Source organism: Phodopus roborovskii, unplaced genomic scaffold (assembly GCF_943737965.1).
Source record: "Phodopus roborovskii unplaced genomic scaffold, PHOROB, whole genome shotgun sequence".
Classification (NCBI taxonomy): Eukaryota; Metazoa; Chordata; class Mammalia; order Rodentia; family Cricetidae; genus Phodopus; species Phodopus roborovskii.
Window position 1 is genome coordinate 11526119 of NW_026126448.1, and position 70968 is coordinate 11597086.

Here is a 70968-nt window from a genome sequence, read left to right on the forward strand (position 1 = left end):
ATTGTATTTCTGGAAGCCTCATTCTGAGCATATGGTAATTACCTGGCTAAAGGGTAGCCACTTTAGCTGAGAAAAATAAAAATGCCCTGGGTGTAGGGAGTGTACATCAGTCCATTGAAGTTGGGGACCCCTGAAGCCACAAAAAGGCCAAATTCATTCTTAAGGTGTCTCTGTGTTTTCTTTCCACGGACCCACGTGAACCCACATCTGTGCCATGACATCCGAGACATATGGCTATTAAGTTAAAAGCTCATAAAGAATAATCTCTTACTGATTAAGAACTTACAAAAATTATTTTTCCACTAAATGAAATACAGAAAAATTGTTTAATCCACATTTTTTATAATTGGCAAGTTGCACTAACATGTTACTTGGCACCTATAAAAAAAGGATCCTCTTTTTAAGATTTTATAAAAATGTTCCATGAGTATTACCTAAAGTTACCTCTTAAAATCCTATATAAATTGTCTTTAGTGCTTTTATAGATGGCTTATGTCTAAAAGACTATACATGTAGAAGCTGGTGATAGAATTGCTCAATTGTTGTTTCTCCCATATTTTAAAGGTGTAGTGATATATTATTTATGATTTATTAAAGCTTGCCTGAGGATTCAGAAAGCAAAGTCAGCTTCAAGCTATAGATGTCAGGCAGTGGTGATACACAACTTTAATCCCAGCAGCCAGAAACTAGGAGGTGGTGGTACACAACTTTAATCCTAGCACTCAGGATTAAGAGGTAGAGGGATTTCTGTGAGTTCAAGGCCACCCAGTTGTACACAAGATTGACCCAGACCTAAAGAGAAACAGCTCACACCTGGGGCCACACACCTATAATCCCAGCATATAAGACAGAAGCAAGGTCTCAGTATCGGGCATTCATTCTCCAGCCACATTGAGGGTAGGACTGCCCCAGCTCTGTCAGAGGTGAGAGCTCTCTGGTAGCTTGACTGCTTTGCTTCACTGATCTTCAGCTTGAACCCCAATATCTGTCTCTGAACCTTTTATTAATTTGTGTTACATAAAGATAAAACAGTTCCAATTATAGGCTAGAAGGTTTTAAAAATACTGAAAAAGAAAAAAAAAAAAAAGAAGAAAGAAAGAAAAAAAGAAAAGAAAAAGGTGTTTTGGCAAACTTATTAATGAGAGGCCAAAACTAAAATAGCAAGTGAATGGCAATGAGATTTCAGGCCTACTAGAAGCTAAAGCTGATGTATCTATGATTTCTCAAAATCTTGGCCTATTATAGTTATTGATTACAGGATTGATTCTTTACTATTCCTTTACAAGAACAGGATAGAGAAAAACAATTGCATTTAAGTTCCTATTTATAATAATGCCTACATTGTAAAGAGATATCAATGAAAGTACTTCCTTAAAAAATAATTATGTAGCCCAGCTTTGTGTCAATATTTTGTAAACCAACCACTGGAAGTGGTACATAGACAATTTCCTCAATCTATTATTTACCATTATATGAATGATATTTTATTGGCTACTTTCGATAAAGATACCTTAAAAAAATGTTTAGGGGGCTAGAGAAATGGTTCAAAGGTTAAGAACACTGGCTGCTCTTCCAGAGGTCCTGAGTTCAATTCCCAGCACCCACATGGTGACTCACAACCAGCTACAATGAGATCTGGTGCCCTCTTCTGACAAGTAGACATATGCACAGTCAGAACACTGTATCCATAATAGATAAATAAATCTTTAAAAAAATGTTTAATGTAGTATGAAAATATACCCTGTTGGGAGTTACAAATTTCTCCTGAAAAAAAAAAGAGATATTATTAGTTATTTGGGCTATAAATTGAACAAACAGAATTCAGCCACAAAAGGTACAGATTAAGAGATATTGATTATATACTCTTAATGATTTTCATAAATTATTGGGTGATATTAACTAGGTGTGGCCTACAATTGGATTTTTCAATTTCTTTCAATTTCTATAGGTGACTCAGATTTAAACAGTCAGGTGTGGATCCAGCTGAGATTGTGGTAGCTTCCACCAATGCTGAAATTAGGGCAAATGTGGGAGATTGTAGTAATTTCTTTCTTTCTTTCTTTCTTTCTTTCTTTCTTTCTTTCTTTCTTTCTTTCTCCTTTTGGTTTTTTTGAGACAGGATCTCTCTGTGGCTTTGGAGCCTGTCCCGGAACTAGCTCTTGTAGATCAGGCTGGTCTCAAACTCACAGAGATCCACCTGCCTCTGCCTCCTGAGTGCTGGGATTAAAGGCGTGCACCACCACCACCCAGCTTGCAGTAATTTCTTAGGAGAAATTAACAACAAATATCCAAAAAGTTAGCTGATTCAGTTTATAAAAATTCTGGTGCTCTGGTGTTTTATACTGATACAAGTAAATTAGGAATGCCTGGTTATAAAGCGGGGAACATCAGTAAGTCCATGTGACTCAACCCAAAAACCAGAGCTGTTTGCCATCTTGACGGTTGTGTTAGACTTGGAAGAACCTCTCAACATAATTACTGATTCTCAATATGCAGAAAGAGTTGTATTGCATATGGAAACTGTTGAACTTATTGCTGATAATTCAGAATTGACTTTGCTATTCATACAACTACAACAGGTAATTTTAAAAAGAAATTGCCCACTTTATATTACCCATATTCAAACCCATACTGGGTTGCCTGGGACATTAGCAGAAGGAAATGTGGGAATTGATCAATTATTGATAGCAAGTGTGTTGGAAGCCTCAAAATTTCATAAGAAACACCATGTTAATAGTAGGGACTGAAAGAAAATATTTTCTATTACTTGGCAATAAGCTAAGGAGATTGTAAAAAAAATATTGTTCTGTTTGTTCTTTGTATAATCAAGTTCCTTTACCTGCAGGAACTAATCCTAAAGGAACATAAAGGAATGACACTTGGCAAATGGATGTATTTCATTTAGTAGATTTTGGAAAATTAAAATAGGTTCATTATACCATTGACACCTACTCTGGATTTCAATGCCTTAAGTTCTGAAAGGGCAGATTCTATAATTACACATTTACTAGAAACAATGGCTGTAATGGGCATAACAGCACAAATTAAGACTGATAATGCCCTAGCTTACATTTCCAATAAAATGAAACAATTTTTTTGTATGTTGCAACATAAAACATGTTACAGGAATAAAATCCTACAGGACAAGCAATTGTTGAGAAATTTAACCACACCCTAAAAGAGAGGCTTGCTAAACAGAAGTCAGATACAAGGACATTTCTTGCCATGATTTCCATATTAAAGGTACAGGTAAAAGGGATAGATCATAATTATTGGGCTTTTATCACCAATCCTCCAACTAACATAGCAGTAAGTTGGGGATTTTCCTGTGGTGGTCAATGAATCTTTGTGGCTACCTGGTCCTTACGACAACAGGGGTCCTGCTTAGCCAATGGAGGAGGGCAGAGTGATGGAAAATTACCCTGTGGGAATACAAGGAATTCCTATTTGCATGGGAAATGGAACTCAATGCCTTAAAATAACCTTTCAAGTATGGCTATCCATAGTCAATACTACCCAAAATTGTCATGGTTTTAAAGGACAGGAGATTAACCCTACTAGTTCCATAAACCTACCACTCTGTGAGATGAGGTTTACCAACAAGGAATCTAATTGGGTGCATTGGCAACAATGCAAAAAAAAAAAAAAAGCCTCAAGTGCTAGTTAATATTTCCCAAGGGAAGGTAGGATGCCAAGACATTCTCTGGCAAGCCAAGACCACATGGAGATACATAGACTAATATAAATAGATTAATAGAAATGGGTTAAACACTAAGAAAGAGCTAGCCAATAAGAAGTCTGAGCCATTGGTCAAGCAGTTTATAATTAATATAAGCCTCTGTGTGATCATTTGGGACCAAATGGCTGCAGGACCAGGAGGGACAGAATCTTCCACATGTGGCACCCAAACGTTTGACAAGAGTTTCCACGTGAAGCCTAGGGATTCTAAAACACAAAAGAACAGAATCAAGCACGGCTTCTTGGTAACAGCAAGATGGGCTCTTGTAGTGATATATTAATTGTGATTTATTAAAGCTTGCCTAAGGATTCAGAAAGCAAAGTCAGCCACAAGCCATAGAGGGGTTTATAAATGTTTGTTTTCATTTAAAAAGAGTTGGTTATAAATGGTTAATGATTACAGCCAATCTCTTTCCAAAAGAAAAAAGGGAGTATGATATAGAAATGAATACTTAGCATTGGTATGGATTTTGGTTTATTTATGCAAACTTAAGGTCAATTTTGTTATATGTATATTTCTACTCTTGTTTAGGTTTTGTCTTTATACAGCTCTTTTGAAAATATGCATAATTAAATACAAATTACATATAGTTACTTATAATAGTCAAAACTTACAGTTATGTTAGGTTTTCTAGATATACTGAGATATATTTTAAATGGATAGGCATTTTTCAAAACCTTTCAAAGACCTACAGAATATGGTATTTAAAATGGTTTATTAGAGTTTTTCATGACAGTGGGACACAACTGCTCATGACAACCCCAATTATGTCAGAGAGGAAGATGGGCATCGAAGACACTTGTTATGGAGTTTGCCTTCAACATGGTAGGGATAGCTATTTGGACAAGAAACTGCTCTTGCCTTGACTGCTTTACAGCATTCCGTCCAAGCTGGACAAATCGGTTACAAAAAAATGACAACTGAACTTGCCAAGGGCCAGGATGGTCCTTCAAGGTTCCTACCTCATCAAAAACTCTGCCAGACAGTCTGAGCCTAAAGGCCAAAGAGAGATTCCCCAACGTTACATAGGAACTTTGAGCGACTGTCCAGGCAGTGAGATGTCTCTGTCAATTCTAGAGTTTATATATTATTCTTCTGAGGTTTTTGATGGAGTTGAAGACAGACAGTTATGGTTACGGTTTTCCTTAGTTATGATAAAAGGTAAGTTATACTCACAAAGGTAGGAGAGATGATAGAATATTTTATTTAAATTTCACCAAATGTTAATGGACCAAATATTGTTAACTGTAGTTCTTGCTTGGTAACTGTTTCGTTATATGTAATTTTACTATGTTAAGGTTAAAACCTTCCTTTTTATTTAGACAGAAAAGAGGAGATGATAGGGGGTGTCCTTCTGTATGCTGTGAGTATGTGTTTCTCTTTTTTGGTTGGTGAATATTTATTCATCATCAATGGACAGATGGGACATAGCCAGGCAGGAAGTATAGGAGGGGTTACCAGAGTCAGAGAATTTCGGGAAGGGGAACGCAAGGAGTGAGTCATCAGGGAGACACCATGTAGCTGCTGAGGAAGAAAGAAGCCTAGGCTTCGCTGGTAAGCCAAGACCACATGGAGACACATAGATTAATAGAAATGGGTTAATAATTAAGAGAGAGCTAGCCAATAACAAGTCTGAGTCATTGGCTAAATAGTTTATAATTAATATAAGCCTCTGTGTGTTTATTTGGGATTAAACAGCTGTGGGACTGAGATGGAGAGAAACGTCCATCAACAGCCAGGACTATACAGAGAAACCCTGCCTCAAAAAACAAAACAACAGCAATAAATAAATAAAAAGATAAACAAACAAACAAATGCAGGGGCTGGAGAGATGGCTCAGTAGTTAAGAGCACTGGATGCTCTCCAGGAGGACCTGGGTTCAATTCCCAGCACCTATATGGCAGTTCACAACTGTTTGTAGCTCCAGTTCCAGGGGGTCTGACACCCTGAGACAAACACTCATACAAGCAAAACACTAATGTGCATAAAATAAAAATAAATCATTAATTAAAAAAATAAGAAAGAAGTGCAATATGAAAGATAAAAATAGTTAAATGGTAAGTGGTACAATGATGTTCTACACAGAGCCTTTGCCATGAAGGAAGCTGGATGGACCAGAAATTGCTTTAGGAGTCAGTGAGAGATTTGAGGTCCCCCCCCACTACCACCTTGCTGACAGGCTGTTGCTAAGTAGTTCAGAATGGCCTTGAACTCCTGACCTTCCTCCACCTCCTGAATGCTGGGATTATAGGCACATACCCCATGCACACCTCTTGGTTGTCTTTTTGCTGTTGTCATTTTGTTCTTTTATTTTAGAGAGACTCTTGTTTTAATGTCCAGATTTTTCTGAAACTCACTGTGTAGCCCAAGCTGGCCTCCTGGAAGTCTAAGATACCTTCCTGTCTCAGCCTCCAGAATGCTGGGATTATGGGTGTATGTTACCACACTCAGGTCCCAGCCTCTTTTTTTTTTTTAATTTTGAGGCACAGTCTTGCTGAATTACTCAGGCTAGCCTTGAACTTGTGATCATCCTGGCTCAGTCTCCAGAGTGAACTAGGGTCTTCACTACAGTCCATCAAGCCTGTTTCCATCTTTTCTATTTTCTTTCCTCCCTTTAAATTTTCAGTTAAAATAAAAGAGAGGGCTGGGGGTGTGGCTCAAGGGCAGAGTGGTCATCTGCTGTGTTCAGCACCCTGAGTTTGATACCCCAGGACCTCACAAACCAAGCAAAACTAAGATAACAAATGCCACCGGTGTTGTGGTATGCCATCTCTTCCTCTGTCTCACAGAAACATCTGGGACATGAGTACACAGGGCATTGTTACTGCCTGTAATAAAGCCTTCTAGAACCTTCTGAGCACCTGCCTGAGGCTCTTCCAGAGCAGGTGTCACTCTTCGTACATGCCCCCATGTAGTTTTTGGGCTGCTTTTCTGTCATAGGTTTGCTGTGAGCGAAGGCTATGCTGTGGGCATGCCTCCCTAATGGTGAAAACCTTCCCTGCTTGATTCAGCTTGACGGCTGGGTTTCCTGAGGTCTGTAAAGCCCGCTCTGCCCTTCTCTGCATTTTTTGTGGGGTTATTCCTTTCTGCGTTTTCTCTTACCTCTCCATGTGCTTCTCTTCCAGTTACACTTTGGTCTTGGGGGACCATGGTGGGTCACACAGCCTGTCACCACAGGGTGGGTCACACAGCCTTTCACCGACTGAGGCATTTTCATTTAGCACACGGCTGTACTCCCTTTCACTGCCTAATTGGTCAAAACTACACATTGTGTGGCTGCCTGACAAGTGATACGGTTGCAGTGTTTAAGCCTTAGCCCAATTCTCCCAGTGATTTTCAAGTCACATGTTGTTTTTATAAGTTGTCATATTATTTGGACAATGCAGTTGTCACTAGCTAAGTGAAACTGTTGTCTGAGTCATTATTTAACATTAAGCTCTTCTAATGTCTTCTCCATTAAAATAATCATCTCTAGTGACATGTATTCTTAACAAGTAGGTAACTGTTTCTTAAAAACACACTGTACATCATTTTGAAACTTTTAGATTCTGCTGAACTAAGAGTTCCTTTTGTTTTGCTTACTTGTTTATTTGTTTGTCTGTTTTGAAACAGGCCCAGGTGAACCAAGGATGACTTTGAACTCCCGATCCCCCTGCCTCCACTTCCCAAATGCTGGGGTCTCAGGGGTGTACCACCGCAGCAGCCAATTCCATTCGGCTTCTCTTTACGTTCCTTTTGGATTTGGGTTTTGGTTTTCTAAGACAGAGTTTTTGTGTGGCCCTGGCTGTCCTGAAACTCACTCTGTAGACCAGGCTGGCCTTGAACTCACAGAGATACACCTGCCTCTGCCTTTCAAGTGTTGGGATTAAAGCAGTGTACCAACACTTCATGGCATCTTTACATTTTTTTGAGTCTATGTTACTGGCAAATATATGTTTAGAATTGTTTTTCTTTCAGGGAGGTTGAACTTTGACATAAAATATTTCTCTTTATGCCCAATTATTATTATTATTATTGCCTGGAATAAAATTTTCTGACTGAGCAATGGTGGTGCATGCCTTTAATCCCAGCAGTTAGAAGGCAGAGGCAGGTGAATCTCTGTGAATTCGAGGCTAGGCTGGTCTACAAAGTGATTCCAGGACAGCCAGGACTATACAGAAAAACCCCGCCTCAAAGAAAAAAATTCAGATGTTAACATAATTGTAACGTGGTTTGGAGGGGCAGCTCAGTGGTTAAGATCAATGGTTACTCTTGCAGAAGACCTAAGTTCAATTCCACGAAGCCATATATGGCATTCCGATTCACAACCAACTGTAAACTTCAATTCTAGAGGATCCAACACCCTCTTCTGACCTCTGAGGGCACCAGGTACCTGGCTCACATACATACATGCAGACAAAGCATTCATAAAATAAATATTTGAAAAATAGTTATAACAGCTTTCTTCATTTTGTATATTTTTCATCCATTCATTGCAGAAAGCTATGAAATAGTACAAAAACTGTATATCCATGACTCAAATCAATGATTTTTCTTATTATTCCATTTGTTTTGTATATACTTATTTATATATTACAGAAAAACATGTGTCCATACATTATATAGAACTTTCTGAGCCGATTAAGAGTAAGTTATAGACATTAAGTTACATTAATATTTACTCAATGTTTCAGAGCAAAGAACAAAGCCAGTGTTCTGTACAACCCTCCAAGAGTAGAATCAGGAAGTTCACATTGGTATGGTAGGTACTGTTAACAAACCAGGAATTAATTAACCTCATCACTGTGATAACAATAACTGACAGAAACCCCTTGGAGAAAGAAGAAGCCATTTTGGCCCAGGCTTTCAGAGGGCCCAGACCGTGTTCACTTGGTCTCATCATTGTGGGCCTGAGGGAAGGGGAAACATCAAGCAGAGAGAGAGAGACAGGAAGGGTCTGTGACAGAAACACCTTTCAGAGAACATGACTATTGCTGCCTGGGGGAGGGGGCGCTCCAGCAGCACAGGGCTCAAAGAGAAATTCACAGAGTTGGCTCCTACTAGACTTTTCTATCTGAAGGGGTTAGGGAAAAAGACACTCACACTCTCCCTTGATGGTTTCCTTCTTTATTCTCTACTCTTATACAATATATATATATATATATATTTTGTTTACAACTCATATACCCCAACAAAATCTCTCAGACAATATAGGAATTACAATGCGGTTACATTCTATTTTTCAAGTGAATGATTATAATGGATACAGGTAAAAACATGTTTTTCATCTCTCTTACATTATTAAAAGCAAAGTCATCCCAGTAACCCACATACATTTACATCTAAGTAACTTGTTACAGATTAACAGGACATAAGCAAACTCTTTAGTTGGAAGGCTGAAGGCTGCATATTGCAGTTACAATGAATCAATCATTTTATTATTTATCTTGAAAGGTAACCTTATAAGGATTTTAAAGCAATCACAAACCAAAAGTTTCATATATGAAAAAAAAATCAGTCAGCTCTACTTTAAATCTTTAGGGTGCATACCCACTCACCAATTTTTAAAAAGATATATTTGTTATGTATACAGTGTCCTGTCTGCATGTATGCCTGCAGGTCAGAAGTGGGCACCAGATCTCATTATAGATGGTTGTGAGCCACCTTGTGGTTGTTGGGAGTTGAACTAGAACCCCTGGAAGAGCAGTCAAGGGCTCTTAACCACTGAGCCATCTCTCCAGCCCTCCTCAATGGTTTTTTTTATATCAGGAGATTGAGGGCAGAAATAGGTATAAAGAATTAATCATCACCTTTAGTCATCAACCAATCCTAGCAGGAAAGGAATGTCGGCTAATAACTGAGCTGCTTTGTTCTTCCTTGGTCTTTACAAGCTCCTCACTCACCTGTGTGCCTTTCTAAAGCCTTAGATTGTCTTCTTGGGTTTTTTACCCCAAAGCTATTTGACAAAAACATCTTAGTCTAACTTTAAGTTATTTTCGAAGTTTTGTTTCAACGATGGTGCACTCTGAAACTCATGAACACATATCCCAACATTAAGGGGAAAATAACTTAAACTAGTTACTGGGACTTAATTGCTTTTCTTTTCTATTTTTCTTTTTGTTTTTTAGGGATGGGTTTCTCTGTAGCTTTGGAGCCTGTCTTGGAACTCCTTCTGTAAACTAGTCTAGCCTCTACAGAGATCTACCTGCCTCTGCCTCCCCAGTGCTGGGATTAAAGGCGTGCGGCACCACCACCTGACTGCAATTGTTTTTCTTAATCATTAACCTAAGCCACAGTCTATAGAAACTCATGTGTTCCAGCTGTGTGACACTTCCTTGTTTTATTTTAACATCAAAACTGTATTTAAACTAACATTATTATCAATTATACAGCACAGCATAAGAAGAAATCATCTTCACAGTAATCCACAGGTAAAAATGCCCAGTAGAATGGGATGTTTCCATGGGATTAAACACACGACATTACAGGCAGTGGGGATCTCCCCACACCCATTCCCATCATGCCAGAGACCTGAGAAAGATGGCAGCAGCAAACATGTGAAGCCACAGGAGAAGAGACATTCAGGGTGGGTGGTCTCCGGGCCTTGCCCATCAGAGATTCACCCAGGGATTAGCCTCCTGGTGGGCTGACACCCTGACTGCCATCTGCTGTTGCTTTGACATGCCACAGACACATCCCTTTAGCGGCAAAGATCTCCTCTGCAGTAAGGAAGAGGCAAATGTCCCAAAGCTGTGGTGAGTCCTCTGCCGCCTGGGTGAAACCCAGGTAATCCCGCTCCTGACACCAGATATCGCGGTTAAATAAGGATCAGGATAAACAAATAGGCCGAATAGATGTTTATTCAGGGAGAAATAACTTACAACCTAGATAGATGAACACCAGGAAATTCAACCCGATCCTCTCCTGTCCGAGTCATGCCAGCAAGAGAGCTTTTTTCGGCTCTCCCTCCGACTTCCTTCCACAGGTCACTTCGCCCATGGCTCCACCCCCAATGGGCGTGGTCAGTGCCGCAGAACGACTATCTCACTATACATCCCCATTGACCTGTTAATACTTTCCTCAACCTGGTCCCAAGTCCATTCAGCTATGAGCTGACCAATGGGTGAATTCACTGATGAGGCTAGCATCCTCATGATCCAGTCACCACATAGTAGCATCACCAGCCTCTAACACAAGAGCCCTTTCACTCACTGTTCTGGAGATTTTGGGTTTTCAGCCATTTTGTTCTGATTGCATAGCTGTCTTTGTGACTTAGACCTTCCCATGGACTCTCATCTGATGGGAAAGTCTACCTGAGCCTGGTCCTGTGTGTCCTTGCTGAGAATGATAAGCCTTGCCAAACTAATCATAGGGGGCAATGAGCAGATGGGGGCACCCGGTGGGTGACTGCTGGACCATGGCACATCCTGGCAGTGGGGGTGGGGGGACTAGAGTGCTGGCTACATGATGAAAGGATAATGGACCTTTGCCTCTGAGTTCAGCAAGGGTGCATCCCCCTGCCTGTACAGCCTGCATAAAGGCCTACTATATCCCCCACAGGGCTTGAAGATGGGGGGAAAGTGGGCTATGGAATGTTTTTCCATTAGGAATGAGGGTTCTCATCTGGGTAACTTACAATCCTCTGGAATAGTTGATAATTACGCTGCCCGTTGGATCATATTTCCCTTGCTAGGTAGGACCCTGGATAAGGATCAGTCTTTGTGGAGAATAGCGGTGTGTGTCTGTAATGCTAGCACCGGGGAGGCTGAAGAAGTGCCATGAGTATGAAGCCAGCCTGGGTTGCAGAGTAAGAACCTGTCTCAAAAATCAACGGTTAACCAAGAATTAAAGAGATGGGCAGTCCTGCTGAGCCTTGGTTCCATACAGCAGTAATTCCTGTTCTCGCCAGGCTCTAGTCCAGAGACAGTACTGAGAAATCCACCCTTTTCCTTTAGTTATCACAGCCCCGGAGATGGTGTAAGTTCTAATCAGCAGGTCAGGCTGCATTCCTGCAAGGCTGTGATGGACCTGGTAACACGTCTGTAATCCCAGCCCTGGAGAGACTGAATCCAGAGGATTACAAGGTCGAAGCGACTGAGCCCCTGTCTTAAAAACAGCACCAGACAAAACAAGCGAAACAAAGCACCACAAGCATGGTTTTCTCCTCCATTCCCGATGAACAGGGAAGGACACAGACAGAGCCAACAGCTCCTGTTACGTTAGACAGGAGAGCAGGCGCTGCTGTAGATTGTCGGTCTAAGAACCTGGGAAGTGATAAATCATATCACCCTACCCCAAGCGTGACCATTTGTATATTTTCTGGCTTTAATTTTGGTAGGGCACATGTAGTAAAAAAAAAATCCATCGACTTCTTCTAGGTTCTCTGCTTTTGGATTTTATTAGAGTCTGTGGTGGCAATACCCCTTCATCTCTAATATGGTTAATTTGGCTCTTCCTCTGCTTTCTTTTTGTGAGATTGGCTAAGGGTCTGTCAATCTATCAATCTTTTCAAAGAACCATCTTTATTTTTGTGAACTTTTCTCTTAGTATCAATTTTAGTCAATTTTCCTGTAATCTTTATGATTCCTTGCTGTCTGGGTTTAGGATGGGCTCCCTCTTGTTTCTCAAGGCACTGGGGCACACCATTGGGTTGTTTATTTGAGACCTCTGAAGGCTTCTTGTTTTGTTTTTATTTCAAGACAATTTCTCTGTGTAGCCCTGGCTGTCCTAGAACTCAGTAAGTAGGTCAGGCTGGTCTTGAACTCACAGAGGTCCACCTGCTCCTGCCTATCAAGTGCTGGGTCTAAAGGAATACACTACCATGTCTGGCTGAAATTTCAAAAGTTTTTTTTTGTTTTTGTTTTTTGTTTTTTTAAATATGAACACTTAACTATACACTTCCCTCCTAGAAATACAAATGGCCAATAACTATTCTGAAAAATGATCAGCATTCCCATCAGAAAAATAGAAACTAAAACTGCTTGGAGAGACCACCTCACTCCAGTTATAACAGCTGTATCAAGAAATCTGACAACATTGGGAAGGAGGTGCAGAATGAGGAACCCTTATTTACTGCTGTCAGGAGTGCAAATTAATACATGAAAATCAGTTTAGAGGCTCTTAAAAAAAACCCCACTAGAACTGGCATATGACCCAGCTATAGTACTCCTGGACATAGCAAGGAAAATGAACCAGAATAATATCCATTAACAGATGGCTGATAATGAAAACGTGATACATATATAAAATGGAATGTTATTCAGCCGTAAGACATGAAATCTGTGGGAAAATAGATGGACCGGAGAGTACAATAGTAAGGGAGGTGACCCAGACTCACGCCCTGCCTTCTGTGCAGACGCCAGCCTATGCTGCACACATCCGTGTGATCAAGAGTAAGTGTGCCTATAGTCTAAGACTTGGAATCACACAGGGGAAGGGCAATAACAGGTGCGGAGGAGGGGGCGTGCAGGAGCAGGACACACAAGTCAGGGAAGAGGGTATTAAGTCTTGTTTTTTCTAGTGCCAACTCCATCACAGTTTTTTTTTTTGTTTTGTTTTGTTTTGTTTTTTTCTTTTTGTGTGGTGGGTTTGTGGATTCACCTTCCCGGATATTGAAATATCCAGGCCCGTTTTTTTTGCATAAAAAATCCAGTGTGTGTTATTCTTCTAAGGAGTGGCTATGAATGTTGGGCTTTCTTTCTAATTCATTGACCATTGGTGCACTGAGAATTAGACACACTAGTTACATTTGTCACCCTTACCCACTTAGAGAGAGAGAGAAACAATTTTAAAAACTGTGTTGAGGGGAGTTTTGTACCCTGAATCATTTCCTGCTTTTCTTCTGTTTAAAACTATATTAATACTTCTATTTTAGTGTTATAGTTTAAATTGTATTGTTGTACATAAAATACAGTCTGGTTTTTTTTTTAAAGCAAAACAAAAACAAAAGAGAGACAAGCAAGATGACTCAATGGGCAAAAGGGGCTTGCTACACAAGCCTGGTGACCAAGCTCAAGCCTCAGTTCTGAAGGAAAGAATCCTATTCCTGATAGTTCTCCTCTTACTACCATGTGTGTACTGTGCATACACACACACACACACACACACACACACAGAGACACACACACACACACAGAGGCACAGGCACACACACATACACTCACACAAGCATACATAAAACAAATGTAATGAATATACATACTATATATATATATATGTATGTATGTATACTTTCATTTATCCAAAATGAATAACCAACTTTCCCTCACTCTGTGGAGTACCTCTTCTGTTTGTTGAACCAGTCTCATTGTAGTTCAAGCTGGCCCAGAACAGGCTGTGTAGACCAGGTTGGGCTAGATAGAACTCAGGGCAATTTGCCTGCTTCAGCTTCTTGAGTGGTGGGATTGCAGGTGTGAGCCACCATGTTCAACCCGTGTGCCTTTTATTCTCTTCATATTGTCCTTTGACACACAAAGGTGGTGTTTTGCTTATTTTTGAGACAAGGTGTAACTATATAGCCAAAGCTATATTCAAGCTGTCTATATAATCCAGGCCAGCCTGGATCACACCCTTACAGCTGTACCCACCACATTTGGTGACATTTCAATTCTGATGACATCTAAAAGTCCAATTGCTCTGTTTTGTTTCCTTTGTCGTCTTTGCTTTGGGTGTCATCTTGGTCAGTCTGATTATATTTCTGTCCCAACATAGAGGTCCTTTCTTTTTTTGTAGCCCTGGCTGTCCTGGAACTCACTATGTAGACCAGGCTGGCCTCGAACTCACAGAGATATGCTTGTCTCTATCTCTTGAGTACTGGGATAAAAGCGGTATGCCACCAAGCCAGACTTTTCTGTATGGAATTCAAACCATCTTGCCCTCTAGCTGAGGGTTTATGCACTTATCTTAGTGCAGGTTAGGGGGATCCCTGCTGTTTTCAGGATAGTTTTTGAGTGGTTTGTGTATTTCATCATCTGGGTATGTGAGGAGGCGCCCAAGGCCAGCCTGTACATGACAACCTCTACCTAGGTGTGAAGCTCATGGATACCCAGAGGCAAGGGGCAAGAGCTGATGGGAAGGCTGTTTGATTGCTTCCACTGTAGGTTAGCCCTCTGGAGATGTCCAGCCTGACAGCACACGTCTGCAGAGAGGTGGTTCCCTGCCCCAGCTGTTTCTACAAGCTGCTGCTGGCATTCTGCATCAGCCACAAAGAATTTGCAAAAACTTGGTTTGGTTTAGATTCAACAGTTTGTAAAGTTCATAATGAAAGGTTCCCCCCACCTCCGCCCAGCCTCAGTCCTTTCTGTCTCACCAAGCAAAGCTGGTCCATTCATCCATTGATATCCCTCCTTGTGGTTGAAACATGAATTTAATTTCCATAGGAACCTTCAAGGACATTGACTTCCACCGACTCTCAAAGTAAACACAAGAGTTTGAATCACTTCTGAGTCAGACATAGCAATATTTATCATGGCTTGAGCTTGTCCTGTGGAACCATGATGTCTTCCTGCTTTACAGATATGGATTCTTGTAGTGCTGGGGACTGAACCCAGAGTCCCTGCATGCTAGGCAAGAGCTCTACCTTTGAGGCCCAGCCCCACCCTCACCCGTAATACAGACTGTAACCTCCACTGGTTGTTGTTGTTTTCTTGATATTTGTTAGTGGCAGTTTGCAGTCTGTATCCCAGATAGCTGGTGACATCCCAGGTAGGCAGACGAAGCACTAATGGATTTTTACTTAAATATTATTGTTGCTGGGGGTTGAAGCATGAGCCTTGCTGGGTCATTATGGTCATGTGTTCCTTTAGGATGTGTAACTACACATTGGAAAGATCATAAACTGGATTTTCTCAGCATTTTGTGGGTACCAGCCAAGGAGGCAAGTGAGGTACCCTTTGGACCCTCAGTGGTCATCCAAAGAGTCATTGCAGGGCCTCTGCTCCACAGTGGCCTCTAGGATCCTGAGATAGGATTGAGCAGGGCCTCAGGTCATAAAATGCTGCTCCCCACCCCCTGCAGCTCAGGGGGCAAGGTCTAGTCACCCTTCAGATGACACAGTGACTATGTTGGTGGAAACAGTTGGAAAATCCTGTTTTAAACATTAGTGAAATCCACTGCACACCAATTGTGGTGTGTGTGTGTGTGTGTGTGTGTGTGTGTGTGTGTGTGCTAATGCCACCCCAGCCTGTCACCTGGTCAGACTGACTTCTCTACTTGATAATAATGTCCACTGCTGGCAAGATGAAATGAAACCCTCATACTATTTGATAGATGTGTATTTATTTTGATCCAAATATCCACCTTTGAAATGTGTCCTGAAGAAGATACTGTGGACAGACACAGCTTATTTTATGACATTGTTCATAACATTATATGTAACATAAAAATACAACCATATTATTTAATATCATAGGCTTCTTCAAGTAAATTATGGCGTCATGAAGCCAGTTTCACAAATCTGAGAAGTACCATGGCAAAATGCTGGAATATATCATTAAGAGAATACATTAAGTGAATACAGCAAATGTGATCATTTTTTTGTGTGTAGTAACTATTATACAAGGTTGAGAGTTTAGATCAATATTTGAGTATTCATTTAGTATGTACACGGCTCTGGATACAATCCCCAGCACTGCAACACACACGCATGCACGCACGTACACGCACAAAGCCCTATGCCTCAGTCATCAAGGCTTGCCCTGGGGATTCAGTCTTCCAAATAGCTTTCCCTTCTTCTCCCACTTCACTGCTACACAACACACACACACACACACTTTACCTGACTCCAACATCAGCATCTAAGTCCCTCCTCCTCATTCCAAACCACACTTGTCTTCAGTTCTTGCCTCTGTCTCCCCTTGTCACTTTCAATGGCTACTTGGTATTATGTGTTGAGTTTGTGGGGCTTTGAAGCTGTATGGAAATTGATCCGTAGGTTTGGTTACAAGACAGACTAGTGTGTGCTTGAGACTCTACTGAAAGATTACATTAAGAATTTAATTCAGGGGGTTTGTAGAGAGGGCTCAGAAGTTAAGAGCACTGGCTGCTCTTCCAGAGGTCCTGAGTTCAATTCCCAGCAACCACTTGGTGGCTCACAACCATCGCTAGTGGGATCCGATGTCCTCTTCTGGCATAAAGGCGTACATGCAGATAGAGCACGCATACATAAATAAATAATTCTAAAAAGAAAAAAGAAAACTTTCTTTAAAAAAATAATATTTAAAACTTCGAAAGGATCACATCAAGATGATTTTGGAGGCCATCACACATTTATTTGGAATTTTATTTTGAATCCACCCTGGAGAATCCATAATTGCTCAAAACCCTCATGTAGCATACTGCCCGTTGGGACCTTTACGCCATAAAGGTTCTCAGTTTTCCTAACGCTGAGACCCTTTAATACGAATCCTCCTGTTGTGGTGACCCACCCCAATAAAAAAAAATTACTTTCGTTGCTACTTCATAATTATAATTTTGCCACTGTTGTGCATCATAACGTAAATACCTGATATGCAACCCCTGAAAAAAGGTTGAGAACCATTGCTGTATGGTCTTTCTCCTGGCAGCCCTTCCAGCAGCCACCTTTTGCCGGCATCTCTCCAATTCCTCTGTTGTGCGACCCGAGGTTAGGTGTTTAAGCTCTATGTGCCTCGGTTTCCCTCCTCCGGGTTGCCTCAGAGTTCGTCCCGGGTTGGTTCAACAACTGGGTCCTCAGCAAGCCCAAGCAAGCGGAAGGCCGGTGAACGAGCACATCTGGGCAAGCGCGCCTCGGAGAGAGGCAGGCAAGGCGCCTGGCAAGCGTGGCTGCTTCTGGGGACAGAATGTGTCCCACCCTCGCGGCACAGATGGCATCCGCCTGGCCCCGACGACCGGAACTATAGGCGCGTGCGGAGACGCGTGGCTGTGGATCCTACCACAGTTCCCGGGTTCAGGATCCTCTCCAACGCGGAACAACCCTCCCCACTCGGGACTACCCGCCCCAGGACGCAGGTGCTGGCTTCAGAGACCCCGAAGTCTCCGCGCGGAGCCCGGCATATGCCCCAGAAGATGGAGGGGGACCTAGGACACCCTTGATGGCTTCTCCTCGGATCTTCCCCCCACCCCCATAACCTACTTCGGGGTCGCAAAGTTGCTACCACCACCCAGTGCTGCAGCAGCGGTACAACCAGCTGACCTGGGTCCGCCCCCGAACCCTCATTGGTTGGTCCAGGCAGGGGCGGGGCCGAGGAAGAGCACCTAGGTCTAGGCCCTAAAGGCGGGTCGTGCTCCTGACACTAGCGGGTCCGCGCCTCGGGAGCCCACGGTTGCTCTACTGTCCTCCAGGCTTAGCGATCGCCTGCAGAGCGCGTGGTGCGCAGTCACTGTGGAGCTGCCAGCGACAGGTGCGAACTCAGGGGATCCTCTGTGCCGTCCGGTCCTCGCCGTCAGGGAGTAGCTGGATGCGAGTCCGCTGAGCGTCTGAGATGGCCGTGCGTCCTGGGCTCCTCTGGCTGCTCGGCCTGGCTCTGTGCGCTCTGGGTAGCGGCCACCGCCTGCGTCCCCCGTATGTCTTTCCCCAGCGTCGCTTGGGAATACACGAGCGCCGAGATATGCAGAGAGAGATCCTGGCGGTGCTCGGGCTGCCTGAGCTGCCCCGACCTCGTGCGTCCCCCGCCGCCTCCCGGCAGCCAGCATCCGCGCCCCTTTTCATGTTGGATCTGTACCATGCCATGGCTGATGATGACAACGGTGGGCCCCCTCCACCTCACCTGGGGCGCTCCGACCTAGTCATGAGCTTCGTCAACATGGGTAAGTGCGAGAAGAGCCCAGGTGGCTGCGGTCTCCACATGGAGAGCACATGGCCGCCTATCCGGGAATGATGTTTCTAGTCACCTGTGAGGGAATGAGTCCCCTAGGAGTGTGAGGCCCCTGGGACAGGGAAACACAGTGCAGCGAATAGGACCACGGCAAAACAAGGACTACAGGGGTCAGAACAGGAAGGTCTGAGGGCTATCTTGCTTTCTCTGGGCCTTGGTTCACCATGGCACCCAGGAGTGGGAATCTGGTGATGCCCAGGTCCCCGGAAAACTGATGGTCCTAGGAAGACTGATGAGTAAACAGAGGCTGTGATGCTGTCATTGTAATAAATGCAGCCCTGAAGAGAGGGACAAAGTTCAGAGTAGAAACCTGTGGTCATATCGTTGAAGTGACCACAGCTGACCCACACGCCCTGACGGCAGGTTCTTTCCTTGTAGCAGGAAGTGGGTGGGTGGGGTGCACGGTCAGGTGACGGAGTGGACAGACTCAGACTATGACTGTAGTCTTGTGGGCTTGGCGCCCCGCAGATGGACCTTGGCTTGGCATAGAGTGAGTGTCTAGGCCAATGGATGACCCAAGGGAGGCTATGGCACTCTCCAATCTCCCAAAGTATGGCTCCTTTCTCCAGCTATCTCTTGCCCTCGGGACCACTTTCTCCTACTTGTCTTGAAGGCATTTTCCTCAAAGCTTTTTATCTGTAATCACAAGAATTTCTTTTAGTCTGGTTGCCACCTGCAGCCTGGGTTGCAGCAGACACTAGGCTGGTCTGGTACCAGGCCTTGAACTCAGAGCAGGAAGACTGGTGCCATAGCCTCCAGTCCCTGGTTACATTGTGTTGCTCATTCTCCCAGAGGCATGGGGAAAAGCCACAGTGTTCACTCCTATTTCCTAGTCAAGGGCAGGGAGACAGTGGCAGCCTGGAAACAGCCTGATAAAGGCCCAGGCTGCTTGGCTCTGTATCCTGTGCTCAGTTTTTGGCATTCCTTCCAGGGTAAGAGGAACTTTCCAGCAGGTTTATGGTGTCATCAGCCACTTGTTTCCTACCTGGTTAGGAGAAGGGGACAGCTGAATCTCTAGTCTCTGACCCACAGCTGCTGGTGCCTAAAGTAGTGGAGAGCACAGGGAAGAAGGCAGTCCTTAGCTGGCACTGAAGAGCCCACAGCCAGGAGGGGGCTGCAGCCAACGGCCTTCCGCATGTGGGCATGAGACTGGCTCTCCATTCTCAGAAAGGCTGACCTAGGGTGCAGGAAGAGAAAAACTAAGGCTAGAGCTGCCCAAGAATGGCCCTGGGGAGCCTCTGATCAGAATGAGTCACCTCCCAGCCCATGCCTTTCTCCCCTCCCCCAACTTTCTGGGTCAAGACATGAACAGCCCTGATGGGAACTGTTGCTGTGAACAGAGCAGGATCCAATACTGCAATGCACCTTTAGAGACATCCTTTGCTCTCGCCAAGCTACATGTTGCTTCCTTCGGGGACTCCTAGTAAATCACTAGAGATGACAAATGGATGAGCAGAAAGCCAGTGAGGGGTGAGCTGGGTCCAGTCCCTGCTGGTCCCCATCCCTGATGCCTGAAGCTCAGCTTTGCATATGTGACAAAAACAAAATCTCAAGTGATGGTCATGGTGACTTGTGCATGTCATCCCAGCACTCGGGAGGCTGAGGCAGGAGGATTGCTACAGCTTCAAGGCCAGTCTGGGCATCAGAGTGAGGCCCTGTAACACACACACACACAAACACAGGAAGAGGGCATAAGATAGATATATGTCTGTGTCTTGTGTACATTTAAGCCTAGAAATGAATTCTAAAAGCCTTGGCCTTTCACATTCTTCCATTCGTTATTGACTCCTAGCAACAGTGTATGAATTGTGTGGGAATCCCTGTTCTATGGACTCAGGCTAAATGGCTAGCTTTATGGCTAGTCCAGGCCCACACAACTTGGTTAGAGCCACATCCATAGTTATGGATTCCAAAGTTTCCTACCATGTCATGTTTCCCTTCATATTACCCGAGTATCCTAACAGGATCGGTGGCATGAACAAGCAAGCAGAATGCTCGATGCAGACTCACCGTGGACAGCCCATCAGAGCTGCATTTGCACTCAGTACTGCCTCAGGAGAGTGAGGCTCAGAGAGGGCTGGTGATATTCTCAGGGCCACACAGCAGTTCATCGGCACCCTGTGCTTCTGCGCTGCGTATGGCTTCCTCCATCCTCAGCTGGGGGGCCAGTCCTGTCCCTGGGAGTAGTAAGAGCTACAGTAGTAGACTAAATGTGAATGGATGCTATAAGCTGAGAATTCTGTTCATAAAGTACTCCTATGTTCCCAGAATTTTCAGATAAAATTCAAGCCATCCAAATCCAGGGTCTTCAATGGGAATCCCAATTTTACTAGCCATTCCCCCAGGGCTTTGCATAATAAAATAGGCATGTTTTATTAAAAAATATTATGCATGCACTATGTGTGCATGTGTGCATGCACATTCATGTGTGTGGGCACATGCGTACATAGGTGCACATGCTTGGGGTGGGGGCAAAGTTGATGTTTGGTGCCTTCCTCAGTTGCCATCACTTTATTGAGATAGGGTCTGTGTCATTACCCAAAGTGCACTACTTCTAATGGGTTTAACTAGCCAGCTGGTCTTGCTGATCCTGCCTCTGCTACCTGAGTGCTGGGAATACAGACAGCCACCTTGCCTGCCCAGTTTTTACCTTGGTTCTGATGATCTGAAGTCCATCCTCAAGCTTCCATGGCAAATCCTTACCTCTGAACATCTCCCCAGGCTTGTTTCTGGTCTTAGTTTTTTGACTTGAAGTCTATTGAATGGATAGCCCACAATGTATCCATATTAATTTATTATTAATGGATACTTGGTTCTTTCCAGTTTTGAGTTACTTGAAGAAAATTGCTCTGACCTAGGCCTAGTAGTATGTGAGCCTAAAGACCCAGTCACTTGGACACTAAGGTAAGAGTGTCTCCAGTTTAAGGTTTGCCTGGGACTTTACTGAGACTTTGAGTTCAAACTCTAGTAAAAATAAATATAAATAAATAAATCTGTGAAACTAGCCCCTCTCTCCTGGGCCTTGCCCTTCCTGGGCAAGTACCTCCATCACTGAACTACACCAAGACACCTGCAGTTTTGGAAAGTCTTGACTGCTCACAGCCCGATTTCATCCCTGAGAGACAAGCTCCTCCTTGGTTTGAATGGTGCTACATTTCTTAGGTTACTTGGTTTTGTCTGCCTGTTGGATTTGGGGCCACAGCCAGCCCACATCTTTCCTGGTACTAGAGAACCTGAACAATATGGAAACAGCCAAACTAGATTCTCCATGGCCCTCACACCACCATGTGCCACAGCCCCTGTGGGCAGGTGCTCAGCGCAGGCTGGCAGAGGGGAAGGAGACAGCCCAGTGGGAGTCAGGGAGCACAGAGCTGCATCAGGTGGGATGGAAGCCAGCCGTCCCCATCTCTGTGACACCAGCAGTGAGCACATCTCTGAGTGTCTCCTGACACCACCAGTTCCATGGGACCCAGCAGGAGGAAGGTAACTTCAACAGGCATTCTAGGGTCCTCGTGGACAAAACATGCTGAGAGTCGCCTCCACCTCAATAGGCCCCCGCTGAACTCCAGTCCATTCACTTCCATGGCTTGAGTCTGGAAGGCTATAGCACACTACCCTGAGCTGTTATGTGACCTCAATGGAGAGCTGCCTCAGTTTCCCTGCCCCTGAACCCCAACCCAGAAGACCTTCCCAGTTCTGACTCAAACTGTGTCCACACAGCCTTCCCTCTGATGGGGGTCTCTCCAAAAGTGAGTCATGGGATAGTGAAATAGGCAGGCATGTGTCATCATGGCCACATCTTTCTGTCACATTCTCACATTTCAGTTCTTTGAGTTTCTTCTGGAGGAATCACACCCTTGCTCACATCTCCTGGGGATTATTTTTTACCTCAGCAGGCTTGATGTGGTGGCCTGTGCGGGTGTTCCCTTTTAATTTGGGGTCTGGAGCCAGCTGAGGACTGGACCAGTAATTATGTGTGCAGAGCCGCTTATGGAAACGGCCTGTGAAGAAAGTCAGTGCGGAGACTCAGCTGAAAGTACCCCAGGAGTGAGCCTGGGCCTTGCCATGGCGCTGCGGCTCCTGGCGGGAGAAATTCCTTCAGGTGTAGAATGCACAAGTCACCAACCCCAGGGCTCCACCCTCCTCTGAGGTCCAGCACAAGCCCAGAGACTTCTAAGTCTGGTGTGGGCCCCTCAGCCCTTGGTACCAGCAGCATAGGACAGTCATGCCCAGTGCACCCCCTCCTCAGGTCTGGATCCTGTCCCCACCCTCAAAGTCCCACCAGGAAAAGAAGCAAATCCCACAGTAAGTGCAGACATCAGTGGCCTCGATGGAGACTCACTGTGACATGGTTGTCACTCAGACCAGCAGCCGCACCCCAGCCCCAGGAGCTGTGAGTGATGGACTCTGAGCCATGGGGAAGAACAGATGTTCACTCTCTCTGTCCCCAGAACAGTGACTTGGTGAGCAGGCTGCTGCAAGCCATCCACCCACCGGCCATGTTCAGTTACTGCCCTAAGGAGCTCACCATCCAGAGGGGACACAACCCACTGACACAAGGGGTCACACCACAGTCTGGTCACACTCCACCACTGAGGGAAGTCAAGGAAGGAACTCAAGCAGGATAGGAACCTGGAGCCAGGGACCGAAGTCGAGACCACAGAGGGGTGCTGCTTACTGGCTTGCTCATGGCAGCTTGCTCAGCCTGCTTTCTTATACAACTCAGGATTGCTGCCAAGGGTTGGCACCACCCACAGTGGGCTGGGTCCTTCCTTATCAATCATGAATTACAGGCCAACTTATGGTGGCATTGTCTCAATTGTGCTTTTCTCAGATAACTGCAGCTTGTGTCAAAGTGACATAAAACTAGCCAGCATATTTGCTTGTGGAAACAAGTATAACTTTCTCTGTGCCCAGGGCATTGATGTTTGCATGTCTTCCATGATTTTGCCCAGCATGTCTGAAATTCTTGCATGGAATGGTCAATTCAATCCATTTTGCAAAATGCCTCTACAAGCATTGCTGTCCGTTCTGCATGTCTTACCTCTTGAGAGTTAACCTGTCTGATCTTACCTGTTACTTTCTCAAAGGCCCTACTGACCCTATGGAAAGCATCAAACCAATCTCCATCATTCTTGAGCCCAGGACCTCCTCTGTTTCCTATTTCTTACTACCACCTACAAAGGAATGACATTCCCTAGTTGGCTTTTTTGGGAGCAGGGGGTGGTGATGGTGTGGGATCAAACCCTAACACCTCACACATTTACAACATTTTTTTATCATTACATTCTATCTCCTCCTCTTCATCCTTCTCTTCTTCTCTTTCTCCATCTTCTTTTGACAGGGCCTCGGTAAGTAGCCCTGACTGCCCTGAAATTCACTAGGTAGACTAGGCTGGCTTGAACTCACAGCCTCTGCCTCTGCTTCTTGAGTGCTGGGATGAAAGGCATGAGCCACCACCGTCTGGCCCTCCCTTGCTAAGTAAACCCCATTAGAGCTGAGCTTAACTCTCTTGTTCATTTTGGTGTTCTTACCACCCATGACAGCTGTGCAGAAAGGAGCAGAGAACTACATCTGTTAGAGAAAGACACCAAAAAACTTGACCTGATTCTAAAACTTCAAAGACACGCTCAGGTGTCTGCCCCATCCTCCACAAAGCCTGTCTAGATCCCAAAACGCAGTGGAACACACTTCTCCAACCCGTGATTGCCTGTCCAGGAGCTGCTCCCCTCTTTTGGCATTCCTTCTTACTTCTGCTCTTCCATTTTCCTTCTTTACCCACAAGGAAACATGGGTCCTTCGTCCCCTAGTTGCCAGCACTGGGTGTCTCTCCATTTCCTAAGGTCCTTCTGTTGATGATCTTGTAATGTGACCTGTGTTCTGCACATCTCTCTCCCAGGACACTGAAGGAAATTCAAACAGAACAAACAGCCCAGATCAGCTGTCAGATCTGAGCTTCCCCGACCCAACCCTCTCATCAAGGACAGGCTCTGGGAGTCCTCTGCCCACTGAAATTCAGCCAATTCTGTCCCTGCAGACAGGGTTTTACCCTGGAACTGTGCTGATTTTCTGCCTTGGGACCTATGGCCATCTCAGCGTTGGCCTAGGAGCTCTGAGAGGAGGCACCGTGATTCAGAGTGGGTCCAGGGGCTGCTGAGCACTTGCTGAGTTTCCCACTGCACCACCTCCTGGGGCCTGGTGTTCTCCCAGAGCAGACCACAAGCTGTGTGTAGAACAGGAAAGGGCCACACCCAGGCTGCCTGGGGTCCTACTCTGAGCACAAGCCATATTGACTCCCAGAGATGATGTCCTTCGCTCCTTGTCTTCCAGTGGAGCGTGACCGTACCCTGGACTACCAGGAGCCACACTGGAAGGAATTCCTCTTTGACCTAACCCAGATCCCTGCAGGGGAGGCTGTCACAGCTGCGGAGTTTCGGATATACAAAGAGCCCAGCACCCACCCGCTCAACACAACCCTCCATGTCAGCATGTTCGAGGTGGTCCAGGAGCACTCCAACAGGTACCTTCCCTCTGCCCAGGTGCCCACCCCATCTCATGGTCTCATGGTTCTAGGCTCTGGCAGGGCCTGTCCAGAGGGTGCTTTTCCAAGAAAGGAAAGGGGTGCCTGCTGGGAGAGGCACCTCAGACACGAGAAAGGGGCTTGGCCTGGAACTCCCTGCCCTGCTGGGGACAGTGGAACCCTCAATAGGCCACAGCACTGAGCCCCGGAGACAGTGTCCCCACCAGCACACGGACACAGTAAAATGCCAGGGGTTGGTTATCGGTGAAATGTGGTACCAAAGGAGGCCAGCCCAGAGCCAAGCAGGGAAGAGGCTCTGAAAGTGGTCCCCCAGGCAGGCACAAGATACAGTCAGGCTTGCCGACCTCAGCCTTGGTTAATTGTTCTTTCGTGTCCACAGGGAGTCTGACTTGTTCTTTTTGGATCTTCAGACGCTCCGATCTGGGGACGAGGGCTGGCTGGTGCTGGATATCACTGCAGCCAGTGACCGCTGGTTGCTGAGCCATAACAAGGACCTGGGACTCCGTCTCTATGTGGAAACCCAGGATGGTGAGGCTCCAGGCCTTAGTAGGGAGCTGCCCTGGGGGGGTCTTGGGAGGTGGTTCCAGCAGAGGCTGCCAGCCTAGTACAGGGAGCCCTCTCCCTGGCCCATGCTTGGCCCTTCTTGAGGTGGGTAGAGTGGTGAGGTCCTGGATGGGGGAGGCTTCAGCTAGGCTTCCTGTCCTTCGTAATAGCAACTGACCTGAGGGCCAGCTCTGGTACCCTTCGGGGAAGGGAGATTCTCCATGGGCAGTAGCCTCCACTCTGAGAGGTTCTGCACTAGGAAGGAGGGGTGGGGGATCTGCACCCCAACTTCTGAGTGCACAGGCCTGGGCTATACCTGCTCTGCAGTGCTGTAACTCGGTACCTGAGCCTCAGTTTCCTCGTCTGCACAGTTTATAGTCACTACTTCCGCCACAGGGTTTTCGTGGGACATTTCCTTTCTGTGAGGACAGTAAGGGCAGCAGGGCAGGAGACTGGCCTGTCTGGGGTCTAGCAAAGGCTGGAGGGATAGCTTGGAAGGAGAGGGGCAGAGAGATGGCAGGGGTCACTCTGAGTTAGGGAAAACTGACAAGGTACTTGGAAAGTTTAGAACAGTTTACCAGCAGTGGGTGACAGATGTGACTGTGGCTTTAAAAGACCTGGTAACTTCAGCCCCTCAAGGCTGCCTGCTCCCAGTCGTCAGTAGCATTACCAAATGTTTCCAGTGTCTGTCCAAGATCTTGAGAGACAGGCCAAGCGACGGGGATGGCCAAGGCTGTCCTCAGGGTGAGACCCATGGCGATCCTGGTCGGTGTCCTCCCTGCTCTGTGACGCAGCAGCACAGAGGTGGCATGCAGCAGGCTTACCCGGTGCACTGGGCCTTCCCCTCTCTGTCGGGGACCCAGGAGCCCGGTGGCCCGCTGACGATGGCGGCACTGAGGCTTCTGGCATGGGCGCTCCCGCGCGGGGTCTCCGTCCACCGCCCACGGCCCGTGCTGCCCCACCGCCTTGCCCTCCGCTTTGCTAGCGACCGCAGCGGACGCGTCCACTTCTACACGGATCCGGTGAAGGCTTTGGAGGGCATCAAGGACGGGGCGACCGTCATGCTCGGGGGCTTTGGGCTCTGTGGCATCCCCGAGAACCTGATAGGCGCGCTGAAGACCAGGGGCGTGAAGGACCTGAAGATCGTCAGCAGCAACGTGGGCGTGGATGACTTCGGCCTGGGCATCTTGCTAGCCTCCAAGCAGGTCAGGCGCGTGGTGTGCTCATACCTGGGGGAGAATCAGCTGTGCGAGCAGCTGTACCTGGCGGGAGAGCTGGACCTGGAGATGACGCCCCAGGGCACCCTGGCCGAGCGCATCCGTGCAGGTGGCGCTGGTGTGCCCGCCTTCTACACGCCTACGGGCTACGGCACGCTGGTGCAGGAAGGGGGCGCCCCGATCCGGTACTCTCCCAAAGGCCACCTGGTCACCTTGAGCCAACCACGGGAGGTGCGCGAGTTCGGGGGCCGCCACTACCTTCTGGAGCACGCCATCCGCGCAGACTTTGCCCTGATCAAGGGCTGGAAGGCCGACCGCTCAGGCAACGTGATCTTCAGGGGCAGCGCGCGCAACTTCAACGTGCCCATGTGCAAGGCCGCTGACATCTCGGTGGTGGAGGTGGAGGAGATCGTGGACGTGGGCTCTTTCCGCCCGGAGGACATCCACATCCCCAACATCTACGTGAACCGTGTGATCAAGGGGCCGAAGTTCGAGAAGCGCATCGAACGCCTGACCACATGTGACAGTCAGCCAGCGGCCATGAGCAAGCAACAGGACACCTCCAGGACGCGCATCATCAAGCGCGCTGCTCTCGAGTTTGAGGACGGCATGTATGCCAATCTGGGCATCGGAATCCCTCTCCTGGCCAGCAACTTCATCAGCCCCAAGATGAAGGTCTACCTACACAGTGAAAACGGGATCCTGGGCTTGGGCCCGTTCCCCTCGAAAAATGAAGTGGATGCCGACATCATCAACGCGGGCAAGCAGACGGTGACCGTAATCCCTGGGGGCTGTTTCTTCGCCAGCGATGACTCTTTTGCCATGATCCGCGGGGGACACATCCAACTGACCATGCTCGGTGCCATGCAGGTTTCCAAATATGGTGACCTGGCCAACTGGATGGTGCCAGGCAAGAAGGTGAAGGGCATGGGCGGGGCCATGGACTTGGTGTCGGGTGACAAGACCAAAGTGGTGGTCACCATGGAGCACTGCACCAAGAAAAAGCAGCCCAAAATCTTGGACAAATGCACCATGCCCCTGACCGGCAAGCGCTGCGTGGATCTCATCATCACCGAAAAGGCCGTGTTTGATGTGGACCCAAGGAAGGGGCTGACTCTGGTTGAGCTGTGGGAGGGCTCGTCGGTGGACGAGGTCAAGGCCACCACAGGATGCGCCTTTAAGGTGTCCTCCAACCTCAAGCCCATGCAGCAGATCAAACCTTGAGGAGCCCTGGTCCTTCCCACCAGGGCTGAGTTGTGAAGGAGTTAGCGACCACTGGCTCCTCGGGCTTCCTGCTGCCAGATGGTATCTTCTCAAGAGCCGAGTGATTTTAATTAAAAACCCTAAGCTGAGCCTTGTGTCTGATGCCTAAGTAAAGCCCTGCGCTAAAACCATTGAGGATACTGGTCCCAGGCTCCCACTTTCTGTGACCTTCACATACAAGGCTCCAGATCATTCTCTGACAGGTGTCAACACCAGTGTTGCTACTCGGAACTGAATCATGAACCTGGAGAAAAGCACCTGGCAGGAAGAAGCCCAGAGTTCACCCAGTGCCACTGTACTGCTGCCATGAAATGCAGACCTGTGGGTCTGTGGCCAGGAGGAACTCTGGCTTCTCTTCCTGGGCCCTGTTTTCTGCTCCTAATTTTGTTTCACTGAACCCTCCCCTACCTGACTTCCTCCTGGAAGCTGCACAGGTGTCCCTAGAAAGGAGGCAGGCCTGTCACCTTTGGGATGAGGGAAGATGGTTGGTGCTGGTACTTCATCTGGGAAACCCACGGTATATTAGCAGTCCCAGCATGTGTCCAAAGAGGCCTGGGCTTAGCACAGGTGGTCTAGAATCTCATCAATGTCATGGACAGACTCTCACCTAGTACACTGCGATGTCTGTTTCCCCAACAATACTGACATGTTCCAGAATCCAGCTGGCCTCCTTTCCTAACCCCTATGTGGCAGCTTTGGGTCCTGTCATTGTGAGTCTGTAAGCTCACGATGAAAGTGAAATAAGTTATACAGGTGTGTGTGTGTGTGTGTGTGTGTGTGTGTGTGTGTGTGTGTGTGTCCTGAGAAAGTACTCCCCCTGCCATGCTCTTCTGTCCAGAGCTGGGAAGCCTGGTAGCTTCCACCAGATAGGGTACTATGTGATGATGGGGGCAAGGAGCAGAGCTGGGCGGGAAGGTGCACTCCAGTTTGGACAAGGAGCAGCCTCTCTGGGCCTATCAGATACAGAACTGTGAAACAGCAGCATCAATCCCTATGGGCTGCCCCACCTCACTCAGTCTCCCCCTCACGCTGGGCAGGGCAGGAGCTGCTTGGCTCTGCAGCTGCTTGCTCCAGGCCTGGAACAGTTGATGCCATCTCTGGATCTTAGCTTGTGTGCCTGTAAAATGGGAACCTCGGTTTAGCTGCACCCATGGGCTCTGGGTCCAGCTCATCTTGCCCTGACAGCCTCCAGAGGTGCCCAGCACCCTTGCAGGCTAGCTTTGAGGAGTTCAGGCGAGGGACTGCTCTGTGTTCGGAGCCTGGAAGACCAGTTACATGAAAGAAAAACAAATGTGGCTGAACCTGGAACACTGATGGCCTCCGTGTTCCTCAGAAGCCAGGGCTCTGGGACTCCACAGTAAGTAGTAGGGTCATGGCCTGTTCTGGGTCCCAGCCTGCCCCTTGTGTCACTAGTAGGTCCTGACACTGTGGCTTTCATTGCCTTCCTGCTCCCAGCTGCTCATCCTCCCAGTGACTTCCTACTTCCAATTCCCTGTCTGTTTCCCAACTTTGTGGTCTCCTCTTTGTTGTTGTTATTAATAATCCAGGTCTTGATACTGCTGCTCATACACTCACACATTGATGGAGGGCCTTCCTCTACACTGCAGGCAACCTACCGGCAAACCTCTGAGACTTTGGTTTTTGTTGTTTGTTTTTATTTTTTGAATGACAGGCTTTTATGTAGCCCACACAGCCCACCAGCTCAGTGTGTAACAGAAGATAACTTTGAACCCATCTTTTCCTGCCTCTATCCTCTGAGTGTTTACAGGCTGGGTCACCACATCAGCTTAGTAGAGTGCTTCTGCAGTTAGAAAGGGCAGAGGCCATGACAGGACCACCAGCAGAGCTGGAGCAGGTGCTGGAGGCTTTGCTCTCCTGGGTTGACATCTGCAGTCCTGAGAGGATCAAGGACCTCCCTCCCCCCATTTTATGGGTTCCACTCTTCCTGTGGACAAGCTCAGGTCTGTCTCTCTGAAGCCCCTTCCTTTCTTTGAAGCAATCTGCTGGCCTGGTGAACACACACTGGGCACTTGAATGAGCCTGATGGGGTCTGAACTCTGGACTTTGTGACTGTTCTGACCTCTGGCCCTGCTCAGCCTGGGGCCTTGACCGTGGGCATCTGAGAGGCAGTGAGTGCCTGGGCCTTGGATACTCAAGCTTGCTGTGCTGGGAGAGTAAGTCCCAGTGATGTCCTTGCAGAGGCTGCTATGACTGCACGTTCTAATCCTCAGAAGCTGCAGGATGAAAATGGGACCTGGGTGTTAGATCACTGGACCAAGGGAGTCTGGGTCCTGAGCATCACCAGCAGTGGACTCTGGTCATCTCTGAGTGACTGTGACTTGGGTTGCAGTGAGGATCAACTGAGGCAAAATCTTTGACACCTGCCAAATGTTTCCCATCAGCCAGGTTATCACCAGCAGGAATGCCTGTGATTGCTGAGGTCCCTGTCCCTGCCATTGCAGACCTGCTGGCCGAAGGGCTTGGCTTGGTCTCCAGATGAGGAAACTGAGGCTCGTGGTGCCATACTACCACCCACAAGTCAGTCAGTCAGTCTATTGTTTCTTGTCTCTGTCCCCCAGGGCACAGCATGGATCCTGGCCTGGCTGGTCTACTCGGACAACAAGCACCACGGTCCAGACAGCCTTTCATGGTTGGTTTCTTCAGGGCCAGCCAGAGTCCTGTGAGGGCCCCTCGGGCAGTGAGGCCACTGAAGAGGAAACGGCAGCTAAATAAAACCAACCAAATGCAGCATTCCAACAAACACGCAGGAGTCTTTGGTGAGAGCCAGACTGGGATCTGAGGCTTCCTTTACATGTCCAGTTCTTCTAGTCTGTCAGCTAGGTCTTCCCAAGAGCCCCTTTACCTTTGGGTTTGTGCCTGGCAGAGAGGGTGGGCTGTGCCTGGCTGGGAGGGTGGGCTGTGCCTGACAGGAAGGAAGGGCTGTGCCTGGCCAGGAGGGTAGGCTGTGCCTGTCAGGGAGGGTGGGCTGTGCCTGGCAAGGAGGGTGGGCTGTGCCTGGCAGGGAGGGTGGGCTGTGCCTGGCAGATAGATTTATATTTGTGTGCAAAACATCATAAGCAGAAAGAAGACCTAAGGAGTCAACATACAGGAATCTAACAATTTAAGTTATCAAGGATCTAGCAATTTATCTATAGCTAACAGTTGCTATAGTTAGCTACCTATATCCCATTCTAACCATACCCTTCCCAACCATACCCTAAACTTATCTAAAAGAGGATACCCAAGTCTGAACATCACTTTCCATAGCCAACCCTAAGCAACTAAAAAACAACCCTATGCAGGTGTATATTATCCCTTAATGCCAACAGTAGGGAAAGGGGGTGTTGTTTTCTTAGGGTTACTTCCTGCTGAAATGGGACAACAATGACTCCATGGAATCCTGTAGGAAAGAAAATTGAGGCAACAAAATTTCTCCATGGGATTAGCTGTAACATTTGTAGCTAGTGTCTGAGTGCCAGGAATTGCTTGACTGAAGTTCTTGTCTGAGGCTCTGGCCAGGGTGTAATAAGAAGGTGCACCATTTCAGCTAGCTACTCTGGAGTTGTCTCGAGCATTATAGTCCCAAACAGGTTTTAGGGTGGTGTTTGTAGTTCAGATGCATCAAGTTGAATCAAGTGGGGTCGATGAAGTGGGGCTTCACCTTTCTGGAGAGTTCTAAGATTGCTGTTAGGAATTGTTATTGTTCCTTGTGGAAAACTTAAACATTAATATCCACACGGAAATTTCTACTTTTATAGGTATGCATCCTGGGAAAGTCAACAGTAAGGATGAAAATAAGTATGAGGGAAATCAGGATTTCAGAGAGAGAGAACTGAGTTTAGACAAATGGCAGTTCCTAGCTTTTGTTTTCTTCTGTCTTACACCAATTGGCTTCTTGATGTAAGACAGAAACTCTGAATTTTATTTTAACAACGTGCTTGTATTTAGAGCAGGAAAGCCAAATCAAACTCCAAAGGCAGCATTGGTTTACATGAATTGGGACTAAAAGAGTACTAGGAAGTAAAAGGAAATAGATTTTTGTATAGAAATAGTTTGCCAGAATTAGATATTGGTACCATATGTCAGGTTCTTTGTTTCTTTCTGGATAGCTATCTTCTCTTCTTTAGGTATCTACATGTCCAGTGTCTTTTGGCTATTTGAAGATGGGTGTTTTCTGTTTTCCTGTAGACAAGAACAGAATACTCCCATTACCTTTGAGAGGTCTTCATACAACTCGTAGGAAATATCTTGGTGGATGACCTATTATTTCTCATCAAGAGGTTTCTCTTGTTCAAATCAGATCTTGATCAACTTTGATGGTATCCAAAGCTTTTCTCCTGTAGATACCCATATCCTGGTTTCCATATTGAGATCACATTTGAAGTACACCGGCTGGTTTAGTTCAGAAGTGTTTCCTATTGTCCAGTGTCTTTCTGTTTTTCCTTTCTTATTAACATTAAGAAAGTTTAGTGTTAGTAAGGCATTATGCAATCTGTGTTTGGGGGGGTCTTTGTTCCTTCTGCCTTTCTATATAGCATTTCCTTTAAAGTGCAATTAGATCTCTCAAAAGCTACTGCTTGTCCTGCAGGATTGTGTGGTATACCAGTTATATGCTTTATGTTATAATATTTAAAAAACTGTTTCAATTTACTGGAGACATATGCTGGAGCATTGTCAGTTCTTATTTGTGCAGGTATACCCATAATGGCCATTACCTCTAATAGGTGTGTGATAACAGAATCAGTCTTTTCAGAGCTCAGAGCAGTGGCCCATTGTACCCCTGAAAAATGTGTCTATAGTATGGTGCACATATTTTAATTTTCCAAATTCTGCAAAGTGAAATACATCCATTTGCCAGATTTTATTCCTATGTATACCTTTAGGGTTACTGCCTGCTGGTAGAGGAGTTTGGTTATAAAATGAACAAGTAGGAAATTTTTTTTTTTTACTACTTCCTTAGCTTGTTGCCAAGTGATAGAAAAATCCCTTTTTAAACCCTTGCTATTCACATGGTGTTTTTTTAATGAAATTTCAAGGCCTCCAGCATATTTCTATTAATAAATGATCAGTTTCATCATTGCCTTATGCTAGATGACCTGGCAGACCCGTATGGGATCTGAGGTGATATATATATACACATTATATCTATATCTATATATATATACACATGCATATATATGTATATATATATGATGAGTCTTATTCCTGATTGTTTCTTGTAATTGTATAAACAATGAAGTTAATTCTGTATCATCAGGAATAAATTCAGCTGTCTCAATGTGTAAGACGACTCTGTCTGCATATTGAGAGTCAGTAACTATATTGAAAGGTTCTGTAAAATCTGTAAGTACCATGAGAATGGTGTACAGTTCTGCCTTTTGTACTGCATTATAAGGGCTTTGAACCACTTTACTTATATTTCCTGATTTATGTCCTGCCTTACCTGATTTCTTCCAGAGATTGGTGTTTTTCTTACAATGCGTGGAAGGATCCAAATTGTTTTCTTTATGAATTTGATTCTTTCACTTTTGTGATAATTGTTGCTAATCATTCCCAAAAAGTTACTGCATGCTCTCTGCCAATATTCATTATCTTTCCATAAGAAGGACATTTCCTCATTAGTTAAAGGTACTATAATTTCTGCTGGATCCCTTGTAGTGAGATAGTCCTTCTGTAGCACTGACCACACCCATTGGGGGGTGGAGCGATGGGCGGAGGTGACCTGAGGAAGGAGGTCGGAGGGGGCCAGGAAGGCGCTCTCTCTTGCTGGCGTGACTCGGACAGGAGAGGATCGGGTTGAATTTCCTGGTGTTCATCTGTCTAGGTTGTAAGTTATTTCTCCCTGAATAAACATCTATTCGGCCTATTTGTTTATCCTGATCCTTATTTACCGCAATACTTCCTGTCATTTGAAGAAGTCTTAATTTACCTTTTAAAATCAAATAAGAGACCTTTTCTATATGTTTTTAGTTTTTTATTCTGTTTATGTGGTAAAAATAGCCATTCTAATATATCTTCCCTCCTCATCAAAATCCCTGAATGGTATTCACTAGATGGTAATATAATCAGAATACAATCTAGTTTTGGACCCACACAGTCCACATGTGCCTCTAGTATCCTCTTTTCTACCCACTCTAATTCCTTTTCAGCTTCAGCTAATAGTATTCGTGGACTATGTAAGTCCTTGTCCCCTTTTAGGGCCATTTTTAAGTTTTTCAAATCATTCCCTCTACTCCAATGATGGTCTGTAGTTTAGAAATCTCTCCTAGTAATTTTTGAAGATCTTTAAAAGTCTAGTAACAATCTCTCCTGATATGTACTTTTTGTGGCCTAATTTTCTATAGACCTATTTTATATCCTAAATAATTGATAGAATCTCCTCTTTGTATTTTTTTGGGGGGGAATTTGTAATCTCCAGTGAGACAAAACTTCTTTACTTCCTCAAATATTTTTTTCTAACATTTCTACCTTACAATCAGTCAACAATATACCATCCATGTAATAGTAAATTATGGATTGTGGAAACTTTATGAATTATTTCCAAAGCTTTCTGTACAAAATAATGGCACAGGATGGGGCTATTTAGCATTCCCTGTGGCAAGACCTTCCATTGATATCTCTTGGCTGGCTAAGAATTATTGTAATTTGGCACCATGAAGGCAATTTTTTCCCTTTTTCTTGTAAAGGTATAGTGAAGAAGCAATCTTTTAAATCAATAACTATAATAGGCCACTCTTTAGGTGCAAGGGCATTCCAGGCTGTAGAGAGCCCATTGGCTGGATTACTTTATTGATGGCTCTCAGGTCTGTAAGCATTTTCCATTTTCCAGATTTCTTTTTGATAACAAATACAGGAGAATCCCAAGGGCTGGTAGATCTCACTACAGTCAAGAGTCTGCAGAGGAAGGCAGAAGCCATGTGTGCCCAGATGCCACCTGCTGAACACAGCCACACCCTGTGGTGATGCAGAGTCACTGAGGACTGTTGAGCTGGGTCATGGCACGAGCAGGAATCCAGGAGGAGAACTTGTGATTCCAATGGTTTAGTTTCCTGTTGTCCTTCATTTGTAAATGTGCCTGTCATATCACCCCCACATTGGGAGTACCCATGGCAACTCCACAGAGCAGGACCCCTGAACAGACTCCATACCTTTTTATCCCTGCAGATGATGGTCACGGCTCCAGAGGCAGAGATGTTTGCCGTAGGCATGAGCTCTATGTCAGCTTCCGGGACCTCGGCTGGCTGGTAATTTCTGCCTCTCCTCTCTGAATGCCACCTGCACATCCTCGTGTCTCCAGGGTGGAGGTGGGGATACTGTGCCTTTAACTATGTATAAAATCCGTGAAAATGTGGCAACTTGAGCCCTCTGCCCAGTAAACTGTCAACAGGGAAACTGAGGCTGGGTAGGCAGGGACTTTGGGCTCTTCCTGCTACAGTTGCTGCAGAAGGCAGCTGTGGAGGAGGCAGCAGAGGATGAGGTGTGGAGGACAGAGGTGGGGTCCAGCCCTGCCTGCTGAGGGTGGCTGAGGGGATGAGGGTTCATTCACAGCCCCAGGTCATCCTGTGCCGGGTGCTGTGATGATGACTATGGAAGGACACTGATGTGACTCTCCTTTTCCCACCCACAGGACTCCGTCATTGCCCCTCAGGGCTACTCAGCCTATTACTGTGCTGGAGAGTGCAACTACCCAATGAACTCTTCCATGAACTCTACCAATCATGCCAACATGCAGGCCCTGGTCAGTATCACAGTGGCCTTCTTGGGACCTGAGGGACTGGACAGGCCTGGGGGTGGAAAGAACAATGGCAAAAGGACCTTCCTCTGCAGACTTCACCATTAAGTTCTTTTCTGTCCCTTAGTAAATATACATGGTGTCTCTGGACAGACACTGCACATGCACTGGCGGAAACCTGTGGACTTGTGTCGGGCACAGACTAACATAATACAGCCTCTGTAGTCACACTGAGGCATGCACACAGACAGGTGCCCACTGGGGGCCTGCATGACCCATGTGCCCTGTGTATCCTGGTAGATCTGGCTCCCTGATGTTCATATGTTCTCAGCCATCCTGCCCGGCTGGGTGACTCCTGAACTCTCAGCTCTTTGTGGCCTTGGCTCCTCCTGGGCTTGCTCCCCACTTCTTTCCTGGCTGTGTGTCCTCTCAGGCTTTAGTACTAATGAGCCACAGTCTTGGCCACTTGGTGATAGAAGTTGTTAGCAGGAAGGCAACTGCAACTGCCTATTGCCATATATTTGTGCTTGTAGAGCCTGGTGTTGAGACTTTTTTCGAGAACATTTTGTCTGGAATCCTAGCACCCAGTGGCCTTGGCCGTGTGTTTACCTAATAGACCGTTGTGCCAAATGATGCTCTAGAGCAGTGGTTCTCAACCCGTGCATCACAACCTCTTTGGGGTTGAATATCAGATATCCTGCATTATTCATTACAGTAACAAAATTACAGTACAAAGGAGCAATGAAATAACGTCTTGGTTGGGTCATCACATCATGAGAAACTGTATTAAAGGGCCACAGCATCATGACTTCACAAGAGCTGTTTTGAGCTGTTATTAAGGTGTCTTTTCACAAAGGGCACTGGTGTTTGCTGGATGCCTGGAGCCACTGTCCTGGGAGATGCACAGCCTGGTGGATGGATGTGCATACTTTAAAGAGGGATAGAAGGATTGGCACCTTTTCAAGCTCAGTGACACCATCAGAGAGCCATGGGGACTCCATGCAGCCTGTTGATCACCTGCAAAGACAGCCTTGTCTCACAAGCTGAGGCTGAGCTACATCAAGAAGAGGAAAGAGCCCTTGAACTTACATATGTTGCAAAATCATTTCTAGTTCAGTCTTCAGAAAGACACTGCCCCTTCCACAGCTTACACCTACCTGGTTGGGATGTGGTAAAGCACAGAGCAATTCTGGGCAGTGAGGGGACCAGTAAGCTTGAGACTCGGCTGAAGAGGATGTGACAGTGGACCAGGGGCTGAGAGTGCCAAAGTGCTTATGTATCAGTTGCTCCAAGCCAGGTGCCTGGGCTGCCTTGAGGGCAGCGGGCAGGACAGACGTGGCTGCAGTGGAGAATGGTCAAAGGGCTAAAATCTTCTGGAAAGGTAGTGGGTGGGAACTAGGACCATCAGATCAGGCTCATGTTCCTATCTGTATCCTCTCTCTACCAGATACACCTGACGAAGCCAGATGTCGTTCCCAAGGTGTGCTGTGTGCCCACGGAGCTGAGTGCCATTTCTGTGCTCTACTATGACAGAAGCAACAATGTCATCCTGCGCAAGGAGCGCAACATGGTAGTTCAGGCCTGTGGCTGCCACTGAGTCAGCGGCCTGCTGCCATCACGTCATTTACCTGGTCAGCTCCTCTGACCAGGAAACAAATAGCCCCTTATGTCCATGTTCTGCCCTCTTTCACAGGCATGGCCCTCTCCTGGCCCCTCTGTCCCCTACCTCAGCCCAAGGGTGGGAAGGTGGACCTGGTTACAACCCTGGTGACCTGAGTCCCCAAGTAGCAGCCTATCTCTGCCCCTTCCCCAGGGGCATCTATTGAATGTCCTTTGAGATTGGCACAGAAGTCTAATTTACCCACCTATTCATGTTGACTACTGACCCAGCCTGACCTGAATCTGAAGCACGAGATAGACCTCAGGCTCTTTAGTGGCCACCAGAAGGCTTAGGTGTGTGCAGACATGACTAACTCCCTCCAGAGATTTCTGGAGATTTAAAAAAAAAAAAAAAAAAAAAAATGGAAAAGCCAGGGATAGTGATGCATGAAACTTAGTACTTGGAAGACTGAGGCAGAATTATCATGAGTTCAAAGCCAGCCCAAGATGTATATCAAGATCTTTCAAAAGAACAAAGAAAACAACCAACCAAACCCCTAGCGTGTTTATGGATCTCAGCACAAAGTCTCGGCCACACACGGGCAAGATCAGCTGATGAGAAAGCTGCTGTGGATTTGACATCTGGATTCAGCCACTGCCATTAAAGGAAACGCCTTCAGTTTCCTGACCCACGGTCCCCATTTCTGCCTTGGTGCAGCCATCACAGGCAGGCATACAACTCAGCATTAGCCAGAAAGACAAAGCTGTGCTGTCTTGGTGCTGGAGCAAAGGTATCATGGGCAAGATGACCCCAGAACAGAAGCCAAGCAGCCCCAGGGAAGGGTCATTGCCCTTCAGGTGCTCATGGTCCATGCTGCAGAGGACGGCAGGAGTTGCATGGGGAGGAAGGGAAGCTGCATAGCTATGCTCCTGGGCATTCTTGCCAGGCTCCAGAGCCTCGCTTGAGTCCTGCCTAACGGGACCAAGGCCATCTCCTGTCGAGGACTTCAGCTATCCTTCCAGAGTTGTCTTCCCTGAGCCCCAGCTTGGTACTCTACTGTCACTAGCCAAGGTAAGCCCCACCATACCCCCACTGCAGCTGGATTATCTTTGGCAGAGGTTTTGTACAGGGTTTTGACAGCTAATCTTAGCTGTCAACTTGACACCCGGGAAGAGGGACTCTCCAATGAGGAATTGCCTTCATCAGATTGGCACATGGGCACACCTGTGGGACATTTTCTTGATGGAGAAAAGCCCAAACCACTGTGGACAGTACCACCACTGAGTGAAAGAATGTTCCACATGGTTTCTCTTTCGGTTCTTACTCTGACTTCCATCAATGATGAACTATGGTGTAAAAGTAAGCCAAATAAGCAAAACCTTTCCTCAAGTTGCTTCTGGTCATGGTGTTTTATCACAGCAACAGAAGCAGAAACAGCAGGGTTCCAGTATGTATCTGTCCTCAACCACCTCCTGGCATCATTCTTTAAGCTATCTGTGAAAAGGTTCACTGTCACAGGAACTCATCATCTCTTGGCAATCTCTGCTAAGTTTTTTACACATGGCCTCTCCTAAGTACTGTGGCTTCAAATGCCTGTCGTGAGACTGGTTCCTGCTCACTGAGGCTGACCTCTGAATAAAGAACATAGCAGGTCAATCTGCCAGGGCCAACTCTCCTTGTTCCTGTGCAGGTATGCTTTACATAGACTAGTATTTAATTCACTGAAGTAAGGCAGGGGGTAAGTGGGGCTCACTGAATCAGGGTTAGAGCCCTGGGAGGAAAAAGACTAAAGTCATCGAGGAATTCTACATTCAGCATTAGTTTTCTCATGTGTCTCCAGTCTGCTGCCTGCTGTGCACACACGACCTGCTACTCCTCATAAACAGAGCCAATTCCCTAGTCAGTACATATGTGTATACACACATATATCTATATGCATACGTGCGCGCACGCACACACACACACCCTGAGAATACACAAATAGATGGTCAGCCACCAACTATTTGCTTCTACCGCTGTAATGAGAAAGAAGCCACAAGTAGTGTTCAAACATAAATGGATATGGCTGTGTCTCAATTAAACCCCATTCACAGATATCAGCAGCAGGCTGCCCAAGCCCAGTGGTATGCCAACCTGTCTCCTGGCAGAGCTGGCTCTTTGAGTTATAATATACCATTAAAAAAATCTGGGAATGCACTGTGAATGTTAGACATTGGAGCTACTGAGGCCAACAGCAGGCCATCACCAGCAAGAGTTCCAGACACACGCAACAGAGACAGGCAGCTCTGATTTCTGACAATGACATTGGGCATAAAGATACATTACCTGGTGTGTTTCCCAGGAAGGAAACAAACGCCATAGGAAAGTATTACACCTTCACAAACCTGCCATCCTATCCAGGGGACAGCGGAGCCATGGATGTGATTGCTAATGGATAACTCCCAGGAACTTGCTGGAGGCAACAGTACAAAAACCAGTTTATTTTAGTAAAGAAGCCACTCAGTGGCTAAAGCCCCCAGGACAGGATGTGGCAGCACACTGCCTATGCTGGCTTTAAGGCACAGCCACGTCTAAGAGCCTGGGCACTGCAGAGGAGCTGTTGCTAAGGAAGTTGACCCGAAGGGCTTGGGCGACACACAATTGCTTCACAGGACCCACTCAGCACCAGGTCAGGCGGTTCCATCCTTGTCTTACAGAGGTGAGAGCTGAGCAAAGCATCACATGTATTCTCCACAGTCAGCAATGATCACCTTCTGCTTTGGCTTCCCGTCCTTGCTGCCCTGAGCCTTTGTGAGCAGAACAGAGAGTCAGGAGAAGCACAAGGCTGTGAGCTAGCTGCTCAGGGGTCACCCACTCCCAAACAGGGACCTCTTCCAAATGTCCCCTTCCCTGGCTATAGAGAGCCCCCTCCAGCTCTCCCACTGGGGTGCCCACCCAAGGTCCCACCACCTACCTCAATCTGCCGTAGGACATCCAGGCCCTCCGTGATCTCCCCAAATACCACATGCTTGCCATCCAGCCAATCTGTCTTGTCACAAGTCAGGAAGAACTGGGAGCCGTTGGTGTTTGGGCCAGAATTGGCCATGGAGAGAAGACCTGCAGAAGATAAACTCCTCAGCTCCCTCCACACTGCTCCCAGCCCGTGGCACACGCCCATGCTCACTGTTGCTGCTGCATACTAGCTCAGGCTGCAGGACAGGGACCTTGTCTTTCCTCACCACAGAAAAAGGTTGAGTGGGTTGTTTCAATTTTCTTCATGCTCATTTGTCTTTTCAATTATAACAATGACTTGCTGTTTACTCTGTAACCAGGTCCATTAAGTCCTGGAACACCAACAAGCAAAACGTGCTTTTAAAATGGAATTGTATGGGTCTAGAGATGGTTCTGCAGATAGAAGCACTTGCTGGAGAAGCCTGACAATCTGAATTTCGTCCCCAGAACCTACAATAAGGGAAGGTCTCCTGAAAGTTGTTCTCTTACCCGACATACCAACTGTAGTACACATACCAGCACTCAAACACATGCATAGTACACACAAACTCACACAAGTGATTCACACATACATGTTTAAAGGTTACTGTGCTATGACAACTATGCTGGGAAGAGAAGCTTAAGGCAGCCACATTGGGGGGTGGGGGGGAGCTGGGCCAGGAGAGGAGCTGGATACAGGCACCATTTATGGGTAAAAGGGAAGATGAATCCAAGACGGGTCCTAATTCTTTTGAATTTTTTTTGGGGGAGGGGTGTCCATGACAGGGTTTCTCTGTAGCTTTGGAGGCTGTTCTACCACTATCTCTGTAGACCAGGCTGACCTTGACTCACAGAGATCCACCTGCCTCTGCCTCCCCAGTGCTGGGATTAAAGGCATACACCACCACCCAGCTGTTTTTGTTTTGTTGTTTAATTTAATTATGTTTATGTGTATGGGTTTTTGTCTGCATATTTATCTATGGCTCACATGTGTGTCTGGTGCCAGAGGAGGCCATAAGAGGCTCCCCTGAGACTGGAGTTACAGACAACTGTGAGCCACCAGGTGGGTGCTGGCAATTGAACCTAGGACCTCTGGAAAAGCAGCCTGTGGTCTTAACCACCAAGCCATCTCTCCAGCTCCTGAGCCCTAATTTTTGACCAGGCATAAGTAGACAGGAAGAAATAAAAGGAGTTGGGGAAAGTCTGAGGGTTCTCTGCAAGAACAGCAAGTGCTCTTAACCACTGAGCCATCTCTCCATAAGTCTAGGGCTTTCCCCAGTAACAGAATCTTCTAGGGACCTGGATCTGCTAGTACATGCCTATAAACCTAGCACTCAGGAGGACCCAGAGTTCAGTGCTACTTTGAGCTACACACTAAGACCCTGTCTCAAAAAACAAAAGTCAAACCGGGTATAGTGGTGTATGCCTTTAATCCCCAGACTTGGGAGCCTGAAGCAGGCCAACCTGGTCTAAATGACAAGTTCCAGGTCAGCCAGGGATATACAGTGTAAGACCCTGTCTCAAAAACAAACCAAAACAAAATCAAGACCAAACCAAAACAAAGAAACAACCCAGGAATTACAACTACAATATACATCAGTGGAATCTCATTCATCATTTCACAAATAGAGTCAGCACCAGCAATACTGTCTGTGGGGTTTGAACTGGTAGCAGACACATCTCTCTATTTCTAACTGCTGCATCTGAGTATGGCACACAGCGGAATAACTCTTGTGTCTTCTGGTGTAACTGCACCCATTAAAACACTCTTAAAATAATGTAGACAGAACTTATTGTCCCTGTACAAGGCACAGTGAACATGTTTCCATGGAGAAATCAACTGATCTGTGAGTCACCGCCATGGTGAGGAATCAAGAAAGGAGAAAGCAGTAGACAAAAAGTTAGTGAAGCAGGCAGAGCAACAGGAAGATGGAGGAGCCAGCCATCAGAGCAAGTCGAGAAACAGGAACACAGGGCCACCAGTACAGGATGCTGCTGGGGGCGGAGTAAGGTGAGGCACAAATCTGGCAATGGTTGGCATCTTTAGCAAGAAAGGTCTGAGTGGCCAGCCGGGCATAAAAGTCTACATAGAAGGACTTGGAATAAAAAGGAAGCGAGTCTATACATTTTTTCCTAAAAGTTTTGCTGAAAAGTAGACTATAGAATCTGGTGAGAGGAACAAGAATCCAAAGACAATTTTTTTTTTTAAAGATTGAGATTGCATGCATGCCTGGACACTGATAGATCAAACTGGCTAAGCAAGAGAAACACATTATATAGGTCAAAGGGAGCCAGCAGAAGACGCCAACTTCCTAAGTAGGGCAGAGGGACAGACTCCCTCATAAGGTGAGACGGCCTCTATAACAGAAGGCAAGACCTCAGATTGGGACTGTGGGCATATGTAGAGAGAGTGCAGAGGTTGAGGGCACAAGGGAGCTAGCAATGATAATCACAAACTCTAGCAGAGAACCCCAACTTGTGGAATGTGACAAGTACAAACTAGAGGAAAGCAGCCCACCCCAGCATGTGTTTCTGCAGTAGCTGGCCAACCCCAGCCTGTCCTGGCCCTGCCTTACCCACCACACCAGAATTAGCACTTACCTGGTCCTGTGTGTTTGAGAATGAAGTTTTCATCATCGAACTTTTTTCCATAGATGGACTTGCCCCCCGTGCCATTGTGGTTTGTGAAATCACCGCCCTGGCACATGAACTGGGGGATGATGCGGTGGAAGCTGCTTCCCTTGAAGCCAAAGCCCTTTTCATGGGTGCATAGGCAACGGAAATTCTCTGGTGTTGAAAAAGGAAAAGGTGCTGAGGATGATGACAACCTAGCTTCCTCGGAGCTAGAGTTATAGGTATCTGTGAGCTGCCTAACCAAACTTACAGTAACTACCAAGATAGATAAGGAGGTGTGGAAGGGAGAAAAAGCTAATTCCTTTTTAGGAGCAGTAAAGCAAAACAAATGCTTAAAATGAAAATGTATGTGTGTGTGTGTGTGTATATATATATATATACACACACACACATATATATATATATATATATTTTTTTTTTTTAAAGGGAGGAGGTAGACATATAGTTATTATCTTCTAATGTGGAAGTCAAAACCAAAATAATTATCTAAGAAACGAAACCGGCTGCCTCTGAGGAATAGCAAATGATGCTGATAGCAGGGCAGTGAATGGGGTTTATTGGTCCCTATTATTACAAAGGGACTAAAGATTTTTCAAACCAACTTTTATGATAACTTCTTAAATTATATGTGTATAGAGTAAAATTTACATTAAAAATAAGTCAAATATTTCAATAAACTAGAAATTAGTACTAGTTACTTCTAGAACTAGAGCGAGCTGGATATAATATTGTTGGAGTATATGTGTGTGTGATGCTTTTAAACAATGAATTATTCACAATGTATTTGTAATAATATATTACTTGTGTTATTTTAAAAAAAAAACTCTCTATATTAAAAACTAGTAAACCAGCATTTATGAAGCTTCAATGTCAGCTCTGATCTGTGACTAGATCCCAGGACCTCAGATGCCACAAATTCATTTAAGTCAGAAACAACACCAAGGGCATAAGAGCCGAAGCAGTGAGAACTGCTCAGCCATCAGCTTCCTGCCAATCTGACCTCAGGGGATCTGCTTACCGGCTGTCATGGGCACAACATCAGATCGTAGGAGCATTTGGATGCGGCCAGCTGGCTTGTTCCCAATCTTGATGTCCATGTACACCTGAGGATTTGACCGTGCTTTTTTTGTAGTGGGCTCTCCCTAAGTACAGGGGGGAAAAAAAAAAAAAAATACTAGTTAGAATGGCTGGGCAATGGTGGCACACACTTTTAATTCTGGCAGAGGCAGGCAGATCTCTGTGAGTTCAAGGCCAGCCTGGTCTACAGAGCGGGAGTTCTAGGACAGTTAAGGCTACGTGAAGAAACTTGGTCTCCAAAAAAAAAAAAGGGGGAAAAAAAAAAAAAAGAATAAATGCTAGTGCCATGAACAAAGCATAGAAGAATGTCAACCTCACGGAACAGGGAGAAAGAGAGAATACTGCAGCACTAGTCATGAGGGTATGCCTGCCAAGAATCAGGGAATATGCCAGGGCAGAACTGTCTTAGGCAAGTCCAGAAAGCACACACTAGCTAAAGGGAAATACACTACCCCCTATCACTTCTGTATGCGGCTAAAAACAGGACAGAGCAATGCACCAAAGACCCCAACACAGGCGGGCTGCCTGGCAGGGTAGGGAGGAGTACAAACATGATCCCCAAAGCTGTGCCCGTTCACTCCCCCAGCACCACCTTCACCAAGGTCTAAGTTCACCATGCCCATCTGCACTTCTGTAAACACACGCATCTGCAAGTCCCCACAAGGATGGAAAGCAAAGTCTGTATTCTGGAGGAGGCACCACCTTCCCTCTCACCTCTTGGGTTTCTGCTTTGGGAGGCTCGGGCCCTTCTTCTTCTTTATTCTCTTCTAGAGTCTTCCCAGAAAACTTCTTCAACCAGTCATCATCTGACCACACTAGAAGGAAAAGACACACGAAATCAGACTGTCCTTCACCTGCCATGCAGATGCTTTGGTCATCTCTGTGGTCTTCTTGGTCAGAAGTCCCATTTGAGAATGCTCAAGACCAAGCTCCCACTGGGACTCCCCAGAGGTCCAGCACTTAGTAGGACTAAGGGGAAAAGCTGTGCCAAAGGCAAAGATGGGCTTTGCTGACTTCAGCCTTTCCCAGGAATGGAGCACTGAGAAAACTGGGAGATGAGAGACCAGGCAGAGTTCTCTCCAGACAAATAATTACTTTGGCTTTGTGACTGTTCACCAATAAAGGTAACGCATACCCTTGGCTAGTGGGAACCACCCTCTTGTCCCCCCCCCCCCACCTTCTGTAAAACCAGAAGCAGCACTGAGAATACACATAAAGAAGGCCAAGCCACAGGACATGACAAACACTCCATGAGGTGACCCACTTACCTGGTCTGGAAGAGCCCTCTTTAATTCTCATTGGTTTGGCCAAATTGACACGAATTGTCCGTCCAAAGAGTTCAGATTCATTCTGAAACAATTGTAAATCCAGCTGTTTAAACTGTCAGGTTAAAAATCTCCAGTAGCTTTTCATTTACATCTGAGGTCTCATCAGTCTCTTTTTTAAATTCAGATATACCTTATCAACAAAAGCTATGTCCTTACCACAGACAGTATCAAAGAAGGAAATTATAGGAAACTCCCTCCCTGGAGCTGCTGCAAACTTTGTTTGTTTTGTTTTCTGAGACAGAGTTTCTCTGTATAACAGCCCTGGAACTCACTTTGTAGACCAGGCTGGCCTTGAACTCACAGAAATCCACCTGCCTCTGGCTCTCGAGTGCTGGTATTAAAGGTATGTGCTACCAACACCTGGCTGAGATGATTAGTGTTAAAGATTTCTTTTCAGCAAAATTCTAGCAACAGGGTACAATACCTTTGGATTTCATATCTGACATGAAATGACACATAAGTGTCTTAGGCCAGCCACAAATCATTTCCAAGGACTTTTCCAGGCTGTTCTAATCATCTGTATCAGTAGCACAGCCTTCAGTTACTCTTATTGAATTTCTCTTCTCAATTGAGAAGAGAAACCCTTCCCTTTTTGCAAATATGCAGTTTCAATGAGCAATCAGCTGGCATTGGGTTTGCCATTCACCATCATGTGGGGTGGCCAGTGAGAGACCAGCCAAGAAGAATGAGCAGAAAGTACACTGCTAAGTGAGAGGTGTCTGAGCATGAACTGATTTACCAGCAATCAGTTCACAGTGAGTATTTTTATCTGATGGCAACCTTTACCTTCCCACCTAATCCTGACACTTCAGAGATTCAGATACCAATATCTGAACAAGGACCCTGTACCAGCAAAGGCAACTTCTGTTAGAATGAGGATTTCCCAGCCATACCATGTTGTCGATAGCTGCTGCAGCATCCTGCCAAAGAAAAGCAAAGTATACGTTTAGGCTTGTATCTGAATGTTTCTTGCATGTCTAAATGCATACTTGGTGGCAAAATAAACAGGATTAAGTCACCCCAGTACTTCCTGCCTAGTTTGTGTGTGAAACTAACAAGACTTCTTTGTCAATTTCCTAGCTGGTAGTGGCATAATCTGCTTCTAGCTGAAGGTACAAGAATTAAACACCAGCATGGCCAGGCAAGGATGTTCCATGAACAGAGCTGTAAGAACTGTACAGAGAATGACAAGCAGGGTCTGACAGTCAGATGATTGTCTGATAGGAAGCTTTCTTTCAAACAGCACTTCCAAAAGCATCAGCCCAAGACCCAAAACCTAAGTAAATGAGAAATAGCTTCCTCTACAACACTGGTTCTCAACTTCCCTAATGATGCACCCTTGGTATAGTTCCTCATGTTGTGCTGACCCCCAAGCATAAAATTATTTCATTGCTACTTCAAAAATGTAATTTTGCCACTGGATGAATCATAATGTAAAATATATCTGGTAAAATATATCTGGTCACAACCATGATTGAGAACCACTGCTCTATAAGAACCAAAGAATAAACAATGGCAGTGCAGAAGTCTCACCTCTGCCAACTCAAATTCAACAAAAGCAAATCCTCGATGCTTTTCTGCAAAAAGAAAAAAGCACAACATAAGTAATTACCATGTGAGGCAATGGAAAAAAAAGAGAACAGTCACCAAGAAATCAGTCACATGCCATGTCCAGACACCAGAAACCCTACCCATTCACTATTTAGAAAGTCGGAATCTCATTCTTTGATCCCTATTAAGTAATGTTTGAAGCAGTAATAAACATTTCTATGGATAAAGTACCCGAGGAGGCCAGGAGAGAGAACTGAAACCCCACCCCCCAATGGACTAGAGTTACAGATGGCTGGGAGCCACAATGTGGGTGCTGGGAATTTAATCTGGAGTTTAACCCTCTGGAAGAACAGCCAGTGCTCTTACCACTGAGCCATCCCTCCAGCCCTGAACTGATATTTGTTTGATTTGTGTTTTGTTTTTCTGAGACAGGGTTTCTCTGTGCAGCCTTTACTGTCCTGGAACTTACTTTGTAGATCAGGCTGGCCTTGAACTCTTAGAGATCCACCTGCCTCTGTCTCTTGAGTGCTGAGAAGAAAGGTGTGTGCCACCACCTGGCTCTGAGATCTTTAAAATGAGCACCAAGGGCTGGTGAGATGGCTCAGTGGATAATGAGGTTTGCCATCAAGCCTGACCACCTCAGTTCAATCCCAGGATCCAAAAGGTAGAAGGACCAATTCCTACAAACTGTCCTCTGCCTGCCATACCACACAGAAATAAAAGAGGAAAAAATTTTTTACAAAAAGGGTATTCTATTCATCTATCAGAGTCAAACATAAACCTTAAACTTTCATGCAGTGCAACTAGCAAGATAAGTTATTTACCTTTATCAGCTATTTATCCAAATATACAATTTGAATCTAGGTGGCAGAGTATGTAGTACCTATAATGTCAACTACTTGGGAAACTAAGGCAGAATGATCATCAATTAAGAGGTTAGCCTGGACAAAACAGTGAGATTGTTTTGAAGCAGAAACAAAACAAAACTAAAACAGGCAAAAAGCCACCAACCAAATAATAGTTTTATCACCAACTATACATAAAGCATAAATCCTAAAATCTAGTAAGGATATCCAGCCTTTACCTACATATAAATTCTGATCTAAGTGGAAAACCCCCATACAATAATGTCAACTTAGTTATACAATCCATTAGAAAGTCAGCCAATGGTGGTGGTGCATGCCTATAAACCCAGCACTCATGAAGCAGAGGCAGGTACATCTGTGAGTTCAAGGCCAACTTAGTCTACAGAGTGTGTTCCAGAACAGCCAAACACTATTTCAATTCTCCCGCCCCCACACACACCCAAAAAAGTCAATAGAACTTTTTTTGCATGTATTTTTGCAGACCGTGTCTCACTATTAAGCCCAGACTGACCTTAAACTCTATCCTCCTGCCTTTGCCATGCTGGGGCTACAGATATGTGCCACCATGCCCAGCAACTACTGGCAAAAAGATTCCCTAGACAGAGAGTTTAATGATCTTACTATTTCTTCCTCCCTCCCTCTCTATGTGCTTAGTCCTGGGAATTGAACCCATGGCCTCACATGTTGGGCAAGAGTTCTACTATGTTATAACTTCAATCTAAGAATGCAAATTTAGAGTTGGAATGTGACTGTTTTGTTAGTTTGCTTGCTTGTTTTGGTGGTTTTTTCAAGATATTTCTCTGTGTAGCCTGGTTGTCCTGGAATTCAACAGAGATCCACCTGCCTCTGCCTCCTGGGTGCTGGAGTTAAAGACCCAAGAGACTTTTATCTTTTAAAATTCTTTTCCTATAGGAGGGTAATGAATATTAGAGACATCCAAAGGACACCCACCTGTTTCATAATCCAGAGGAATCTGAATATCTGTGATGTCTCCAAAAGGGATAAAAGCAGCATGAAGAACCTTGTCGTCCACCTCTTCTGCCAGCCCACCTGCAAATAAGCCAAGGACATTCTGCACCCCTCCGCACTCAAAGTCGCTGCAGCCCATTGGCAAACCAGGAAAGAGGAGGGGTCTTTCCGTCCAGCCCTTCATTTACGCAAACACCTCTTTTTTCTACTGCCCACCCACACTATGTTCCTTTTTCCAGCCTTTTTTCAAACAGGTCCGAATCTATCTCCAAGGTTCCATGACAGTTTCATAACTGACCAGGGAAGCCTTCATTCCCTGCGGCAACCCCCTCCCAAATAGGAATATTTTGTGAAAGTGGAAACAAATCCATCAGTTCTCTTAGACTTCACAAAGCCTTACACGTCACGGTCCTCAAGATGAAGAGAGAGCTCCTTAAAAAGTAGTGTTCACAGGGCTATAAATCACCCAAGCCTCACTATCTTCACTTTGTTTCGCTGGGTTTCACGGAAAAAGTAACCCACTTGCCCCAGGTGTCAGTTTACATCTTCAGGCTTCGGCTCCCGCGCAGCTAACACTTTTGCCTCACCTCTGACTGACTCCTTGCCTAACTCCTGCTCGACTTCTGCATTTCCGGCAACAGAAAGTTTGCTCTCACCCAAGTTCCTATCATCACTGTTCGTCCCTACTACAGCGCTTATCAAACTGTGGTGCTTAGGTTACCTCCCACTTTCTTCTGACTACTCTGGTAACTCCTTCCTTTAAGGCAGAGACCCAGACATCCCCGCATTGAATGTCTGTAAAACGAATGGGCGGGAGGATTTGGAAGCCCATAACTCCTGTCACTGGTCGGGGCTTAGAGGACTAGGAAAGTGGCCGGAATGGTTCCTCCCGTCTCCGATCACACCCTCAGCACGCCCGCCCGGCCGCCACAGAGCCGGGATACTCGGCGCCTTCCTCACATTCCCCAGACTCCGCCTAGCACCCAGGCCTGCTCACCCACGTACAGCACACGCTTGGTGGTAGCCATCTTGCTCACTCCCGTTTCCGCCGGAAGCCGTCGTTCGGCACGCCCCCTTGCCGGGGCCCTTCCCCTTAGGTCCTGGCGGATCTGTGCGCAGCCACCGCAGGCTCCGCCCCTTCCCATCTATTGCGGGGTCCGGTACCCACGGTGTGGTGTGGTTCGGATGCTCCCGGTGCTGGCGGTGTTGGAGGAAACAAACCTTGGTCCGATCAGCCGGCGAATTATCGGCAGTTACGACCCTCTATCAACACACCTTCCGAGCTGTCCAGCCACATGGTTTTAGCCAATTCGGAAATTAAGACTGTTTTTTACATTTAGAACGGGCGGGAGGAGCAAGATAATATTTTATAACGGACGGAAAATCTATGAAGTTAAAATTAAAGTATCTCGAAGTTTTATTAGGTACAGCAACATTCGTTCCTTTATATCCTGGCTGCTTTCATGTTACAAGGGGAAGAGACCTGTAATACTCAAAGCCTACAATATTTTACTATCTGAATACTGTTTGCTATGTTCTTGTTCTAAATTAAATAATATTTAAATTACAAGTTTTCATTAACAGTAGAAAATAGTAAGACCACGTTTGTTTGCTTGTTAGAGTAGCTCACTTTCAGTCATATACCTGCAAGCAACTCCAAACAGAAATTAAACTAGTTTCATTTCTATCTATCTATCTATCTATCTATCTATCTATCTATCTATCTATCTATCTAGATAGAGCAGGCTCTCCTGAAGTACCCCTGGCTGTCCTAGAACTCACTGTGTAGACCAGGCTAGCATTGAACTCACAGAGATCTGCCTACATTTGCATCCCAAATGGCAGGACTAACAATGTAAGCCACCACATCAGGGTTTATTTATTATGGTGCTGGAGATCAAACTCAGAGCCGTAGCCCATTGCTAGGCAAATGCTCCACTGATGATCCATACCCTCGCCTATTTTAGATAGCGTATTTAGACTTTCCTGAGGTAACTTTTGCATAGGGCACAGGCGCTCATAGGGCGGAATATACATATATCTGGAAGTCAGAAGACATTGATGGGGTTGATTTTCTCCTTCCACCAACTCAGGTCTCCAGGTGTGCAAGGTAAGTGTCTTTCTTTACCAGCTGAACCATTTCACAGCCTTCTGAGGAGACTTAAGCTAAAACCTGAACTGAGAGACAGGAGCACAATTGAGTTGGAAATGGACCATGTAAAATCAGGCAGGAAAGATGACTAGAGGCCACACCACGCCAGAGCCTGCAAACTCTGTGGAAAACTTGGTTTTGAGAAGCTACTGTGGGTTCATAACATGAAAGTTACATGACCACATTTATAATAATCCTTTTCCTTTTTTTAATTTTGAGATTACATTTTAATTGTGTTTCTCTCTTTCCTTCCTATAAGACCTCCCTGCTCCCCTCCCACTCTCCTTCAAATTCATGGCCTGTCTTTTCATCAATTGTTACTGCATGCCTATATGTATTTGTATATACATATACATTCCTAAATATAGCCTGTTGAGTCCATATAATGTTACTTGTATGTATGTATGCTGACCATTTGGCACTAAACAACCGACTGGTTCACTTGTGGGCTTTACCCTGTGCAGTTTGATGTGTTCGTTGTCCTGTTCGGCTCAGGTTTGGGTGGTCATGTTGTTGAGACTTTTTGGGTACAGCTTCTGATGTTCCTAGGAGACAACCTAAAGGGAAGACCCTGATTCTATGGCTCTTAGACCCTTTCCACCCCCATTTATGCAGTGTTTCCTGGACCATAGATGTGGGAGTGTTTTGTAGATGTATTCATTGGAGCTGGGATCCCCAGCTATGCCTATTGATCCGTTGTGGTTTTCTGTGGTGGTCTCTGTCTGTTACAAGCACAAGTTTCCTTGATGAGAGATGAGGACTGCACTTATTGTGGATAGCACACATCTGTAATCCCAGCTTTGGAGGTTGATGGAGGAGGATCAAGAGTTCAGGACCAATCTGTTTAAGACCAGCCTTGTGCTACAGGAGACCCTGACTTAGAAACAAAACAAACAACCACACAGTGGGGAGTTGTTGTTTCCCTTTGCTATTCACAGTGTATCTCCTTTCTCCTTACTCACTTCACAGTACAATAACAGGTAAGATACAAAGGCCACTCTTCTTTGCTACACCTGGATGTACAAGGACACATCTCCTATCCTTTTGAACAGAGAGATGAAGTCTAGGGGTCTAAGAAACAGCTCAATAGGAATTGAAGAGAGAATAGTGACTCTGGCATGTGCTTCAGCTGGAAGCTGCCCACCTCCAGCAGCATTCCACAAATCTTTTAAGAAAGGTTTGATTGCTTTAGGATAATGGAAAACAAACATTTCCCTATGGGCAGGACAGTTTATTTTTTAAAAATTCCAATGAGAAGGACATCCCACTGTGGTGTGTATCTGGCCCCTGTTCTTTTGTAAACATTTGGGGTACCTACTTTTGTTTCAGAGATAAGCCGCCACATCCAGCATGGCTGAGTCCTGGAAACCTTACTAGGGACAGTGAAAAAGGAAGGAAGGACAGATACCGGGACACGTGTATAGAAAAGCTGGGCCATTTAATGGAGTCACACAATACCTTAGCAGTGTGGACTCTCAACATAGTTATTAGGTATGGCACAGTAGGGAGGAATTCCTGAGTATCCGAAGGAAGTCTTCTCCAGTGAGCAGTCTCCAGATGTAAATATCTGGGAGGAAAAACTGCAGTTGCTAGCCTTTGCCCAAATTGGTCAATGATTTGTAAATATTCATACTTGTACCAGAGGATAAGGCTTTGCCCATCCAGGCCTGACCTGTGGGAAGGGTTTAGAAGTTTCCTATAGCTTCAAGACTTTGGCCCTTGACATAGTCATCTCATGTCAAACAATAGATATTCACTAAGGTCTCCCTCAGCTCCCCACAAAGAGTGTTGCCAATGCTAGCATAGAGGTAGCCATGAGCTCCTTTTCCAGCTCCATGGGTTTCTGGAAGACAGCAAGTTAGCACTTCAGAAAGGATATGACAGTGGCTAAGATTAGGGTAGTCTGACTGTAAGGATTCAGGCATTACGCTGGCCTGCCCCTGTCACCTGGGAGAATGCACTCAGGCAGTACTCTGGTCAGCCCAGGGTTCCATGAGTACTAGTCTGCAGACAGGTGTAAAGGACCCCTTTAAAAGTCAGACCCCTGCCCACTTACACTCTTTACTCTGTCTTTGCTCTTTGCTGTCTGTCTCTTTGCTCTCTCTCTCTCTTCCTCATCTCTTCTGTTCCTGGTGTCTCTATGTCTCTTTACCTTCCCCCTCACTCCCCTTTCTAAATAAACTTCTCACTTAAGCTTTGTCTGCCTGGCGTGTTATTCCCTCCACCTCTGTCACCCTTGCCCGCTGGTCCCCCACGTGGGACCCCCCTCCAGCCTTATAACTGTAACAAAAGAACAACACTAACTGTTGGTACTGAAATGCCACTTTCAGAAAGCCAGGGGAAAGGGTGGAGAGGTCGTGGCTCCTGGCTGAATTCAGTCCACACTGGGGATGGGTAATGTAACAACCGTATAAGTTTTCACACACAGGCAGGTAAAAATGCAGCATAGTGAGCAAGGGAAATTAACCCATACAGGACACTCATTCTGTGCCAGACCTTGTGCCAAAGAGATGTTCCCAAGCATTTAATTCTCACAAGCTTTTTATTGTTGAAACAGGGTCTTGCTATGTTGCCCAAACTGTCCTCAAACTTCTGGGATCCAGTGACTAGGTATGTGCCTCTGTACCTGGTGTCACATAAACTTAATTTTTTTTTTATTATTCTGTGTGTATGTGGTATGTGAGTTTGTTTGTGTGTGGTGTGATTGTGCATGCATGCCAAAGTGTTTGGGGGGGGAGCTCTCCACCTTTTTGGCTCTGGAACCACAAGTGTGCACCATCCTTGGCTTTTTTTATGTGGACTCTAGGAATTGAACTCTGGTCCTCATGTTGTTCAACAAGTAATGTATCAAATGAGCTATCTTCCCAAGGCCACAGGCGCCTTTATTTTTAGACAGACTCTTCCTATTTAGCCATGGCGAGCCTGTAATGGGCTAAATAAACCAGGCTGATCTCAAACTCACATAGCCACATGCTTCTGCTTCCTAAGTGTTGGGATCAAAGGCAGTTCCACCATGCCAGGGCCCCCACACAAGCCTCTCAGGTCGAGATCATCATCTAATTTACCTAGACACTCAATAAGTACAACCAGTTTGCTCACATTAGCAAAATAACCATTCAGTTTGTTTATAGAACCTGTAGTGCCACGGTAACAAATTTTTTTTTTTTTTTTTTATCAAGACAGCTGGTGTTTTGTTTGTTGTTCTTTTTTTTTTTTGGCTAAAGACCATGTTCTGACTAGTTTATGTCAACTTGACACAAACTAGAGTCATCAGAGAGGAGGGAGCCTCAGCTGAGAAAGTTCTTCTTTAAGATCCTGCTGTAGCCAGGCAGTAGTGGCACACACCTTTAATCCCAACTCTCGGGAGGCAGAGGCAAGTGGATCTCTGTTGTGGGATTTCAATCCATTTAGCGAATGACTTTTGGGGCAGCAAGCCCTAAGGTGGGGTCTTTGTCTGCCCACATGAAAACTTAAAGCTGAGGATGAGGGTCTCTCGATGTCTTGCTCTCACGCACTCTCTTGGGTGGTCCGAGTGGAGCAGGCTGCTTGCTGTTGGTGCTCTTCTTGGGCAGAAGGACTATTGCACAAAGGCAGCTGGATCAGCTACGTTATACCTAAATAAATTCTTGAGAACCTTTTAACAGACTCTTGTGGATTCACGCTACAGATCTCTTGAGTTAGAGGCCAACCTGGTCTGCAAAGTGAGTTCCAAAACAGTCAGGACCATTACACAGAGAAACCCTGTCTCGAAAAACTAACAAACAAAAAGACCTGGCTGTAGGCATTTTCTTAATTAGTGATTGATGAGGGAGGGTCTTCCATGCCTCGGCTGGAGGTCCTGGGTTCTATAAGACAGCAGTCTGAGCAAGCTGTGAAGAGCAAGCCAGTAAGCAGCACCCTCCATGGCCTCTGCATCAGCTCCTGCCTCCAGGTCCCTACCCTGTTTGAGTTCCCATCCTGACTTGCTTCAGTGATGAACAGTGATGTGGAAGTGTGAGCCAAATAAACCCTTTCCTCCCCAAACTTGCTTTGGTCATGGTGTTCTATTGCAGCAACAGAAACCCTAATGAAGACAGACTATGTTATCCCCTTTAGAAGGAGTCCCAGAACAGTAAATGTGACAACCAGTACCTGTTTCCCTCATTAAATGCTCTGAAAACATTAGCCTGTGATGCCAGTGATGAATGCAAGTTCTGATGACAGTAGAGAGGGCTAAGCTTTTCACATGGTGTTGCATTTTAAAGTTAACCATCTTTATGGTACTCTGGGTCAGGGAAGTGAGTGGAAGAGTGGGAAGCATCCTTTTCTAGGTTACAAAGGGAAGGTTCCACATCACAATCACCCTTGGCACAAGTTGTATTGTGTTTGTTCTCTACACATCCTTGTGTCTCCTGCCAGAGAAAGTGCATTCTAGCTGCAAGGATCTTGTCAGTTTGTTTACCACTGCGGCCTCGGCCCATTGCACACTTCTTTGATGAATGAAGCAGAGAAAAGTGTATTTTCAATAAAGTTGAAATGGAAAAGTTTGTCTTACTGCATTGGGTGTCTGAGTCTCTCCCACAGAGGCTGAATCACAGGCAGTGGGTTGCCAGCATTGGAGGTGTATTTACAACAGCCCTAGCAGGAGCAGTAAACATGGATGTGGTGGACCGGTGCTCAGCCACACTGCAGCCGCCTCCCAGAGAAAAGAAGGGACCTGAGGCTGGGGATGTAGGACAGTTATAGACCATCTGCCTACCATGTGCAAGGCTGTGGGTTCCATCTTCAGCACAGGAGAGAAAAAAAGAAAAAACAAAATCTAAGCTCACTGCTCTTACTAATCAGTCACTAGAAGTCCTGTAACTGATTCAGTGTTTGTAGCCTGGAGACTATTTGAGGGACTAGAAGCTAAAACAGCCTATCTGCTAGCCAGGAACACAATACTGTATGAGCAGTAGGAAGTAATGTTCAAGTCTGCAACAATCTATAACTGGTGGCCACTTTGCTGGCTTACACAGTCACAGCACTGGGTTCACTGATACCCTAGGCCATATATGGAAATTTCCATATCCCCAGATAGCATGCATAGAACACTGGTTTGTTCAGATGCTGTACTCCACTCCCAGAGTAGATCTTGGATAAAATTAAGAAGGCTCATTTCTAACCAAGGTCCCAGGTGTGCAAACTGTTTGTTTGGGGATCGCTCTTAGAGACTTGGTTTCCCCAAGGAATATCATAACATATGAAGAGAATGGAGATAGAAATAGAGTTCATTCTGGATGCAAAAATCAAGGGATGTGTGTGTGTGTGTGTAGGCTGGAAAGGTCAATCAGCTATTAAGAGCTCTTGCAGAAGCCTAGGTTTAGTGCCTAGCACCATATGGCAGCTTGCAAACATCTGTAACTCCAGTTCCAGGGAATCCAACACCCTTTTCTGATCTCCATTGGCACCAAGCATGTGTGTAAGTATGATACTCATAAACATACAACAAAAAAGAAACATTTTTAAATAGGGGATGTTTATAGACAATCTTATTGCATTTTAATATTTAAATTTACTTACATACCAAGCCATCATCACTCCAGCCCCTGAATCACACACTTTAAAATGGTTAAGATGGCAAATTTTATATTAAATATGTTTTACTGTAATTAAAAATTGTCTAGGTAAGACGTATAGCTCAATATAATTGCCCAGCTTGTGCAAAGCCCTTACCCTAGCACCACACAAAATAAAGTTTTCTATTATGTTTATTGTATATATAGATATGATGGGAGATGTCATTCTGTATATGTTTCTCATACTGGTTAATGAATAAAGCACTGTTGGCCAATAGGAAAGTAAGATAGGCGGGGCTAGGAGACAAGGAGGAAAGAGGAAGTAGTAAGGAGAGTCAGGGTGGAGAGCCTGGAGAGAACGGAACTGCCATTCCTCCGCTCTCGGTAAGACCATGTGGAAATACATAGAAATGGGTTAATAATTAAGACAGAGCTAGCTGATAAGACACTAGCACCTGGCCAATAGCATTGTATCAAATGCAGAGTCTCTGTGCATTATTTGGGGCTGGCGCGGCGGTGGGACAAGACCAGGCAGCAGGAGGAAAAACCGTACTCCTTACATAGATATATACAAGATATTATATATACATATATATGTATATATTACATATACACACACATATATATTATATATGTAGTAATAACAACAACCCAAAGGAGGTGCTAAGAAATACAGGTAAAAGAGCCAAGTGTGGTGGTGTACACCTTTAATCCCAGCACTTGGCATACAGGGGCAAGTGGATCTCTGTGAGTTCCAGGCCAGCTTCATCTACAAAGCAAGTTCCAAGATAGTCAGGGCTATCCAGAGAAACCCTATCGTGAAAATCAAAAACAAAAAACAAACAAACACAAACCAAACCAAAAAAACAAAATTATAAAAGGAAGAAGGTATAGAAGAGCAACATTACTACATGTTGACCAGCTTGACGTTTGTTTTTAATTTAAATCAGGCTGTCCTGTGTTCAATAACTACCATTTAAGTCATGTTCTAGAAAAGTAGCTACCAAGTGTCTTTGTTGCATTAAGTCAGATGGAAGCTCTGGGATAGAAAACATGTAAGACTGATAGTTAACCACCATAAAAATGAAAATATACATTTTTACATACATTTTTACACACACACACGCACATGCACACGCACGCACACGCGCACACACACACACACACACACACACCAAGATGGCAGGATGACTCAGTGGGTAAGGGCATTACCACCAAGCCTGACAACATGAGTTTGATCCCTGGTACCTACAATCATGGTGGAAGAAGGGAACCAGCTCCCAAAAGTTGTCCTTTAACTTCCACATGTGCGTGTGTGCCCACTCAAATTAAAAAAAAAAAAATGTTAGGAACCTGTCAGGCCTGCCTGGGGGCCGCTCAGTCAGTAAAGCATGAGGTAAAAGTCATGTCACATGAGCTTGAGGACTGAGGCTGAAGCCATGTGAAAAATGAGGTGTGTGGTACACACTTGCAATCTCAGCACTGGGAAGTAGACAGCGGTGGATCCCTAGAGCTCGCTGGACCACCAGCCTATCCAGTTGGGGAGTTCTGGGCCAGAATCCTTTCACCCATCACACTTTCAAGTTTCTTATTATTTTTTATTATTTATTTTTATTTTATGTGCATCGATTTACCTGCATGTATGTCTGTGTGAAGGTGTCGGATCCCCTAGAATTGGAGTCACATACAGTTGTAAGCTGCCTTGTGCATGTGGGTGCTGGGAATTGAACCCTGGTCCTCTGGAAGAGCTGCCAATGCTCTTGACCACCTGGCCAGCTCTCCAGTTCCCTTGTTTCTTATTCTTTTAAGCAGAATATACTGGTTTTGGCTGTTGTTGCTCCCATATCTAGCAGTTCTGCTGAACTCTCTTATTAATTCAAGTAGTTTTCCTCTGGATTTTCTGAATTGACAGGAGTATCATCTGCACGTAGAGATAGTGCTGAGTCATTCTTATTCTTGTTTTGTTTTTTTGAGACAGTCTCACCATGTAGCTCTGGCTGTCCTAGATCTCACTATATAGACCTGACTGGCCTTGAAATCACAGGTATCCACTTGCTTCTGCCTCCCAACTGCTGGAATTAAGGTCATGTGCCACCACACCTGGCTCATTCTTATTCTTATGCCTGTTACTTACTTCTCTTATTCCACAGGCTAGGGACTCTGGGATGATAGATGGCAGTTCGGATAGCAGCCATACCTCAACTCCAGATTTTCATCTTAAGCATAAAGTTTAGGTTTGGGGTAGATACCCTTTAATAGATTGAAAATGCTCACTTTTACTCTTATTATACAGAGTTTCCCTGTGTAGCCCTTGGAACTCACTATTTAGACCAGGCTCCCCTTAAGCTCACAGAGATCTGCCTGCCTCTATCTCAAGAGTGGCTGGAATTAAAGGATGTGTAACCACACCTGGCCCCTCCCTTCCATTTTTAATTTGCCATCAATTTTAAAAAATGTTTATTTATTTATATTTTATGAATATAAGTGTGTTTGCCTGAGTGTGTGTAATTACACTGTGTGCATGCAGTGCCCATGGAGGCCAAAAGTGGGCACCAAACCTGTAGTTACAAGTGGTTGTAAGCCACCATACCAGTCAATGCTGGGAGCCAAACCCACGTCCTCTGCAAGAGAAGCAAATACTCTTAAGCACAGAAGCATTTCTCCAGCCCCTGCTAACAATTAAAAAAAAATGTTTAGTTTTTCTTAATGCTATTTCTGTATCTTTGAAAAGCTCATGTCATTTTCTCCTTTACCATTTAACTGGCACCCAGAGTGCCAATTTCCAATTTCTGAACATTAAATTGTTCAGTCGTGAAAATTAATATCAGTCTGAGGCATTGGCCTTGGCCTTCACCTCTTCCGTTTCCTTGGAAACTGCAGAGTGAAGATAAATGGCCTTTGTTGTGTGGATTTGGAGGTGTCACTGGTGGGCGTGCAGGCCATCTGCTCATACAACTAGAACTGTAGGAAACATCAGTGAGAAACACAAGCTAACACTGAGCCAGAGTGATCCCTCCTATGACTTGCTTTCCATGGCCGCTGCTTCCCTGTGGATGAGTGACAGCCGGACTTGGGTACTGGACAGCTACTGGGCCTCTTGTTGAGGTGGAGGTACATCGTCTCCTGTGTCTCATGGGCCCTGTGGTCAGTTTGAAGCCATAATGACAGTGTGGCATTGCACATCCATTCCAAAGATCAAAATGTGTGTGTGTGCACATGTGGGAATATTTGTGTATTTGTCTGTGCATACATGATCTGTGTATACGTGTGTGTGTAAATGCATACATGTTCACATGCATGTAGAAGCCAGAGGCTGATGGCAGGTCTGTCACTGAACCTGGAGCTGGCTGACTCAGCTGGGCTAGCTGGCCAGTGAGCTCTAGGGACCCTCTGTTTCCCATCCATCAACATTGTAGGTGCACAAAGCCACTGCACCAGGTTTTTACACAGGGACTGGGAATCCAAACTCAGGTCCTCACACACCTGTTTTGTTGTTTGTTTTTTGAGACAGGATTTCTCTCTGTAGTCCTGACTGTCCTGGAACTCCCTCTGTAGACCAGGCTGGTCTCGAACTCAGAGATCCACCTGTCTCTGCTTCCTGAGTGCCAGGATTAAAGGCACACCTGTTGTTTTTTTAAGCATGGTTTCTTAATCCCCATAAAGAAGCATGAATTTACAATTCAAAGCGTTTCAAGTCACTGACAACTAGTTATGATTACTGTTTAACTTGCAAAAACTAATGAGGTTTAATGCAGTTATGGGGCAGCATTTAAGTTTTGCCTCTAGGGGGCAGTCATAGACCATAAGTTGATGTCCTATTTTAAAAAAAAAAATACCTTGTGTGGATATCAGGTGAATAAATGGAGTCTAACAAGAGCTGAGTGATCAACTAGATTGATGTAAGCTTTAAGTAGTGAAGGTAATTCTGAGATATTAACCAAGATCTATTTGCCACCAAAATCCATTGTCTTAACAATATACAAATCTCTCCCTCCTTCCCTCTCTGTTCCTCCCTCTCTCCTTTCTTCCCCACAGATGCAGACTACCACAATGTTAGATGTGCTGCCTCTGAAATGACCTGTTTGACTAATGGCTTGCTTCATACAGGTACCTTCAGGGTATGACTACAACAGGAAGTTGAATCATATGAAGAATGGATTGCCTATTATACCTTTCCAAGTCCAACTAGTGTCAGCTATGCAACCAGAGGAAGGTGACTTAATTGCTCTGTGTGTCCGGTTCTTCATCTATCTCAATGAAATGAGAGATGTTGGCTAAGCCTTGAGCATATGCAGACAGGCGTAATTACCACCCGCTTGGCTTTGAGCCTGGCTAGGTGATAAAATGCAGGCAAGAAAAGGATATCAAATTATCTTGGAAACAGAGATTCCAGGAGCACCCAGCCACCCCTTGGGATGGGAGAACCAAGGGAAGGTGTTTAAATGATCAAAACCCAAGCTTAGCTGAGGGGCCCTGCAGAGTGAAGCTCAAATCTCCAAGGAGGGTTGCTCCTCAGCTAGCTGTTACTATAGTTTTTAACAAAAGCAAGATGGGGTTGGTCTACAAGACTGGGAGAGCTGCCACCTGCCTTCAGACAACCCACAAGAAACAACTGCTGTGGTCAGGGTGAAGAAGGATCTCTGGGTGATGGTCACAAGCTCAGAAGATCCGAAGAAAAGAGACAGCTTCCTCCTCCCCTCCAGTCCCCTCCTACCTCTACCTGCTCACTAATGGGGAGGCTGCTTTGGCAAAGCAGAAGTGTGACTTGCAGAGTAGAAAAGGGTGGGTGGAAGCTAATAGGTGGCAGCTAAATAATTATTAACACAGCCTGTTGCTTTGGATACTCAAGTATCCATTTCCAAAAGTAAATAAAAACTAATGTTGCCACTTGTCATTTGTCCCCCTAGATAAACGTTCAAATTCAATTCTTTTTTTTTTGTTTTGTTTTGTTTGTTTTTGAGACAGGGTCTTTCTACATAGCCCTGGATGTCCTGGAGGTCACTCTGTAGAACAGGCTGGCCTCAATTTCACAGGGAGTTGTCTGCTTCCAACTCCTCGGTGCTGAGATTAAAGGTGTGTGCCACCACCCCTATGATGGGGGGTGTCGTTCTATACATATGTTTCTCTTATTGGTTGATGAGTAAAACTCTGTTTGACCAAGAGAGGCAGGAAGAGAGGCAGGACTAAGAGACCAGGAGAATTCCGGGAAAGGTAGGCAGAGCAAGACTGCAGAGAGATGCTATGTAACCGAAGGAGTAACAGGTCAACCGCAGACGATCATTTGATTGGGTTGTCACAGATTGTTAGCATTCAATTTTCTTTTTCTTTCTTTCTTTCTTTCTTTCTTTCTTTCTTTCTTTCTTTCTTTCTTTCTTCCTTTCTTTGGTTACATTTATTTTTTATATATATTTATTATTTTTTCTTATTTTACATATCAATCCCAGTTCCCTCTAGCTTCCTCTCTCCCTCCCATGCCCCTGACCCCCTTCCCATCCCACCCACCCCACCCCCCACTCCACCGGGAAGGTGATGCTTTCCAGGAGGGATCATCAAAATCTGTCAACTCATTTGAAGTAGGGTAAGGCCCTCCCCCCTGCCTCTAGGCTAAGGGAGTATCCCTCCATGGGGAATGTGTTCCCAAAGTCCTTTCGTGCATCAGGGATACAACCAGGTTCCACTGTCAGAGGTCCCTTAGACTGCCCAGGCCTTCTAACTGAAACCCATGTTCAGGGGGTCTGAGTCAGTCCAATGCTGGTTTCCCAGCTATCAGTCTGGGGGTCCACGAGCTCCCCCTTGTTCAGGTCAGCTGTCTTTGTGGGTTTCTGTAGCCTGGTCTTGACCCTATTTTCTTATCATTCCTCCCTCTCTGCAACTGAATTCCATAGCATTCAATTTTCTATGAGCTGAGACTCGGTGCTGAGTCTCAGGCAAGATAAAATCAAATCAATGTCCCCTCCCTCATGTCCCTTCTTCTGCAGCCACTTTTAGCACAGATTTCTAACCAGGCAGGGCATAGTCAGAAGGCGGAATCTCCAGTTCCAGGGGGATAGGAGTCCATCTCCATCACCTTGGGAATCATGGAACAGCTGAGAGCTCACATCTTGAAGTTCAAGCAGGAAGCAGAGGGAGCAAACGTGGAATGGTGTACTGCTGTGGAATAATCTTTTTGTACACTGTGATGCTGTGTCTTTGCCAAGGCACCTTCTGATTGATTTAATAAAGAGATGAATGACCAATAGCTAGACAGGAAGAGGTTAGGCGGGACTTCCAGGTAATGAGAGAGAGAGAGAGAGAGAGAGAGAGAGAGAGAGAGGAAATTAATCTAGGCGTGGAAGAGACGCCAGAGGACCCAGAGAGGAAACAGGAGGTGCAAGATGGAAGACATGATAGAATATAGATTAATATAAATGGATTAATTTAAGCTATAAGAGCTAGTGCGACAAACTTAAACTTTCATAATTAACAATAAGTCCTGTGTTGTTTTTTTGTGAGCTGTCAGCTCAAAAGAAAGTATCCACCTGCAGTATACTTTCTCTAGGAGGATCATACCTCCTAAGCCTCCCCAAACAGCACCACCAACAGGGGAGCAAGTAGTTAAATGTTAGAGCCTATAGAGGACATTGCCATTTAAACTACGGGGAGCTGGGAGGGGAGAGGGAAGCTGTTAGGGAACCCATGGGGGGCGGTTCACAGAGACACAACAGAGTGAAAAATCATAGGATCACATCAGCCTTCAGGCAGAGGACTTATTAGAACAGACTGCCAGAGCCACAAGTGGAGGGCAGACTTCCACTCACTCAGGAAGAGCAGCTAATTATGGGAGGTAGGGAGGGGGAAGGTGTTAGATTCTAAGGAAATGGCCCTAAGGTAGGGTGACCTCCCCTGACTTACAGACTTGATACTTTCTTGTATTTCTGGCCAAAGCAGGTATTTCAGAGTGAGTAGGGGCATCCGGAAGAACAATGGGCCTAGTTAGTATGTAAAGAGACAGCTCTGTCTATAGTCATCTCTGTTTAGATCCTAGGAGGGAGAGGGAGGGTGAAATTGGCTCTTGTGAGAACTTCCAAGGGGAAAGGCAGACTGCAGGGTCTTGTGGTCAGACCCATGGGGCTCCTCGAAGCAGTTCATCCATCTGTTTCCTAACCCTTTCATCATCCTGTGTGCTCCAATGCTATAGATGTATATATTTTAACTTTCCTCATTTGATGTTCTTGGGGCCATACTATGATGGGCTATCTCAACTGTCAGCTCAGTTTGAGAGCCACCTTGAAGATTCGTTAGCACACATCTAGTAGAGGAAGGAGACCAACACAGCCAAGCTGTGTTCTTCCTGCTGGTGCCGATGGTGGCAGACAACAGATGCCAGCTTCTTCAGCCATTCAACGTGGGCACACACCGGCAACTCTTCAGGGTTAGGAGCCAGGCTGTCTGCCCCACACTGGGACTGTATCACCATGCATACTCTGACACTTCCAGCTTTGGGCAGCTACAACTTCTCAGAGTCTCTAATCTTCAGAAGGTAATATTTAGACTATCCAACTCCAGTGATGTGAGCCAATCTAATATAGCCTGTTATAAGTATAAATATATGCCTATTATTTTTACATTTCATTAGCATTTATTAGTTACATTTAATGCTGAGTTCCATTATGACATTTTCATACATGTACATAATGTATTTTGATCACATTGACTCTCTTAACCCTCTCCCCCTACACAGGTCCCCAACTGGCCTCCTAATTTAACAGCTGTATGTATGCATTTATTTATTTAGTGACCCAGTGACTTTCGTTAGGGTTGCTTACAGAAATGTGAGTGAGAGGTTATTTACAGAAGCATGGGCACCTTATTAGTGGCTACGCCACTAGAAATTGCCTCTCCCTTCCCCAGTAACCATTAAATGCCTAGACATCCTCAAGGAGGGGTAGGGCCTCATGAGGTGCCCCATCTTGTGCAGCTGCATCATGCCAGGAGTCAGTGTCAGCGTTTTCTCTCTCTCTGTCTCTCTCTCTCTTTCTCTCTCTCTCTGTCTCTCTGTCTCTCTCTCTCTGTGTCTCTCTCTCTCTGTCTCTCTCTCTGTCTCTCTCTCTCTCCTCTCTTTCTCCCACCCCAGGAAGTCTCTCAAAACTTGGAGAGACTGACACAGACAGTCCATTTATGGCGGAGCACTCAACATTCTCAGTTCTTGGATCGGGCTTGAGTTGGCCGTTACCAGCACCTGCATCGAGATGAAGCCCCGGTACCTCAAAGCCTGCTGAAATTATTCAGACCAACCAAACTCAAGGCTGCTTACTCTGCCTTGATTGGTTCTTCTAGTGAAAAACACAACCAAGAGTCATGCCCATGTTTACCGGGCTCTCCTCCGTCCCCAACCGATCCCGTGCATCTCCACCTGCTCCCAAGCCTGCTTTGCAGCTTCGTGCCTCCCGTTTTCAGGCACCCATAAGATGCTTCTCCTTTCCTCACAGTCATTTCCGTGTCTCCTCACCACCCCGGATTTAAACAGTCCCACGCAGCATCTTCCATTGACAGAGCATACTACAAAGCCAGTTAGCAGAGCACAAATGTGGCTTCCAGAGCCCAACCCCAGCCTCACAAAGCAGATTATGGGGGGCGGGATGGAGCAGGAGGATAGCAGCTTAATCACCAGCACAGTGCTCAAGTTAGATAAGGCCCAAACTACTAAGGCGCTTACAGTTCAGGGCAAACAGTCTATGACTCAAATGTAGCAGAGCGGAAAATGCATCTCAGAGGCATGCATGCGACACTTGGAAACATCGTGTATACAGGAAGACTAGCAGAGACAGGCAAGGAGCAGGGAGGCTAGAAGAGGTTGGCAATGGGGCTGTTAGAGAGGGCTGCCATGCAGACTTCCTGGGTATCTTACAGCTATGTACATATCAGGAAGCAGAGTGTCTTAGAGCAGAGAAGGGTGAGATGAGACTTGTTATCAACCCTCAAGAATGGCAAAGAGGCTGTGTGATGTTGATTTTATTGTTAAATAGCCCGGCTATGGTGCTCAGTTGTTTGGCCAAACACTAGTCTTGCTGTTGCCATTGTATTACTTGGGGTCCGGTGGATATTTAAAGCAGTGAACTTTGAGTAAAGCGCATCGTCCTCCATACCGTGGGGTTGGTTTCATTCAGGCAGTTGATGGCCCAAAGGTTATGGTTCCCCGAGGAAGGAAGAATTCTACTTCCAGACCCCAGTTTGGAAATCCTACTTGTCTCCCCAGCCTTCCCACTCCAGAAGAATGCAAACCAACTCCTCCTGCCTGAACTTCCAGCCAGCCTGTCTCACAGACTCTCCTGACTCCAGATCACATGAGCTAGATCCCCTAAGGCTGTGTTTCCATGCACGTCAAACTCATCCCATTGGTACATTAATGTCCTGTGAGATACATGAAATGACCCAGGTGTGGTCGGAGGGAAGGCTGCAAGGTCAGATTTTGCTTTTGAAAGATCAATGTCTGTTTAGAGAACATTAGTGTAAGGCAAACCACACTTCCAAGGCTGTTCTAGCTCTCCAGGCAAGTGACAGCAGCTGTCGCCAGAGATGTGAAAACTGCATCCCCCCTTCTCTGAGATAGGCTCTCACTATGTAGATCAGGTTGTCTTTGAACACAGGAGATCTGCCTGCTTCTGCTTCCTGAGTGCTAGGATTAAAGGTGTGTGCTACCACATCCAAATCATTTTATGTAGATGGGTGTTTTGCCTGTATATATGTGTTTGTGTACCATATGTGATGCCTGGTACCAGCAGAGACCAGAACCTCTTCTGGCCTCTGGTAACATTGATGAGCCACCATGTGGGTACTGGAAATTGAACCCAAATCCTCTGGAAAAGTAGCCAGTGCTCTTAACCACTGAGCCATCTCTCCAGCCAGATGTTGTCTCTTTATCCCAGGTATTTGTCTTTAAGTCCTGGGTCTTTTAAGAAAAGCATCCCTACACATACTACAACTATTACAATGCACAAGCAACAAAGCTAACATGGGTATGCAGGACTCTAGTTCCTGGCCAGCTTGCTGCCCTGCTACAGCGTCTTCCATAAACTATTTTTCCAAATAAGATAAAATAGAAAGCCAAAGTGAAGCTAAGGCTCTAGCAAGTGAGTAATTCCGGATAAAGATAAACCAATGATTTCTCTACAGCAATGAGCAATGCAGTGCACGCTGTCAGCTGCAACGTGGGCGAGGCAGCAGAGGCTGCTGAGGTTTCTCAGGGGTGGCTATTTTGGGATGCTCATTTATCAATGGTCACGATGGTGCGCTAACGAGTTTATAACTTGTAAAGAGTTTGCTTGTTCTTCCTCACAGTTCCAATGTGCACTAGCCAGTGAGCACATCAGTAGCTTGATGCTTCAACACTCCTGCCTGCTTCCAGCCCTGTTTCCCAAGTGCCTGTCACTGTGTGGCTACGGGAAGGTTGTCAGCACAGGGATTGTGTGTGTGTGTGTGTGTCTAAAATTTGTATTACATTTACTCATTGCTTTGTGTGTATGTGTGCCTTGGAACACATGTAGAGGTCAGAGAACAACTTGAGGGATCTGGTTCTCTCCTGCCATGAGGACTGGAACTTGGGCCACTGGTTTGGTGACAGCAGCCTTTACTGTTTGAACCATGCCACCAACCCCATACTGACAGGTTTCTCCTCACCTGAAAATCCATTCAGAATGCAAGTTTAATTGATTTTTTTAAAAAAAGTTTTATTTATTGTTGCTACTAGTAGGATATTATTATTTGGTCTGACCTTTGAGACAAGGTGTCACTTGTAGCCCTGGCTGTCCAGGAAGTTGCTGTGTAGACCAAGTTGTCCTCAAGCTCACAGGGATCTGTCCGCCTCTGCCTCCCAAGTGCTGGGATCCAGCCTTTTTTAGTGTAGCTTTTGTTTGGATGGTTTTGTTTGAGATTTATTTTTACTTTATGTGTGTGAGTATTTTGTCTGCATGTGTGTATGTGTATCACATGCCTGCCTGGTAACCCTGGAGACCAAAGGAGGTTATCAAGATCCCCTGGAACTGGAGTTACAAATGGTTATAGGCCACCTCTTATGGGCTCTATTCTTAGTTACTTGTCTATTGCTGCGACAGAATACCATGACCAAGATAACTTATAAAAGAAAGCACTTATGGGCTTATGGTGTCAGAGGGGAGGCTTGGAGGCAGGGGCATCTGAGGGTGCATGTCTTAACCCTCAGTCTCAGGGTCTTGATTTGGATTAGTTTTCTCTGCCATTGAAGAATGAAAAGGCATAAAAACAAACAAACAAAACAAAAAGCTCTCCAGGGCAGCAGGTAGCATGGGAGAAGCCTTGAACACTGCAGACAGCAGCAGACAGAACCAGAGTTGAACGAAGGCATTTACTGGGACTCAGGAAACACACATGTGCAGCTGACACTCAGAGAAAGACTCCCTGCAAAGCAGAGGGGGGCTACTCAAGGGCTGGGATTTTTTTTTAAGTCTCTGAAGAATTTTCCTCCCCTAACTTAGGGTTGGTCAGTTTGAAAACAGACAGGATGGTTGATTGGCTGACAGCTATATGTGTACCATGTTCTGATCCCACCTGGAACTTGCTGAACCAGTCCATCAGACCTTTGTTTTAAGCTGCCAGACTTTTGTCTCAAGTCAGGAGGGTGAGGAAGAAGTCGGCCATCTTGGAAATTTGTCACCTTTGTTACCTAGCCATGGCCTCCTCCCTGTCTGTCTGCCTCCCAGGGAGTCTAGTCTATTGTTTAGACTCCCAGTAGGAGGCAGAGAGAAATGTAGGAGGCACAGTAGGAATGTGGTAAGTCTTCTGAAACCTCGGAGCTTGCCTCCAGTAACACACCTCCTCCAAGGCCCCACCTTCTCCTCCTTACCAAACTCCACCGACTGGGGACTAGGTATCCAACATGCCAGCCTATGGAGGCTATGGAGGCAATTCTCATTCAAACCAACACACTGCACTCTCTGGCCCCCGTAGGCTTGTGGCCGTATCATAATGCAAAATGCCTTTAGTCCATTTGAAAAGTCCCCATGGTCTTTCACCGCCTCAACACTGTTCACAGAACATACATTACCATCCCTAAAGGGAGCATTTGGGGCATAGTGAGGAAATTCTGGACCAAAGTAAGACCCAAACCTGGCAGAGCATGCTCCAATCCTGTAGCTGTCTTCAGTGTCAGAGGGCTTAAATGCGTCTACCCGATCGGCTTCACTGACGGCGGTGTACTTTCTGCTCTTGGGCTGGTTCCACTCCATTGGCAAATACCCCTCGGCTCTGGCACCTCTAACATTGTGGGGTCTCCAGCGTAATTCACGGCTCACTTTCACAGACTCCTGAAACGGCCTCTTAGGGCCTCTATGCTGGAACCTCCTGCTGCATTGCTGGCCTCAGTGTCTCTCCTCCACCTCAAGAGAAAGATTCCACATATCCGTTACTCCTGTAACCATCATGATTCTGAAGCTAGAACCACAAGGATGATTCTGCCACGTCTAACTACTTCGGGGAATTCTGGTACCCTTGAATCGTATTTGTAGCAGTTTACATTTGTTATTGGTTTTTAGGAGTAGAAATTTTCTGTTTTGCACATTGAGACTTAGCTGGGTCGGGTCTTGCCCCGAGAGCGCCCCTCCTGTCCCTCTTCTGGCCTCCTGTGGTAATGCGCTCTTTGCACAAACTTTCACACACACACACACACACACACACACTTAAAAATAAGAAACGTGTACATATATAAGTTTTCTTTTTTGTTGTTGTTGCTTGTTTGTTTTCGAGACAGGGTTTTCTCTGTAGCTTTGAAGGCTGTCCTGGATTGTAGACCAGGCTGGTCTCAAACTCACAGAGATCTGCCTGCCTCTGCATCCAGAGTGCTGGGATTAAAGGCGTGCACCACCACTGTCCAGCTAAGTTTTCTTCTCTTCTCTTCCTTCCTTTTTTTTTCTTTTTTCCTTTTCTTTTTCTTTCTTTCTTTCTTTCTTTTTTTTTTTTGAGACACAGTCTCTCTGTGTAGTCCTGGCTATCATCAAATTCACTCTGTAGACTAGGCTGGCCTCAAACCCAAGAAATCCACCTGCCTCTGCTTCCCATATTCTAGAACAAAGGCATGTGCCACCACCTCCTAGCAAAATATGTTTTTAAGAAAAAGCTTAGAAGTACAGAGTGAGGGTGTGGGGAGATGACTCAGTAGGTAAAGCACTTAGCAGGTAAGTGTGAGTCCCTGAGGGGAGATTCCAGAGTCCATGCAGAGATGGACCTGGCAGCATACACTTACAATCTAATCCTATCTCTCCCATGACCAGATGGAAGCACAGGTACAAGCCCCGGGGGTTTGTGGGCCAGCTATCCTGGCACACAAAGTGGCCAACACCCAGAGACTCTGTCTCAAACAAGGGAGAAGACAAGAACCTACATGCAAGGCTGACCTCTGACCTCCATGAGTGTGTGCAGTGTGGCACACACACAAACTTAAAACACAAACTGAGAGGAATACTTACTACCTATATGATAGGCAAATATTTTACCCATAGCACATAAAGAGATATGACAAATTAATAAGAAAAAGCCATTTGCAGACTGGCCCAGAGTTATAAAGAGACGAGTCATAAACAAATAGATAAGTCAAAAAATGTAATAATCAGAGGAAAAGGGCTAAGTCAATGAATGACAAGATACACTTATTGAACTGAAAAGTTTTAGAAGTAGATATTGCTTTATTGGACTAAGGTGTGAGAAACAACCCATGCAATTCACTATAGGAGTGTTAACTGGCAGATAGCACTATTAAGAACTTACCAATCAATCAAAGAGATTTGAAACAGTTTGGGAGTGATGGTGCTCACCTCCGATCCTAGCACTCAGGAGGCAGAGGAAGGTGAATCTCTGAGTTCAAGGCTTGCCTGGTCTACACAGCAAGTTCCAGGACAGCCAGGGCTACACAGAGAAATCCTGTCTTGAAAAACCAAAAAGAAGAGGCAGGGTGGGGGTGGGGTGAGAGCGAGAGCACAAAATCTCTTCCTTTTTGTTTTTTAAAGACAAGTTTCACTCTGTAGCCCAGGCCAGGTACTGACTCTTGGTAAGCCTCCTACCTCAGTGTTCTGAGTGATGGGACTGCAGGCATAAGCTACCACACCCAGGTAAGCAAGGTTTCTAACAATGAAAAGTAGAAGATAATTATAAATATCGGAATTGGTTTGTTTTGCACTTATATGACCAAATACCCAAGGCTATGCAACTTATAAAGGAAAAACCTTACAGTGTTGGTCCAAAGTCAAAGGCCCATAGCCGATAAAGGCCTTGCTGACCGTCTCAAGGCTGTAGACTATATCACACAGTAAGACATGGGAAGCATGAATGAATATGTGTGTATTTCTCCTGGCCTCTCTTCTTAGGAAGCCGCTAGGATTCAGTCATGGGGGATCTGCACCAATGACCTTACAT

General features: G+C 45.7%; 3 protein-coding genes across 4 annotated transcripts; 2 read left to right on the plus strand and 1 right to left on the minus strand.

Moving 5' to 3' along the window:
- The first annotated feature begins 18055 nt into the window (after positions 1-18055).
- Positions 18056-37463, plus strand: LOC127225306 (bone morphogenetic protein 8B). The gene is made up of 7 exons (XM_051188711.1): positions 18056-18502; positions 24901-25090; positions 25491-25639; positions 30714-30911; positions 35299-35378; positions 35762-35872; positions 37314-37463. The coding sequence occupies exons 1-7, from the start codon at positions 18178-18180 to the stop codon at positions 37461-37463; spliced, it is 1203 nt and encodes a 400-aa protein (XP_051044668.1). The 5' UTR covers positions 18056-18177.
- On the plus strand, positions 26539-28095 carry LOC127225305 (succinyl-CoA:3-ketoacid coenzyme A transferase 2A, mitochondrial-like). Its single transcript, XM_051188710.1, has one exon. The coding sequence runs from the start codon at positions 26539-26541 to the stop codon at positions 28093-28095; it is 1557 nt and encodes a 518-aa protein (XP_051044667.1).
- Positions 37464-39926: 2463 nt separating the features above from the next.
- Positions 39927-49947, minus strand: Ppie (peptidylprolyl isomerase E). 2 transcript variants are annotated; one of them, XM_051188712.1, is made up of 10 exons: positions 49859-49947; positions 48844-48942; positions 47009-47052; positions 46369-46395; positions 45416-45497; positions 44862-44962; positions 44089-44212; positions 43038-43223; positions 40420-40562; positions 39927-40252 (listed from the first exon to the last, which is right to left on the minus strand). In XM_051188712.1, the coding sequence occupies exons 1-10, from the start codon at positions 49887-49889 to the stop codon at positions 40184-40186; spliced, it is 906 nt and encodes a 301-aa protein (XP_051044669.1). In that variant the 5' UTR covers positions 49890-49947; the 3' UTR covers positions 39927-40183. The 2 variants fall into 2 exon arrangements, with proteins under 2 accessions (XP_051044669.1, XP_051044670.1); XM_051188713.1 differs by lacking the exon at positions 49859-49947 and adding an exon at positions 49583-49674.
- Between the last annotated feature and the right edge of the window lie 21021 nt (positions 49948-70968).

What these genes read in the sequence shown, in the direction of transcription:
- LOC127225306 (XM_051188711.1), top strand. Translation starts at nt 18,178, where the DNA reads ATGGCCGTGCGTCCTGGGCTCCTCTGGCTGCTCGGCCTGGCTCTGTGC. An exon ending in GTCCAGGAGCACTCCAACAG is followed by an intron (nt 25,091 to 25,490) that starts GTACCTTCCCTC and finishes TCGTGTCCACAG; the next exon opens with GGAGTCTGACTTGTTCTTTT. An exon ending in CAAACACGCAGGAGTCTTTG is followed by an intron (nt 30,912 to 35,298) that starts GTGAGAGCCAGA and finishes TTATCCCTGCAG; the next exon opens with ATGATGGTCACGGCTCCAGA.
- LOC127225305 (XM_051188710.1), top strand. Translation starts at nt 26,539, where the DNA reads ATGGCGGCACTGAGGCTTCTGGCATGGGCGCTCCCGCGCGGGGTCTCC.
- Ppie (XM_051188713.1), bottom strand. Translation starts at nt 49,649, where the DNA reads ATGCGGGGATGTCTGGGTCTCTGCCTTAAAGGAAGGAGTTACCAGAGT. An exon ending in TAGTCAGAAGAAAGTGGGAG is followed by an intron (nt 48,943 to 49,582) that starts GTAACCTAAGCA and finishes GCTTATTTGCAG; the next exon opens with GTGGGCTGGCAGAAGAGGTG. An exon ending in TCCTCTGGATTATGAAACAG is followed by an intron (nt 47,053 to 48,843) that starts GTGGGTGTCCTT and finishes TTCTTTTTGCAG; the next exon opens with AAAAGCATCGAGGATTTGCT.